This window comes from Pteronotus mesoamericanus, unplaced genomic scaffold, assembly GCF_021234165.1.
Source record: "Pteronotus mesoamericanus isolate MK-2021 breed Mesoamerican mustached bat unplaced genomic scaffold, CSHL_Meso_final contig_591, whole genome shotgun sequence".
Taxonomy (NCBI): Eukaryota; Metazoa; Chordata; class Mammalia; order Chiroptera; family Mormoopidae; genus Pteronotus; species Pteronotus mesoamericanus.
The window spans coordinates 1,747,838-1,819,926 of NW_026555208.1; the positions used below are offsets into that span (position 1 = coordinate 1,747,838).

Sequence of the window (72,089 nt, forward strand, 5' to 3'; positions counted from 1 at the left end):
GTAGCCCACCTATGAAAATAGCCCTCATGCTCATCTTGTCCCTTCCCTCATATGTTCCAAAAGAAACATGCTCTTCTGCATTTAGTGACTTATGCACCAGGGACTTTGGACTCAGCCTTTTGCCTTTCGACTTCTCCCACATGTGTCTGCCACCCAATTTGGCCCTCTTAATTCTAAAGGACGCCATTTTCCAATAGATCCTTCAAAGCCCTTTCTCCAAAGACTTCATGTGAAGAGGAGTTCAGTTTCCCCAAGGGGAAAGTGGTGGGAGGGAAAATACCACTTGGTTTTAACTATTTTTTCCAAAGTCTCTTTTAAGTTTTTCAACAACAAACCTCATGGAGTTGAGGCATGAGCGTTAATCTCAGAGTCACAAAACTAGCTCCTTTGCTGGTCTTCACAGGTGGTCTCACAATCCACCTTGAGAGAAGGGGACTTGCCACCTACTGTTTTTCCCTTTGCTTCAGGGCCTGCCTCAGCTGCATTCAAGATAGAAAGAGCCTATTTTAACATCATATTGTGTTTTTTTAGCTCCACCATGCACCCATGAAGTTTCATTTTAAAACCCTCAGAGGAGAAGGAAGCATCTCTACCTTTTTTCAAACACTATTTTAGACTTATGAGTGACAGACTCCCTTTTTTCCTTTTTGTCCTTATAAACAGTTTATCACAGTATATTTTTGTAAGAGTTCCTTTTTTTAACCATTTAGAAATTAGACAGGGAATTCATCATGATGCTGAGTCAAAAAGAATTTTTATATAGAAGTAGGGAAGTCTGCTGTTTTCTTTACTGAGATTAGTTTAAAGCGAATGCTTTCAGATTAGTGGGTTTCCATTTTTACATTGGAAACCGAAGTCAGGGAGGTTTTGAACAAATTCAAGTTTAAAAAATGCTTTTAAAAAAACAAACCAAAAATGCCCAAGCTTTTCACATCAGGATTTCAGAAACATGGGAAGAAGTTTTGTTTTTGTTTTTTTGTTTTTGTTTTTGTTTTTTTCCATTGTGTGTTGCCTAACTGAAAATATCGTAGGTGTTAGGTGGTTTGATTGGATGAAAGTTATGTGGTGGTTGGGCTTGGGGAGGGCTGTAAACATAATCCTAAAGTAATCCATACCCCTGGTTGGGGCCTGGGAGTGACTGAATTACAGGCAGGCCCAGTTGGACCATATCTTTAGAGCATAGGGAGTGGCATCAGCATCTTGACCTTATGTAGGGGAAAAAAGTGAGCTTCAATAACACTCTGCATTATTTATAGTACACTCTTCCCATTATCTGATGGACTCTATTGGTGCTATTTTACGATTCCCAAGTTGTAAATAATAGCAATGCAAAACACCCCTGCCACACTCCCCCCACAAATGAAAAACAGTTTGGGCTCCATTTGCACACGCCTTTCAATATTTCTGACCTATAAAGATGCGTGTTCTTTGGATTCTCCTTTGAACTGTTTTATAACACCTCATCAGTTCCCTCATTAATATACTTAATAAAATATTTAATATATGTTTATATACGTATAAGAAGCATGCTTTTTTTCTTCTTTTGAAAATGGCCTTTTAAGAGCTTTCGAGGTTTCTCGAAAAATATAAATATCTACAACCAAGATGCTCATGGTTTCATCTGACAGGGCCTGGTTAATCTTGTCACCAGGAAGTATATGCTTCCTATGGGCTGCTTAAGCCTAAGCACATCTCAACTTGGCTTATTGCTTCTTGGCTCCCAGGAATTAATCCAAAGTGGCAAGGCATCTTTGCTATTTTTTTAATTTTGATTTTTCTCTCTACTAATCTTGTGTTTTATTTTTGGCTTTCGTTTTCGTTCATTTACGGCCAATACTCATTAGTGGCGGCAATGACTGAGAATTTCTTTTTATGGTCTGACCATTTGGTGAACTCTATAAATGGGTTAATGGATTATAGATCTAGTCTCTGTTGGATGGGCAACAGTGGAGAATCTGGATTGTTAGCCCTATTGTCTGTTTGTCTGTTTTGAACCCAAAGGAATTAGAAATCCTGTGCCCATTGGGAAGAACACTCTTTCATACCATGGCAGATGAGATTTGACTTTTCTGTATTCACTCTTTGTCTACGACTGAAATTTTAGAATTCTGTCTCTGTGTGTCTGTGTCTGTAGTTTAGAAAGGCCTTTCTCTCTCATTGTGTGAATGTGCAATGTCTTCCTAACTCCAGAGTATTAATTAATCTGATTATAAAGTCTCATGTTAGAGTTCTTTTCTGATTGGCTAATAAAGATAAGTAAATGTTTAAATAAAGTGAATATTCCTAAAATTCCCAAAAAGTAGTGAAATTGAACTTTAAATCTTTAAATGTGCTACATTAATAAAATATTCTTACAGAAACCAACTAATGTTCTAATAACATTTTAGAATTCAAGTTTACAAATTAAGCGTATCTTTGGAAAATGAAACTAGTTTAATATTTGAGGCTTGATTTTTAAAAAAGCTATATTTTCTCTGACTTATTCATGTTAAGTATAATTCCTAACAATATTCTATGTGGATATGTTTTTTTCCTAAACACATACAGAGTTACTGAATAAATAAGTTAACATTACTTGTAATGTTTAAGATTATGAAAAATGGAAATTTGTGTTTAACTAATTTGAATCATTATTCTAAAATACTTTTTTATTTCAAGAATAATTTAGTTTTGTAATATATCAGCTTGAAAATAATTTCTAAGAAGTTTAGGTAACTTAAAACCTTGAACTAATATTAAAATTGAGTTAATTATTGGGCAATCATTGGATACCAAAATTATTAAATAAAGAGAATGCTGAAATATTGATTGCTAAGCACAATTTTATGGTTATTGTTTTGCTTCTTATATTTATACTATATCTTTGAGTCTGTTAATAAATGTGTTCATTTTTGCCACTTTGATAAGTTGTACTATAAGTTATGGTATGTGTGTGGCTATGAAGTGTTGTTATATGTATTCATGAGCCCTGTTGATCTGTTACAAAACTGAAAAGCTGGTATGTGGCAGTGTTCACAATTATCCTTCACTTCCCCTCTGTCCCAGTTTCCTCCATGAAATAGAAGTTGCGTTAGCTAAAACTTATAATTTATGTTAGGGGTTGGGGCTATGTTGAGGAGCAATAAAGAATTATAACTGTGTAGATATTTATATTTTTCAAGAGAAAAATAGTTTTGTCCTAAAGCAACAGCTTTCAGGGTTTTAGGTTGATGGTTGTTAGCACCAATTCAACACTGACAGGAATCCCCAATTTGAGATGCAGGGAAGAAGAAAATTTTATCCAGTGCAAAACAGCTCAATTGACTGCCTGTGAAAACAGCACAGCAGTGGAACAGCTCCACTGTGGTACAGCACAGCTGTGCGGCAGCCCTGGGTCCAGGTCCCTCTCTGGCTGAAGAGCTCTGCTCTGCTCTTCCCTGGCCTGGTCTGCTCTGCTCTGTGCCAGTCTGCTTTACCCTGCACTTGTCTGTTCTACTCTCCTCCAGTGAGACTCCTTCAATGTTTCAGCTCAGGCTGGAAAGGAAAAGTGTGCTCTCAGAGCCAGAGGGGAGCTGACTAACAAAGACAGAAGTCCCTGCCCCTGGTCCTTGATTCATTCATCCTCATGTAAATGGAGACTCCAAATCTTTGCAGTTAGATTGGTCCAAAAGGCACTGTTCTAATTGGTCAGAATGGAGCAGCTCTAATTGGTCAGTGAAGACGCTGATGGGGGGGATATAGCTTCATAGTGTCCAATTGGATGGGGGACACCTCAGTCCTACTGGTTGAAATAGGACTCCAGGAAGTCCTTTGTAAGGGTTGGCTCAGCTGGCAGAAACACAGTGCAGGCAGGCAGTTTGGTGCAGAGGCAGATAGTTCAGTGCAGGCTTCTCCCTCAAGTGCAGTTTGCTTGAGAAATGGCTGTTAGACTCTGCTCTTTTAAATTTGACACCAGTTAAGTCATCAGGAGCCCTTCTTGGTAGATATCTTCATGCTCAGGATCCACAATATGTTTGTTTCGTCTCCAAACCTTCCTTTGCACTCTGCAAACATATTGAGAACTAGATAGAGAGTGAGAGAGAAGAGTATGTTGGGGGCTGAAGGAGTGGGGATGTTAACTGTAGTCAAACCTCAGTTCCTGAATGTCTCCTATCTAGACAATTTGGTTCTCCACCAAGTTGTTCAAGGAAAAAATATCTTGGTTGTCAAAAAAAATATCGTGGGTTGTTCTTGACCCGACAACCCTTTTGAGCTGATACATTTCATTTCCTTTTTGTTAAATTTTCATTTACATTTCATGTCCCTTTTTAAAAAAGTATTTATAGATTAAACAGTATATTAGACATGTACCATATATTAAAAAGGTTAAAACAGAATCATTTGGGGGCCTGGAACAGATTAATTCAATTTACATTATTTCTAATGGAAAAAAGGATTCAGTTTTCAAACAAATCAGTTCTCAAACAGTCTTCCAGAATGAGTTAAGTTCAAGAACTGAGGTTCCACTGTATTAATATTTATCATATTAGAAATTGAAGTTGAGAAATGTTTATAATTCTTATTGTTGAATCATATGGCAATAACAATAAATGTATTTGCATATTAATAACATCTTAATAACATTATAAAATTAGTTCTGACGTCACAGATGCCCTGAGATGCATCCTAAAATAAAGTATGAGTTTATTCCAGAACATAAAAGGACACAATTGAGGAGGGTTCCCCATCACCCCAGCCACCACAGATGAGGAAATAAATCATTTTAGATACTCTTGCTCAGCTGCCAGGAGAAGGGGCTAGTGATTCCCTCCAGTGGAGAGTGCCCCGACCTTCTCTTGAAGTGGCTTTTATTGAGAATCGTATGTACAGGGGTATACAGCATGTATACAAAGTTTATTAATCAATGCCTAAAGGCTGTGTTTACAGAAAACAGGAAGAGATCAGAGATAACAATTGAAGGAACACAGAGATTTGCCTCAGATCAGGGCCTGGTAGACAGGGTGGCACCCGTTGGGCCCTGAATCCTGGGAAAATGATCTCATCCTATGCTTGGACCCCAAACATCAGTACTCATTAACCCGAGGGCATTCTTAGCAAAATAAGTTTCATAGGATTTAGTGCATTCCTTTTCCAGGCCTAATTGTCCCTGGGAACCACCTGATCCAGTTTAGGGCTGTACCTGCCTTTAGTATTATTTCACTGACCAGGTCAGGTGAAGCGAAGCAGCCAAGAGATAAGGAGACTTCTTTCAGATGGAATGTGGACTCTGGCCATCTGAGAGCCAGGGGTGAAGGTCTTCTGCCCCATCTCCATGTCCTCCCTAATGGCATCCATGTGACTGTGCCTGTCTTAGGTTGCCCCTGCCATCGAGGGGTCTTACCCTTCATTGACTAACCAGCCATCTTCCAGGGCCAAGAAGGGTAACATGAGGGAGGCAGGGGCTGTGCCCCTGCTGGGGGGACAGGATTTATCTCCTCAGTGGCCTGTTTTTCCAAGGTCTCCTTGCTCAGCTCCAGCCTTGGGGCCCTCTCGCCTGTCAGTGAGGCTACTGTTTCTGAAACCAGGCAAGACAGTTCTCAACATATAATGAATGGCAAACCTTGGAAACAATCTACCATTTTAACTTAAGTGTACAGTTCAGTAGCACTAAGTATATTCACATTGTTGTGCAGCCATAACCACCATTCATCCCAGAAATCTTTCATCTTCCCAAACTGAAACTCGACACCCATTGAACAATAACTGCTCATCCTCCCAGCCCCACCTCAGAACCTACAAAACCACCATTCTACTTTTATTTGCCTTGGTTTATAAAACCTGAATCTGAAAACCTTGGCATATGTTAAAATCTTAGCAAAGTTTGCTCAGTTCTGATGGTCTAGTTTCCTTGGTTTACTGTTTATTGCCTTCACTTACAAAGTGAAAAATTTATTCTGTGTAATTTATCTAGGTTGCAGAAGATTCTGTCTTATCAGTATAATTTTCTATGCTTTATGTTAACTTTATTACATTCTTGACTGTTTTTAAAATGCAGAGATTTCTCACTTATGAAAGAACTAATGTTCTTTACAATCATGTTACAGTTCATGCTTATTTTTAGATGTTTTATTTTCACTTTCAAATAGAGCTAACTACTATATCTTAAGAACCTATGATTCTATCTTAAGTGTTCACATTTCTTGACAACTTTTGGTTTTTGCCCCACTGAAATTCAAATATTTGTTCCTTTACTTCATAAAAGAGAGGTATTAAAAATAATTCCTTTTTATTTGTTATGTTACTATTAATGTGTTTCATGGAAAGTCATCAAATCACAAAATGTGCTCAGCATTTCCTAGGTTAAATTAAAGGTAAAATATTAATGTCAATATTTTAGTCCTCAAATGCTTCATGGGCAGTCTTTGGAAATTTGTCAAGGTTTCTCTTTATCAGTGTCCTGATGGTACTTTGCTTGATGTTAGGTAATATGATGTTTCTAATCATGTTTGCTATTATTTAAAATGTTTATTTGGGTAGAGTCTTACTTTTTTTATTTGAATCTTACATCTTCTAGTCCAGTGGTTTTCATTTGGGGATAAACATCAGACTTATCTGTAGACTTTAATTAAAACACAAATGTTTAAGAAATACTCAGAATTTCTTGACTTGATATTCTTTTTTTAAAAATTTTATTTATTTATTTTTTAGACAGAGGGGAAGGGAGGGAGAAAGAGAGGGAGAAAAACATCAGCGTGTGGTTGCCTACGATGTGCCCCCTACTGGGGACCTGGCCTGCACCCTAGGCTTATGCCCTGACTGGGAATCAAACTGGTGACCTTTTGGTTCACAAGCTGGTGCTCAACCCACTGAGCCACACCAGCCAGGGCTTAACTTGATATCCTTGATACATTCTTGGTATATTCTGAGTATATTGAATATGTGTGTGTACTGTATTTTGCCATGTATAATGAGCACTATTTTGCCCAAATATTTTAGGAAAAAATAAAGATGTGCATTATACATGGGTATAATAATTACATGCCATGGGTATAATAATCCCATGTATAATGCACACAAAAACATATGAGTGCATTATGCATGGCAAAATACTGTATATGAATTATGATTCAGGAATTTTGTATATCTCAGTTTTACCTCTGTAAATTCTATATGTTTGTTTATTATAAATCAGATGTGATATTCACCATCTTCTTTGAAAAACAGCCTTAATCATTATCCCTACTGACATTGTGTCTAAAGATTGATTGATTGATTTGCATTAGCTTTTCCTTGTATGACACAGGAACTACCAAATTTTCTTGTCAGTAGTATCATTCTTGTTATGAACCCTCTTCAAATTTATTACCAGTCATTTTAAGTCTTTAGCACCTATAGGTAATTTTGTATTACTTGATGCTCCCCTGAAGGCTCTGCAATCGCTGCAGGCCAGAGTTCACACCTTCAGCAAAGAAACATGGTCTCAGAGCCTGTGGAAAAAGACTGCACTCGATCCTTCAAACCTTCAAAGAATAGATATTGAGCACAGGTTTCTGACATTACAGCTGTTAGTGGGCAGAGTTAGGATTTCCAAAACTCTTGAGTCAAAAAGCTGATGAGTTCATGTTCTTGATACTACTAACCCAAGGTCCAGCAGAACAAGAATTGATTACATAGAACTGAATGAACTCATGAGAAGTGATTGTAGCTATTTGGAATATTGTTGATGCTGTTTCAATGTTCTATTTCCTGTATATATAAGGAAGCCTTTTCTCTTTCTTATTATCTATAACCCACAATGATTTATTAGATTCTGGTTTTGTGCTTGAAATGGAAAATTTTAAATAATAGCTCATTCTTCCTGCCTAACCTACCCTCCCAAATTCAGAAATTTTTATTAAATATTTTACTTTTAAATGGAAAGCTATTTGCATACATTCAATAAAAATCTACTCACTTTTTTTACTAGATATAATTGGAAAAAAATTGTTCATTCACTAAGGCTTTGTCTGGAATGTCGTATTTAAAAATGATGCTTATAAAATTGGGTACAACCAGCCACTGTTTTTTTCCCCAAAAGCTGTTTTAAAATGTTATGGCATTCAACTGTTCAACCCAAATTATGGAGTATGAGCTATCCATTTATACTTTTTCATTTGTAAAGTGTCTCTTCAAAATATTTTAATAATAATTTCAATACATTATTCATTTCCTTTATTTTACTCACGAAATTCAAAATCAGCTGTTTTTCATCTCTTGGATTTTTTTGGATTTCTCCAGCTTTCTTCCATGTTGCTTACACAGGAAACAAAATGCTGTTATCAAATATACTTTTTTACACTTCATTTGTTTATTGTGAGGATTAGCTATTGAAAGCAATTCTGTTATTCTCGTCTCCTCCTTGAATATCCTTTATTATGGACACAGAGACCTAAGTCCATTTACTGGCACTTCTCTGAGTGGCTGCAATACAGCTGAACTGCTTTCCTGGCACAATATCCTCTGCCAATTCAGTTAGCAACTGTGGTATATGAATAAAGTTGAACTGCAGGAAAATGCCTTCATATACTTGGAGGATTTCTAGCCTACTTCTCAATAAAAATTTCTCCCTGTCTCTACAGAATACATCCCAGACTGGACAGACCAGGTCAAGTAGATTTGAGATACTATGTGAAGATCCAGTCTATCAAGTATACATCTGGTGCAAGACCCTAAGGCCTGATGTGAAAAAACAGTTTGAAGAAAGTGTCCTCAAAAGAATACTTCATATATCCTAAAATATTTCAACATCTTGTTGCAATCCACACAGAAACAGGCCAACTGGCATGACTTATTAATGAGATTTCCAAATGTAGTAAAGACATCTATCTCTTCTTAATTGAGAATGTGTCCTGTCTCAATGAAGGACATCCCTTGGACATAACCAACATCAGACTTATAATATGAATATGCTCCCAAGATACTGTGTAAAGCGTCATAATATGGGTTGTCCTTGTGCAAGGTGTAGGGAGATGGAAATACATAGAACATGTCTAGCTTTATTCCAAACTGGCATCTGTATCATCAACAGATACACTTCCTACATTTAGAGAATGGTTACACTTCCTGCATTTAGAGAATGATATGTTTAGAGAGAATGTGTTTTACTGAAGCTTTTCCATCATTCCTTTCCTTTGTAGAGAAGTACTTCATAAAGTTCAGGAATGACATTTAGTTCACTTCCTACAGAACTCCAAACTTGACCGTGGACACTAGGGGGCAATCTCTGCACCTCAATTCTCCAGCCTTCCTACCTACTACGTATATAGTTTCCCAAACACGCAGCATTTTACTGGTCCCAATTATTATATTGCATTATTTTCTTTCTGCTTAACTTTTTTAAAATTTTTTTAATGTACTCTTTAGTTTCTCAACGTTGAGATTCAGCTCAGTGGTGCAATGTTCTCCATGAAGTTAAGCTTCTTCCACAGATTTGGTGGGAGTCAGAATGGTAGTAGAAAGAGGCTCAAATTTGAAATTGTTATGTTATGAAGACTGAAGCGGTGGTTTACAGGTCCTCACTGTTGGTGCTTCATACTCCTGCTGAATTATTTTTGGAACCTTTCTAAAGATTCTCTCCAGAAGGGACTTTACCAAATAATTTCCAACCGGGAGCACTATGGACAACTGATCGAGCTCCTTTGTCTTTTTTGGAAAAGGTTTCAGACAACCAGGGGCAAGTGGAAGGGCGTTCTGGAAGTTGAGAGAGGGGATCACACCCGCTAACTCCCTGCTGCTCCAAGTCTAAGGTCTTCCGTGCCTGCCGCCACGAGGCCGCTTTGAGGAGAACACCCTGCCCATGCCCTCAGCAACCTTGTTGCCAGGCCCCTCCAGGTGGACATGACCACAGGGGAAGGGGGAAGGCTCCCTGCCAACCTGGAGAGCTGTTGCCAGGGCCTGACCACTCACTTTTAGGGAATTAAGGTCGACCTTATAGAAACAATGCTGAGAAAGCCCTCCTGCTGCCTGACTTTCAGGGTCCAGCCTTAGAGCCCCTAAGAGAGGTCACTTCCTTGTCAGACCATGAGCCTAGAGATGTTTGGAGAACTTGGCAAAAAGAGGAAGTCACACAAAATGTATAGGTACTGCAGATGAAAACCAGCGGATACTGTTTATTGGACTTGTTCTTAGCCTCAAGACAGCAAGTAACAGACGCTTGAGAAGTCCAGCCTGAGATTCCCTATGGAAACCTCTTAGCAGAGCAAACTTAAAGGAGGCCTTTACGCTACATAAACGTTCTTGCTGCACCGCTGTAAATACTCAGGCCAAATCTAATGAGACCAGACTCATTTTGTGGTCAAGAATCGTCTTTCGTCTCTTTTCACGGGCAGCGAGAGGATTACATTGTACGGGACGAGGGGCGCCGCCGCCACCGCCGCACCCGCAGCCCCAGCCAGGGATGGGGCGAGGGCGGCAACCTCCTGAATGACTCCGGCCCCCAGCCGCTGCCCCGAGGCGCTCGCCCTCCCTCAACTCCTGCCCACGCCGAGGGGAGGCAGTAGCGGGAGGAGCAGCCGCCCCCGCCTCGCCCGAAAGGCTGAGTCGTTGCCCTCGGCGCCCCCGGGAGTCCAGAGGGGCGGCGGAGAGGTGCTCCGAGCAGGGTAGCGTGGCCGAGCGGGGCGAGCTGCGCTCCTGGTGGGGAGGCCCGGCCATCGCGCACTTCCGCTCGCTCGCTCGCTCTTTTCGCACCGCTTTCTGCCTGCCGGGCTTGGAGACGAGGAGTTTAGAAGCAGCTCTTCACGGAGAAGATAGACATCAGTGACCTCATGGCCTGCTTGCTTTAGGGCTGCTACCAACGAAGGGATATCCCATTTCCCGCTTCCTGAGGTGGCTGGTGTAGCTCCCCTGGCTGGAACAGGATCCTGCAAAATGAAATCAAACCCAGGTGGTCAGGACTTTTTTCCTAATCTCAGACAGAATGCGTGGAACATTCAGAGCTCATTGTTGTAAGACTATGGAAACTCTTCCTGATTTTGAAAATACGGTAAGCAAGTTCAATGTCACAGGCTTCTGGGGCAGACCAAATTAGACAGCACGTGTGAAAGAACTATGAAATGTTAGCAAGTGCATCCCATTCACCTCACAGTTGGGCAACCTGAGTCTGGCTGTAGAGGGAGAAAACAAGAAAAACAAAAGTCTATATTATGAAGGAGGAACTCAAGGAAGGTTAGCAGGAGGAAATCCTCCCTTAGACACAATATTTAGAGGAATACAAACTTCCTAGTGTGAAGAAGGAAAGACTATCAGTAAGACAGTCAAGCTAATCAAGAGAGTCAAGATAGTCAAATGTCAGTCAAGCCAAAACAATACTTGAAATCCCCTTTAACAAGTAATGAGGGGTACAATGCATGAAAAAACTCAAGCAGAAGAGGATGACCATAAAAGACAAGGTGATGATGGTGTAGATGGACATCTGTTTCTCCATGGTCGCCCCAGATCAGGCAGAGGTCGTAGGGTCCAGGGCAGTTATCAGTTCTGCAGTGGATAATGGCTGGGCTCACCAGTGGCAGGTGTTGGTAGGTGAGAAGGAACAAAAACACGTACTGCTTGCCAACCTGCAGGAGGAAGTAAAGGAGGTACAAAAACAAAAGCATCTTCTCCTGATGGAAGTTCAAGCTGGACTTCTTCGGAGAGGAGACGTGCTCCTGGATTCTCACCATGGAGCCCTCCTCCACTTTACCTGCCACTGACTCCACTGACTTGGCCTTGATCTGCTTATGCCCAATCAGAGCCATGAAGAATTCCATGAGTAAGAAGAGGGCTAAGAAGATTTAAAAAAAAAAACAAAAAAAAAAAAAAAAAAAAAAACAAATTTCCAGTACAGAACTGCTAAAACTGTCTTCAAAACACTCAATCAAGCAAGGATAAGTGACATTGCTATGGCACCAAAAATGTTCATGGATGGGGGACCAGGGCATGTGGACCACAGGCATTAACATTCTATATACAGCATTGAAGTCAAACCACAGCTGCCACCCGAGGTACTATAGTAGCCGGATTTGTCTGGGGCCACAGAGTGGAAAGCAGGGATCAATCCTGTCCCCGCTGCTGCAGCCATCTGCTCAGTTTCTCAGGGCACAATGGGATCTGAGACCAGGAGAGCTCCGACAGCACCCCAAAGAGGAAAGGAGGGAAAATGCAGGGTCAGGGCATGAGAGCAGGTACCAAGAATCCTAAGCACATCTGAAAAGCCTGCTCAAGTTTTAGATCTGCCACCAGCACTTAGTTTTATATCTGTACAAAAAAGCAGGATTTGTACACCCATGGCGTGGTTATTCCTTCTCCAGGCTTCAGCCTCTGTTAAAGGCTGTCCACCTCTGGACACACCATCCGCATTATATGTGTATATCTCATCTTTCCTACTAGATTATAAGATTCTAGAGGTCAGGAATCAAACTTTACTCACATTTGCAATGCCCATATCATCTGCCATAGACCATTACATGTAATAATGACCTAATTAGATGTATTATAGAATTATACACTTGAAACCTATATAATTTTATTAATCAATGTCACCCCAATACATTTGATAAAAATTTAAAAATAAAATAAAAATAAATAGTAAAAAATGAATCATTTTTAAGATTCTTTTTCATCAAAGGTGGGGAAACTGTGGGGGAAAATTTGCTCTTAAATGGAAAATTATCTGCTTTATTTTAAAGCACACCTTGGTAGTCTGATTCTGTAAACCATAGATAACTGACAGCATTGCTAAATAATTCCCGCCCATAGACATGCAAACAAATTCTGTCCAGGGGAGAAACAACCGAAAATCCAAATTTGATTCAATTTGCATATTTATGGCAATATTCCTGACCTATACCTGTGTCTGTTCTTAGGAATTTCCTTTTGCCTTGTTGTAACACTTCACTAGTTTCCTCATGAATGAGTTAAATAAAATCTTTAACATGTATTTATTATATCTGTATAAGAGTCATGATTTTTGCCTACTTTTGAAAATTGTCTTGAAATGCCTACATAGAACTAAATCATCCTTTCAAGGCTGATCCACATATGCTTTGAGGTTCTGCATGAGCCACAAAGGGTCTAGAGGCTTTCAGACAACAGTGTCAAATAGACTTTTGAGGCAGCCCAGTTCGATGACCTTTGAAGCAACCCAGCGCAAGAACTTTCTAGAAACTTCATGGTAGCAACCTCATTCGGAAGCCACTTGGTGTTTTTTCTGTTCTGCTGTTTAAGGAGGCCTGGACTTCTTAACAGACATTGTCCTGATCATTTGGCTCCTTATACAAGGCTGTGTATATGCCAAAAGCAGGGGGGAATACAAATTTAAGACCCTCATATTCTAACTCTCACAGAGAAGAGCAAGATAGTACTCAAGCACTGCCATGTTGGGTTTTATACGCTTATTTAAATTAAAGTCATGTGAAGCTTTAAGCTGGTGTCTAGATGGCAGGTAAAAGGAGGTCATGTTTTCTTCAAGGAGGACCCCACATGGTCAAGTAAGTCATAGAGACCCAAGAGAGCACATACTGTGGTGAAATTAGTGTGTGAATATGCAGGTGGCCTGAGCTATGCCAGGATTCTTTGCATTCCAACGAGCCACTGTCGCATCATCACCTATGAATTGATGTAGAATGTATTAGCCATCTTTAAAGTTGGGTGCACACATCTCAGGGGTTACTCAGGACAGCCTTTCTTCACTTTTTTGTGTGTATGTGTTTAATATATGAGCACAGCAGTACATGCATATAATTTGTTAATACACATATGTTCAAGTTGAATGTCCAGCTTTTTCTCATAGGATTTGCAATCAAGATTAGAGAACAGTAAGATATATCATGAAAACATCTTGTTTTTGGGTTTTCCAACCAAAATAGTATTGGGAAGGGTTGACCATCATGCATATTTATCCCACAATTCATTCAGAAGAAGCATGCCAACCTGCCTCTGATTATAGTACTGAAAATTTGTTCTCTGAAAAATAGAGGTTTTATACTGCTCATTTCTGTATGTCTAATGCTTAGAAAAATGTTTGGCACATGATAAGTACTCAATATTTGTAGAATGACTTCATAGTGGTTTAACTCAATATCCTATTTTTTAACAAGCATTCTTCACTATATAGCCCTTCGTGGTTTAGAAATTAGAAACCTCATTTTTATAAGGTTGCAGATGAACATATTTACCAAAAGTAATGCAGAAGTTTCTTTAAAACACTTGACCTCATCAATCTTGTTAGTCCCATACACTTTGACCAGAGCCATATTCAGTTCTACTTAGGCTGACCAACCATCCCGATTTGCCTGAGACTGAAGGGTTTCCTGGGATGTGAGACTATTAGTGTTACTATAGGTCAGTCCTGGGCAGACTAGGATGAGCTAGTCACTACAGTTCCACTGGTACCAAGTCCCTGCTAAGGACCATTTCTTTTTCTCTACAATGGGGAGTATATGAGCAGCAGCATGTGGACGTCAGCTTTCCTTGCACCCTGGAAAGCAGGGCAAGACAAAACAACCCCAGGGTGAGGCTACACTTATACTGTCTTCAGTCTAAAATAGTATTGCTTAAAATCACCAACACTGTCCATCAATTCTCAGTACCTACTACGGTAGCACCTGGTCTTGTTCACAAGAAGGTACCAACTTGAGAAGACATGATGGTAGGGAAACCAAGTGTAGGTTAATTGCATCTTTATGACCACTCTAAAATAAAAGATCACCCCAAGGGTTCCAAAAGCAATGGGTAATTGGCACACCCCCAAAAAACACCTGCAGTAGATGTCGCTTCTTGGTTTTTTATTTTGTTTTGTTCTTGTAACCATGTCACCCAAAGAAACAATATACTGGAAAACTGAGACATCCACACGAAGAAAACTAACCGTTGTTGCATTTAATGTTGCCCAAAGGTGATTTGTTTCACAGGGTTGTGGTCTCTTACAGCCATAGGGAGGTGGGGGAGAGCAGCTGTTGAACTCAGAGACAACCTGGTTCCTCTGATCATGACAAAGCCATCCAGGAAGTAGCACCTGACAAGACCCTTCCCATCTTCACAGGCATAGCATGTTAGGTAGCCACTAACTATGGGCCAAATAGCACAGTCTTTAGATGGAAGAGCAACAGCAATGAAGGGATATGACATAGGCAACTTTTTTTTTTTTCTGGTTAAAATGCTTATGTAGAGCTGTATGGATGGACAGCAGCATAATCTACTGACAGGGGTCAGTGTCTTATGTTCATTCTCATCATCTGCTCAGGGCCATCTTATTGACAGCTGGCCCAGGGCCTGCATAACACTGACTCAGAGCCATGTTAAAAGATGTGAGTATCCCCTGACTCACCAGAAAGACCTTGGCTTCCAGAAGCTTCGGGGAAGATTAAAGAGTCCACAGAGTGGCTGTTTAAGGTTTTAATATGCCCCAACAGCTTCCCGCCAGAGGTCACATGTTAGCCACCCCTCACTGCCCACTCTGGACACAAGAGGTGTCTGGTGTTTACTACCTTATCAGAAAATGTTTTATTTATCCTTAGTTCACCCCCATTCTTCCTAACAGACCCTGCTAAGTTTAAGAATGCATCTGCAGCAAGCTTTGAGTTACCATGATATGTTTGACATGTGCACTGGGTAAGTTCCTACATCCGGCTCAGCTGTCATCCCCACCACGAGAACAATGGTTTGTTGACCTTCTCCAACCCAGCACAGCTGCATATATATTCAGGACTCATTTACTTCTGGGTTTTATTTGGCAAACCTCCCCCAACCTTGGCCATCTTCTGGGATGTTAAACAGAAACAAAATTCATGGAAACACTCAGTAGCCCCAGTATGATTCATAAGCCTTTTCTAGAACCTAATGTTTTCCAGAAATATATCTACCTCCAAATATCACTCTCTGGGTCCCCAGGTACCATCGAGTTTCCCTAAGCATTTCAGTACTTTTCTTTCTCAGAAGCCCTCCCTGTTCTCCCCACTTGGCTGAACTGAACAATCCAGAAAACCAGGCACTGTGACAGTGACTTGGCTGCCATGAGAGGCTGTACAGGTAGCCTTAGCACAACAGCTATGGTTATGGGAGGCATGACCCTTGAATAGACATGAGGCTGTGACTTAAAATCCTCCTTGTAACTTTCAGACAAACTGCTGACAAGCCTGGTCAGCATAGACTGGCCTTAATGCCATTTTCTACATCATGAAGCCCCCTTTTAACTTCCTGCTGTAATGAAGACTTATATCTTCACTAGATCTATACTATGTCTCTTCCAACCTTCTGTGTAATTGCACCTAAATCACAATCAGGCATTTTTAAGTAATATTTAAAATACCACTGAAAAATGCACACACATGCGCACACACATCTGCACACTCTTATCCTTTTGTATCTTTTCCTAAAAACCACTTCTGGCAAATAATACTTTTGCTCAGTTTTATTTTATTTTGCTGGTGGCTCTGGTATTGTTTGTTAATTGATGTCTTTTAATTGGCAACCCCCAGAACCCTGTTGCATTATAATAAAAGCACAGGTAAATGTCCCAATAACGGGTGCTAGTACTTCTGCAAAGAAAACTAACAGTTTCCCAAGCCCTGTGAGATTACTTCCACACATACCTGATGGGGGGGGGCGGTTTGGGGGGGTGGTTGATGTAATATCATCGATGAGGCAAAAAGTTTGCCTTAAATTAACTTTGCATCTTTTTCCAATATGCACCATAGGCAGAGGCATAAATTATAGAGTCTTCACAACTGAAATAGCTGGTTCTGTGTTACCGGATGCCAAATGATAAGAGGTTCATTTTGACTGACACTAAAAATTGTTCAGTTAGTGCTACAACAGTCTTATATTAAGTGCTACAGAGGAGCCATTTATTACTAGCTAAGAAAAAAGAATAGACTTAATTCTTTCTCTACCAAACAATTTGTCTGAATTGCAACTTGTCTCATTTTAGTGTTTTCACAAATTCTAGGCAATGTCTTTTCTCTGACTCAAGGATCAGTAAAACTTCATATTCCCCCATTTCACCCTTCAGCACACGTCAGGAGAATATTTTTCATCCAAAAATTAGCTGTATACGTTCAAGTTAAGAACAGCCTGGGTGAAGCTCAACTGTAAGCTTTAGCAGTAAGCTGTAAGCTCTGCGCCATTGACACTTTTGACAGGCCAGTCCTTTGCTGTGGGAGACCTGTCCTGTCTGCTTTAAGATGTTTAGCAGCTCCTTGACCTCTACCTACTAGGTGCCAGTAGTGACACTCAAAAATGTCTCCAGACATTGCCAAACGTCCTCTCCAGTTGAGAGCCACTGGTCTAGAGAAAGGGCTGTGGTTGGCCTAGCTCAGATAGAGTACTTAGTCTTGGGCCAGGCCGCTGGGACCAGGGGACAAGGAGCAATAAATTAGAACATAACTGCAGCTGGATCTATGTGGCTACTCCTTTAAAAGGTGCTGTAAAATCCCACTAAGTGTCCACCACATTGCAGAAGTCCCTCTAGGGTTTAATTTTTGTAGTTTTGCTCCTTGTTGATGGTATTAAACTCTTTAACTTATTATTATATTTATGTTTTTACTTTTGTCTGTAGGTATTTAAGATTTCTTATTTTAGAAGCTTTTTTTCTGTCTTCAGGTATTTTTACTATCCCTGCAGGTTTAACATTCTGCCATCTTCAAATAAGCCTTAAGTTCACTTTTGTTTAATTTCAATCAAAGCTCCATTTTTCCCATTTAATTCCATCTCCAGTATAACCTGAAAAATAGTAGGCACACATGTGGGTCTTATTGTGTCTGTCCTCCAGGAAAAAAAAAGGGGGGGAATGGTCATAAGCAAATATCCTAAATTCACTTGCTTATATACCCTGGGAGTATAGAGCCATATAGTGGCTAATAGCAAAGACTTAGTGGAGCAAAAACCCACACTATTTAACCATCTGGCAGGGTAATATGCTTGAAAATCAAAGAGGCATGGGGTCTGTTTGAAGTAGTCTCTTGAGCCTTCCAACCCAGTGACCTGGAGAAAAGATCAAGATAACAGCCCTTGCCTTAAGAGAAAGTTTGCGCTGAGTTTCTGGTAAGACAGAAGAGAAATCCTATGACACAGACCTCCCTTCTGAAAGTAGAATACTTAAAAGAGTTGGGCTTCCAAGAGGCCAAAGAGGAAATCCTACCCCCAGCCATGGTTGGAGCAAGGGCAGGGGAGTTCGACTCTGCAGCAGAATATTGGAGCACTGGCAATGATGGAGTGGAAGATCTTGAAGAGCCGAGATTCCCAGTAGCAGAGCAAAGAGCTTCCAGGAAAGTAAGCAGAGCATTCTGTGCAGTAATGACAGTGTAACTGCAGTCAGTCCAGAATTACCCTCAGTGAAAACTGGTGTCTCTCAAAGTGCAGGAGTTGCAGCTACTTGTGCCTAATAGAAAACACCGCCTGGGTCTTAATCCCCAGCATACGTGGAAAGGTGCTAACACTTACCAGCAAATAGGCACTTATCAAAAAGGGATGATGATAATCTCAGTCTATTTTGGATGGACTGTACACTAATATATCTCTATCGTTGATTGGTGGTATGAGGGAAACGAGTCTCAGGAACTAATTTTATATCTCAGAAAAAAAAAAACATCAGTCCCATTTCTCTCACCTAAGACATGATTTTGGAAGGAGTTTCTTGGTACTGGGGTAAGAAAAGAGGGAAGCTAAGTTAATAATTATATATCAAGGGCCCACTATTACATGAAACAAGCATTCCTGTGACTTCTAAATAAACATGTAACATTGTAAAGGACTGAAAGATAAATTCAGCGTTTTCCTGTCCTCAAGAAGTTTACAGTGTGGTTGATTGGTGGATCTAGATGAAGGTTACAGGGTATTCAATCAACTGTTTATGCATTTTTTCTGCATCTCTGAAATTTTTTTAGAAATGAAAGCATGCATGCATGCAGGTGTGTTGGCGGAAGTATGAAAAGTTTTTGACAAGGTAAGATATGTTAGCAGGTGCTCAATAAATAGCTATTAAATCACGGGGAAAAAACAACACTGCTAGTTCTTGAAAATTGCTCGTTGCATTTGAGGACATTCCAATACAGCCCTATGAAAAAGGTTACATTTGTTTCCTAAAAATCTGGGCACATTCTCTTTTGTTAGCTCAGCTCTATATCTGCATAACATTTGTATGTACTGATCAGTGTTTAGTCTCATTGTTTAACTAGATAATTTGGATAGGAAATTTTGGGAGACATCTTCATGGGAATTTTTCAGAATGAATTTTTTATTTGTAATAAAGCGATAAAATGTTCATAAATCTAAAAAGAATTTACAGTGTAGTGAGGAATGAAACAATCACACTGTACATTATATAATTACATTGTCACGTAATTACATTGTTATACAGAATAGTATAATAAATGTCACATGAGAATATTACTTTGGCTAAGAGGAAGAAAGGTGACAAGTTTTTGAGAAAATCAAAAGTAGTGTTTGGACCAAATGAGTATATCAAGTAGATTCCAGTAGGGACATTTAAGAGATGATTTCAGGAGCCCATATGAGAGGCAATAAGATTCTAAACAAGGATAGTGGCAAAGAAACAGAAATGAGGGACTAGAAATGTTGCATATCTGGCTTCTTCAAGATGTGTTGACTATTTGTTGACATAAGAGATGACTGAGAGGAAAAAGACAAAATAAGCACTGAAAATTCGGACAATAGACATACGTGTGGTTTACAGGAGTATTAAAAGATAAGCTGAGGCATGTTAAAAAAATTAAGAGTTTATTTGAGCACTTATCCATTCCAGTCAGGCACTGCCAAACATGAAGTGATTAAAGGCACTCATTGAACAGGAACCAAGCAAGGGAAAGACTTATATAGACAAAGTGTGGAAGCAAAGTAAGAAAATTGTTGATTGGCTATAGCTTAAAGCTTAATTGATTGTCTTTAGATTTCAATTTTAAACCTTGAGGTATTCATAGGCTTAGATTTTGGGTTGTTTACATAGGCCACCATGGCATTAGAGCCACCTCAGTCTTATGACCTCCTGTTTATTTAATTCAATGAAAGGGGAAATAAAAAGGAAGTGAGGTAGAACATAGCAAGCTAACTTTTTGAGATGCTGCTTTAAATGTGGTATGGAGTATTTTATATAAGGCATGGCCATCTTGTCTTAGTTTTCCCCAGTGGAGATGCCTATCTTTGGAGTCTGTCTGTTTCACAGTCACATCACCAGTTTATAGATACTCTGTGCAGTATAAGTATTTGTGCCTTGAAAGGCAGTGCTTTTCATAGATACTAAATCCATGCCACTTCTGCCCACCACCTCCACCCTGCCACTTTTTTTGTCACCTCATTATTGAGTTTTAGCTTCCGGTAACTCAGATGCCTGCAGTGTTGTTTTGTTTTTTAATTTTTGTTTATTGACTTCAGAGAAAGAGAGAAAGAAACATCAGTGTGTTGTTCCACTTATTTATGCATTCATTGGTTGCTTCTTGTATGTACCCTGACTAGGGATTGAACCTGCAACCTTGGCTCTTTGGGACAATGTTCTAACAAGCAGAACTACCCTGCCAGGGCAGATGACTGCAGTTTTATTTTCTGATACATGCCGACAAGATGGAGAGGAGCCTGCTCAGCCAGAATGTAGAAATACTCCATTATTAAAGCTTTGTCAAGGAAGGAATGACTGCCCACAGAGATTCAGGTTCAAACCGAAGATCATCTGTCTTCTGTACTTTCTTTCCTTCTCAGCACAATGTGCAAGTACCTGATTTGGATGCTGGAAAAGTAAATTCATGTCTCAGGACACCATTCTCTATAAATCAAATGAGAGATTCTTATTAAATTGAGTCTGTTCAGAAGTTGTTGTAACTTTTTGCTGTAAAAACCAGTGGGGACTGAAGCTATGGATGACAGAAACTGTTGGACTCCATGGCAGTTCCTCTTAAAAGGCCCACATATAGACTTACTCAGATTCACTCACTCTGAGCTCCAGCACTGGGGCAGCAGACTGAAAGGCATCAGAGATATGCAGGGAGGAACTGAATTGTCTGGCATTAGGGTGAGAGTCAGGGGACAGATTTCTCCCAGACAGAAGTGCTGGCAGAGTCCACAGTTCCTTTTCTGAGCCCTTCCACCACAGAGCCGGCAGGCAGGCACCATACATGACACTCACAACAGCCAGGTATCAAACTGGCTCACACTGTTTGTCCTACCCTGGTGATTCCCTGAGACTCCACCCCACCCAACTTTTGGGCCCACCTAAGCTGTTTCCAGTGGCTTTTCCATACAAATGTTTTGTCTTGGCCTGTGCTTCAGATTTTCCAGAGTTATCTCAAGCAAGCATCATCTGGATTCGGTGAGACCCACACTTCTTGCTAAGTTGCCCCAGGATCAGTACCTGTGATGGCCAGTCTTGGTTCACAGCTTGGCCTCTTCTGAGCACCTCTAAGCCTAGCACAAGTAGCAGTTATCTGCAGATCTCTTTGTAACTTGTACTGTGTGACCCCAGACAAAACAGAGGCAGTGGCTGACCTCAGAGGTGCCAACAGCAATCAAGGCTTGACTACAACAGAGGGTATACACAGCCTACGCAGTGGGTGCACCTCGAGTATTCAGTTTGGATAATAAAGGAAGCTGTTCCACTGGACTGTACAGAACACCTTCTATATTAAGCCACTCTACCAAGACTGGGATAAGTAGCATAGCAGCTCTACCTAATACATAGAAACAAACAAAAGGAGGCTGCCAAAATGAAGAGACAAAGAAACATGGCCCAAATGAAGAACAGAACAAAACTCCAGAAAAATAACTGAACAAAATGGAGACAAGCAAGCTACTAGATGCAGAGTTAAAAACACTGGTTGTAAGTAAGGAAGGTCAGCGAAGTTAGTGAGAACTTCAACAGCACAAAAAATGGCATGGAAACCAGAGAAAAGAACCAGTCAGAAATGAAGTGTACACTAATTAAAATAAAGAACAATTTGCATGGAATCAACAATAGAGTGAATGAAGCCAAGAATCAAATCAGTGATTTGCACATAAGAAAGCAAAAAACATCCAATCAAAGCAGTAAGAAGAAAAAAAAATTTAAAAAAATGAAGATAGTGTAAGGCAGAGGTCACCAACCCACAGGCCACAGACCAGTACCAGTTAGGAACTTGAGCCCCTCCTCAGCTCTGCCTCCTATCTCTCCTCTACATCCACAGTGGCCTCTCCTGAAGGTCACTGTGAAGGAGAGTGAAGCTTACCTCAGTTCTGCCTCTGGCCTCCCCCCATTCCACAGTGGGGCAAGCAAAGGTCACCTGAGCTTCACCTCCTGCCCCCTCATCTCATCTTCCACCTGCTCCCCTATCCCATATTTCACGAAACTGGTCAGTGGTGCCAAAAATGTTGGGGACTGCTGGCTTAAGGAGCCTCTGGCACAACTTCAAGAGGTCCAACATTTGCAATATGGGGGAGCCAGAAGGAGAAGATAGAGAGCAAGAAACGGGAAACCTATTTAAAAAAAAGATGACAGAAAACTTCCCTAACTTCGTGAAGGAAATAGACATACAAGCCCGGTAAGTGCAGAGAATCCCAAACAAGATGAACCTAAAGTGGCCCACCCCAAGACATATCATAATTAAAATGCCAAAGGCCAAAGACAAAGAGAGAACCTTAAAAGCATCAAGAGAAAAGCAGTTAGTTACTTACAAGGGAGCCCCCATAATACTGTCAGCTGATTTCTCAAAAAAAACTTTGTAGACTAGAAGGGATAGGCAAGAAACATTCAAAGTGATGGAAAGCAAGGGCCTAAGACCGGATTACTCTACCCAGCAAAGCTATCATTTAGAATCAAAGGACAGATAAAGACTTTCCCAGACAAGAAAAGGACAAAGAAGTACATCACCACCAAACCAACATTATATGAAATGCTAAAGGGTCTTCTTTAAGAAGAAGAAGATAAAAAATATGAACAATAAAATGGGAACAAATACATATCTATCAACAACTGAATCTAAAAAACAAAATAAACAAATAAACAGAACAGAAATAGAATCATAGATACAGAGAACATTTTGATGGTTGCCAGATCAGAGGGGGTCAGGGAGATGGGCAAAAAATGTGAAGAGATTAAGAAGTACATATTGGTAGTTGCAGAATAGTTGTGGGGATGTAAAGTACAACATAGGAAATAGAGTAGCCAAAGAGCACGTATGCATGATCCGTGGACATGGACAACAGTGTGGGGATTGCCTGAGGGATTGGGAAGGGCTGGGTGGAGGGGGTGGAGAGTAAGGGGCAAAAATGGGACAACTGTAATAGCATAATCAGTAAAATATAATGTTAAAAAATAAAATAAAAATAAATTGAGTCTCTTCAACTCTTCTTTTAATTTTATACATGTCAGAATAGAAATTCCTTAATCTTCCTGCCTCTATACATAAATTTCATTCTTGTTTCTGACAGCTTTTGTTCACTTGGATTTATACTTATTGTCATTTAACCTTTTTAATATTTACTTTTTCTTATTTAAAAAAGTAATATGCACTCATCACAAAAATAACTTGATTTAGATACTAAGAAAAAAGTATAAAGAACAAACTATATGACCTGTCCTCTCATCACAGTTAACATTTTGGGCCATCTTTTTCCTTTTATGCACACTTTAATTTTAAAACATAGCTGGCCTGAAACCAATATGAAATAATACTGAATGTAAACTCTAACTGAAAAATAAAATGAAAAAGAAAGTAAAGAGATAAAAGCATAGTTGGTATTTAAAAACTATACAGAACTTAATTAAGTTGCTTTAAGGAAAAAATGAACTACTTAATCTGGAATAGCCCCTTTGAGCAGCTCCCTGGTTGGACCTGAATACTAGAGCTGCTGCATGTTTGTTCCCACAGTGGCTGATGCAAGGAAGCCCAAGCCCAAGCCTGGCCCTTGCTGCCAGATGGCCAGGACAGCAGGTGTTGTCAGATAAGACTAATGTGGCAACTCTCAGCACTTTGCCACCTGAGCCAGGAAGCAGAGCTCGTGGCCAACAGCTTGAGGGCAGGGTAGGTAGTGCTAGGTGGATGGCAAAAGGACATAAAGTGGGCCCAGTGCATTTTTAATAAAAAGTATTTGAGGTTAATTCTAAATAATAGCCAAAGAGCATTAGAAACAATATGTCAGACCCAAGAGAAAATTAGAACCAAATTAAAGATCAAATATGTGAAGCTGAATGTAAGCAGAAAAACATTAAACTATGAAAACTCCACAGACGAAGAAGACAGAGGGGAGACAAAGAAAGCAGAGCTGAATTATGACTTCCAGGCTCCAGGCACTTTTACCCTCATCCATAAAAAAAACAACTGAAATTATATTTTACAACTTTGTTGACATAAATGTAAATATATTAATATATATTAAAACTTCTTTTACCTAAAATGTCATTTTTTTCTTTTGATTAAAAAAAATTAAAATTGTATCATAAGCCCAGAAAGAATTGTAGGTCCCAAGCACCATCTCTACTTCACCTGAGAGAAAGGAACTGAGCTCCAAAAAAGAACAACAAACAGGGCTCAAGTGTGAGCCAGTGCCTCGCGGGCAGGTTCTTGTTCATGTTTGTGTCCCTAGCATCTAACCGGGATAAATTCACTTATTCTTTGACTATTCCGTGAACACCTACTCTGTGCCAGGCACTGCACTAGGTGCTGGGGATTCAAAGATGAATAAGATGCTGCCCTTGTCTTCCATGTTGGTTCCAGTGCCCATGGAGTCATGTCTGTTAGGAATCTTTTCAGTTGGAAGGGAGAATCACATACCTAAAAAAAGAAAACTTAGGTTGAGCAAAAAAGCATACTAGCTCACATAAATGAAAATGTCTCTGGTAAGAGCTGGTTTCCTGCCTGACTGAATGTGGGGATCAAGTGATCATAACAAAACAACGAGCATTAAGTTCTCACATGTCTGGCACAATTCTGGGCATTTTATGTGTTTCCATTCATTTAACTCACAACAAACCTACCATGTAGGTAGTATGATTATTTGCCCAGGAGAAAAGTGCAAACTCAACTTCTCTCCATTTCTTGGCTCTGCCTTCCAGTGTGTGAATTTTCTTCTCAAGTGCTCATAGTGGCCCTGAAATTATTAGAGTTGGTCACGAGAGAAAAATTGGCAAGAATTATTAAAAAATAATCTACAGGACTTGGAAACTCATTGGCTGTAAGGATGGGGTAGGATGAGGGCGAAGGGTCAGGTCTTTGGCTGTAACACTTTCTAAGGTGAATACAGAGGAGAGTCTTGACATTTGAGAAAGATAAACACAGTTTTTGGATTTAGTATGTCAATTGGATACTCAGATGTCTGTATTTTTATTGTATTAGGTCATTCTAAAAAGCAAAGAAAAGCAGGAAAAAAAAAAAAAAAAAAAGAAAAAAAAAAAAACAAAAAAAAAAAAAAAAAAAAAAAAAAAAAGAAAGGATGCTCTGCATCACTAGCCATCAGAGAAATGCAGATCAAAACCACCATGAGGTACCACCTCACACCGGTCAGAATGGCCATCATAAACAGATCCACAAACAACAGGTGCTGGCGAGGCTGTGGAGAAAAGGGAACTCTAGTCCACTGTTGGTGGGAATGCAGACTGGTGCAGCCACTATGGAAAGCAGTGTGGAATTTCCTCAGAAAGCTGAAAATGGAACTGCCTTTTGATCCAGCGATTCCCCTGCTGGGACTATACCCTGAGAACACCAAAACGCCAATACAAAAGAACCTATGCACCCCAATGTTCATAGCAGCACAATTTACAATAGCCAAGTGTTGGAAGCAACCTAAATGCCCATCAGTAGATGATTGGATCAAAAAATTATGGTACATATACACAATGGAATACTATGCAGCAGAAAGAAAAAAGAAGTACTAAACTTTGCGACAGCATGGATGGAACTGGAGAGCATCATGCTAAGCGAAATAAGCCAGGGGGCGAAAGACAAATACCATATGATCTCACCTATAAGCGGAACCTAACCAACAATGCAAAGAAGCAAGGAAAATATGACCAGCAACACTGAAAGGAAAAGAAATCAACAGAGACAAGAGGGAAGGGGGGGGGCAGGGAAAGGGAAGGGAAGGGGAAAATCAAGGAACATATAGCAAGGACTCATGGACAAAACCAAAGGGGAAGAGCTGAGGGAGGGAAGGTGGGAGGGGGCAAGGGAAAGAGGTGGGGGGAAGGCAGAGACAAATGTATTTAAAAAGTAAATAAATTAATTAAAAAAAAATAAAATAAAAATAAAAAATCACCTGAGAAACTTAAATAAAAAAGACATAATACAATAGGATAAAAAATAAACAGAAGAGAAAATCAGGTTGGAGGGAAGATCATTTCTCCTCGAGAGACCTCCTCTGTGACTACTACCATTCCTCTTGGGTTAGAGGCCTCACTTTGCTATACCTCTGTATATTTATCTCATCATAGCACTTATATAAAACTTTATTACAATTTCCAGTTTAATGAAAGTTCCATGAGGGTCGCCTCCCTGTTTGAGTAATACACCATCCTCCTCCGTCATGTAACACAATATCAGATGGATGAATGAGTAAATGAAAACTCCTGTGCAAACCTCATAACAGACCTTTAAAAAACAGAATTAGCCCTCACCAGAAATGAAGCTCAGATGTCTCTGACTACGAAAGCCATGCTTTTCCATGTACCTTGCCACTTCCCTCTCTAAAATGAATATGGATAAATGAAAACAATTCACAGAAGAATTGCCCAGATTTGATACTATTTTACAAGGAATGGCTGAATAAACCCACAATATTTGGTCTGAGATTGTGGGAAAATTTCTAAATAAGGCAGTCCTGTGTGTCTCACTCTAGGTAGACTCCAAGGATGTACGCTATAGAAATAAAGAAATTTTGTCGTGCAGATGTTCCAGCAGGGAGGCCAACTGCCACACACAGAAAGCTATAAAGACAGGTTTTGATCTCAGTATGAGGAAAAGGTTTTTATAAGTCAATGTCCAAAAATATAGTTGTCTGTGAAGTAGTGAGCTCCTTGTCACTGGACTTTTTCACATACAGGCCAGCTAAGGATAGGCAGCAGATGGTAGAGGACAATTTAAATGTCCTCTTTTGAGTTCCCTTCAGTGCTGAGGATATATGATTCAACTCTCAATAAAGGAAAGTTAAAGGATCTCCAGCACTTAACAGGGGAAGTTGTTTCCCAGGATGTATGTATCCTTACCCAGGTAGGAGTAATATCCCAGCAAAAAAATGGGCACACAGATTGAATTACCCTGCCTGTTGTCTCATCCCATTTCCACTATTCTATTACCTTACACTTTAAGGCCTTGTGTGGCTTGCCATGTTGCAGGATGGAATATGTTTTGACCAGCTAAGTAGATTATTCTAGGTCACTTATCAGTTAGACTCCTCAGGGAAATTAATGAATCCAGCACTCAAGCTAATCCGTGTTTTCTGAGTTTGATAATTGCAGGTCAGTCTCTCTCAGCCTAATCATGCTAGAAGGCATAATAAACCTGTGCTTCGGGTCTGAGGAATGGAGAACCGATCTCTGCATATTGATAATCCACCCACGTGCCTCCCCCTGATTGAATGACAAATTGGTACTCCATGGCTTTTAGTTTATAATCATATTAATAATAACCATAGCAGTGATGATAAAGAGTATAATGTAACGAAGACAACTATTAAGAAGTTAAGTTGTGCCCTGGCTGGCATGGCTCAATGGGTTGGGCGACATCCCACAAAGCCAAAAGTTGCCACTTGATTTCCAGTCACAGCACATGCCTGAGTTGTGGGCCTGGTCCGTAGTTGGGGTGAGTGCAAAAGGCAACCGATGTTTCTCTCCCTCTCTTTCTCCCTCCCTTCCTCTCTCTAAAACAAATAAATAAAATCTGTTTAAAAAAAAAAAAGAAATTAAGTTACTTTTTCAATGTGATTTTTTATTATTTGCTGGTGTAGATGTATCAGGAAGGAATAAAAAATAGCATCCCTTCTAGCAAATGTTTAGGTTCCCAGGGGTCAGGGCCCAAGTTCTCTAAGCTTTCATGTGATTCCCAGTGAGCTATGAAGACATTTTATGTGAGAAATGTGCAGCTGGGCTCTTAATTTTGTATGTGGGTGGAAAGGGGGTAATTGGCTAGATTTCCTAGGATTTGGAAAAAGACCAAGTATGTATATTTCTTTGGAGATGGAGAACTAAGCCTGCTCAGACCAGCCCCTCTGAGATGGCAGGAACTTGAAAGGAGCGGCTGCTGGGAAACTGATACAGTCTTTGCACTAAGACATGGAAGCCTGCAGGAGGCGCCCTGAATTTCCCGAGGGACCACTGAAGGACCTCTGGTTGGGAACACAGAGCTGGACAGACCCCAGGGTTGTTAGATGAGGCATCAGCCAGGACACTGGTTCCCTAAACACTGGCATCGTGTGGTCATAAGGAGCGACAGCAGCAGAGACAGCCAAGGTGAGAAAAGCGATTTGAACTCCCTAGTGTTCTCATCTGAAGTCCTCCCCTCCCGATCATCATCTGTATGTACCCTTCCTGTTTTCCTCAGAGCCCATATCCAGAAGGCCCCTCTAGCTCATGTTTACTCATTTTTATCCGGCTTATGCATTTACGTGTTTATTGCCCGTCTCCCCCATTAGGTCTACAAAGGCAGGGATCTTGTCTTTCTTACATGCCACTGTATCCCCTGGGGAGCTCTTAAAATAGTGCCTGGCAGATACTCAGAGTTCAGTAAATATTTGTGTAATGAGTGGATGAATGAATTATATACCCAAAACTAACCAGGTTCCAGGCACTGTGTGTAATGCTCACACCAGCCCAATAGGGGCTATCATTATCCCATTTTACAAATAGGGGAACTGAGAGCCTAAATTATTGATCACTGACCTCTCCTACCCCTCACCATTCCCGTTTTCCATCCTGCTATTTATGTTTTCCAGGAGCACGTCCTTAAACACCCTCCACTTTTCCTCCTTCAGGTTATGTTGTCTCTTTCCTCCCAAAATAACCGGTGTATAACTACCACTGTACTTACCTCCTCCATCTTAATTATATATTTGTATCTCCCTAAACTCTGAGGCCCTTGAAGTTCTCAGAAAGTATTGTCATCTTGGTGTTCACAAGTCCTAGCACAGAGCCTGGATCGCAGCAGGTGCTCGAAGTCTATTTTTATATGACCATGACTGAATGAATGGGCAGATGACTGTGCTCCCATTCCTACCCAGTCCCTCCCGTTTCTCACTTCAGTGATGCTCTTGCTTCATGACGCCCTACTGGGTGCCAAGCATAGTATTTGGTGTGGGAAATACAGAAATGGAGGTGAGGCTACAAAAATGAGCAGGGACCAGATCATTAAATGTTACACAAAGATGTTGAAGGTAATGTGATTAAAGAGCTTGGACTTCATCCTGAGTGATGGGGAGCCACTGAAGGGCCCCAGCCAGCAGGGTGATGGAATCAGATCGGCAGTTCAAATGTGACTGTCAGATAAGGCCTGAAACAGGACAGCAGCCATGGGTTTTTCAAAAAGTGGATTGCAGAGGTCAAAGCATCAGAGGAACTGTTTCCATGTGTTAGGGGCGTGTCAGAAGAGTCAATGAGGACTGCCAGATTTCTGTGTGGATGATGACCCACTCACTGGTAAAGAAAACCCAAGAGGAGCAATTTGGAATATAAATAGTTAAGCACTCAATAGATAGCCGTGACATTGAAGTTGAACTTACTTAAAAGGTACAAAGTAGATTGAACACATTGAATTTGCAGTACTTTTCAACTGCAGCTCAAGACAATGGTCTGGGGTGTACGTGGCTGGTAGAAGCTAATGTTAACCAAGTACCCAGAATGAAAAAAAGGACTAAGAACAGAATCCAGGGAAGCCCAACTTTCAGGAGGTGGTAGAGGAAGAGGAGACTAAGAAGAAAACTGTAAGTTGACATCTATTGAGCACCAACAGCAAGGGACTGTACTGGATGTGTCCCCCAGAGGAAAGCACTTAAGGAGCAAGCCACCAGCAGGATATTTCTATGTGCCACTGAAGTAGAGCCCAGGATTCAGTGGAAACTAGAGAAACCATACAATGAACTGTTTGAAACTGAAGCCACATTCTTGGTTCCAACATTCGTCTATTCTTTGCACCACCTCCCCCCACTTACCACCGCCCCCCCCCCCCACACACGCATCTCTTCCCATGGAGTCTGGATTAGGTAATATTACTTTTATTGATGGTGATGGCAGGTGTGAGTGGCTGCTCCTAGGACACAGGGTGCTGGGCAGAAGCTGGGAAGGGAGGGCCAGAGCTGGGCTGTGGTTGCAGGACTCACTCCTTATTTGGGCGTGAATGCTGCATTCTGAAAGGAAGATTTATTTTGGGACTAGGCACAGGCACAGGGCAGGCAGGCCGCAGCAGCCATCAGGCCGCACTCTCTATTTGAAGCACAGCCAAGTCGGCAGCCCCAGGTCTCCCGGCATCTTCCTCTGTGTCCTGCGGAGGTTCTGGCGGCAGCTCGGACTCCAGGGCAGGCTGGGCTTCTTCCGGCGGGCCATTAGCGCTCCGGCCAGGCCCGAGGCGAGGTGGCTTGACAGGCGTGGGCGTTGGCGCTGCAGGGCCTTTTCGGCTGGAAAGGGCCCTTCGCAGGCTCTGTACTTTCTCTAACCCAGTGCGCCGCAGCCGCTGAGCCCTGGATTCCACCGGCTCCTCATCGGAACTCCCCCCAACTTCGGCCTCCGGCTGCTCTGGGCTGAGCTCAGACTGGTCCACCTGGCCTACAGGCTCCAGCGCTTTCTGGAAGGCTCTGGGTGGGATTTCAGCCTCCTCCTGCATGTGATGGACAGGACACTGACCCTGGGAACCTCCTACCCCGCATCAGTCTAAGTCTCACTCCTCAATTACAGCAGAGGAACCCGCCCCACCCTTAGCCTCTGCAACCCGAGTGGGAACGAACAGGCAGGAGTGGGAAGAAGGGGGCGGGGCGAACTGCAGAAGTTTGTAAAATAGGTGGGACCTGCTTAGGGGCGTGAGACCAGGATAGTGGCCATAGGGACAAGCACTGGAGATGGGCCAAGGCGTTGTGGCGGGATGCACTTCCACCGCCGTTACTTCCTTCCAGGGATGGGCGGAAACTTGGGGCACATTCTGTGGACGTGTCCTGAGCTAGCGCTGGCCGGGCTTTGATTGGCCAGGCTGGGTTTAGGCGTGGGAGGGAGGGATGGGCTGGGTGTGGGGAGCGGGTGTGGCTCTCAAGTCCGTTCTACAAGGCAGGATCAGGAATGTGGGTGTGGTGGGCGGATGGGAGGGGAGAGCCCCCAGATGGTGGCCGGGAGGCGGGAAAAGGTCCCGGATTGGGGGATGCTGAGGTCACTGACCTTGAAGAGCAGGACGTGGAGCTTCCCGCGCGCCACCAGCAGCCCGTGGTTGGCCTCCAACCGCTGCACCTGGGCGGCGCGGCGCACCGCGCGCTCCTGGGCAGCATCGGCGTGCGAACCCACGCGCTCCGCCTTGGCCAGCAGCTGCACCAGCGTGTTGCTCGTAGTGTCGTGGCTGCGGCTCAGCGCGCCCAGGCCGCTCTGGATGCGGCTCACCGAGCCGGCCAGGCTGCCCTGCCTCTGCGCCAGACCCCCCTGCCGCTCCCGCAGCGCCTCCAGCATGGTGGCCAGCTTTTCTAGCAAGGTCACCACCGTCACGGCGTGCACTGGGCCCCCCGGCGGCGCTCCGGGCGCCGGCCCCGGCTCCAGTGCACTCTCCCCCATGATGCCCGGCCTGCTCTCCCTGCGACCGCCGGCGGAGCTCTGGGCTGGGGCCGCCTCTCCCCGGCTCCTCCCCAGCTCCTGCCGTGACTCAGGCAGGCGGAGTTGGCCTTCTCCGGCGGGAGGGAGCGCAGGGGGCGGGAGGTCGGCAGCGGGGTCCTTCGGAAGAGTTCCCCCTTTTGCTGCCCCGCCCCAGGGCCCCGCCGGGAAGCAGGTTGGCCCAGTGTCAGCCCCACCCCATCCCGCAAACTCTCTTACTCTGTGTTAGAGTTCTCCTCTGCCCCAATTCCCTGGCGTGCCTGTTTCTGGAACATACTCTCCACCAGAAAGGGCGAGCCATGGAAAATTTTGTTGTCTGCACCAAGTGGGCAGAGAGACTACAGGATTTATGTTAGGGCAGCAAAGGGATAACGAGACGGGCCTCCGCAGCAGCTCGCCTTCGGCCTCCCGTGCCTCTGAGGGTTGTTTTTCCACCCCCAGGCTAGGGGCTGCAGACAGGGAGGTTCTCAATGTTCTGAATGTTCCGCTACAGACCTAAGACTGTCTAGGCCTGAGGCCTCGCTTTGTGGCTGGGCAAGCTGGGCAGGCTGCGCAGCGTGATCCGCAGGCGGGGCATCCTCTTGTATGTTCCTAAGAGTCACCGCCAGAGTTTAGCTGCAGGCCCCATTTCCTGCTTCTCTAGTTCTCACTGTTGGGTGGCCTATCCTGTTTTGTTTCTCTTTCTCTTCCCTCCCCTTCGTTGGGCTCCATGGGTAAGCCCAGGGCCCCTAGCTCCTGCACCCCAAGCTTGGAGGGCAGGCAGGATGCTGCTTTCTTTGAAACCTTTGAGGACTAGAGTAAAGGCTGATATGTCTTTGTTTTCATGGAGGCAGGTTGTGGCTCCTGCCTGACGTTTGTTTGTTTTTAATTTTTCTGTAAATAGGTGAGAATATCTGCTGCAAGTGAAGGAGATTTTAAACTGCTACTGCATAGAGGAGCAGAGTAAGCATTAGACGGTCCACATGTGGGTCATGAATCTGTAATGCCTTCCGTTTGGAAAATCCCATGGCTTCTCTTTAGCAATACTTGGTAAACCAAAGGTAGGCTCAGAAGTCAAAGCAATCCATTGATCCGGATGATCTCTCTGCTCACCCAATCTGTAAGGGTTACTTGATAACAACTGCAGAAGAAACTGTGTCACTTGAGATAATTAAGTAGGTCTGGAAGTTCCCAGGGCCTGACTTAAACAGAAGTATAGCAGAGGATAGGCAACTATTGCCAGAAATCTGGTGATGCCAAATTGATGACCAACTTCTACAAATACAAGATCATAGAACCTGACCCCTCTGCTTAACACAAGAGAAATGCACTCCCTTGGGAGCCAGATGGGAATTACCATCTCTTCTGATGGGTCTGTATTTGCCCAGAAACACCCATCAGAATGTGCCAGTTAAAATGCTTTCAAACAGGGAACAGAAAACCCAATTCAAACAGTTCTTAGAAACAGGAAATCCAATCCAAACATTATTGAAAAAGACCATTGTCAGGTGATGACTGAATGTGGGTCAGTCACAGCTCCAAATCTGGTCTCTACACTTCCCTCAGCTGTGTCCCCCTGCAGGGTGTCAGCTTTATTCCCAGGCCGGGAGCAAGGTGACAACAGCAGTTCCCGGCTTCAGGCCTCTGCACAGGATTGAGAGAAAAGAAGGGACCAGCTTAAAATGTAAGACATTCATTTCTCAGAAGCGCCCCCCCACCCCCACTCCCTGCAGGACTTTTCCACTTGTCTCCCACTGGGTTACATGGCCATTCCGGGAAAAATTGCCTTTGCTAGGACAGCGTCATGCAATGGTGGGTTTCAGCCTGAGTTCCTTAGCCCATCACTGACAAGAGAGCTGGTCATTTCCTTTTGAAAAATTAGTCCCACTTCTGGAGTAGCATAAGGTCAGCTTCCCCAGGAGCGTATGAGTGGTATGGGAGGAAAGTTGATAACTGTATTAAAAACCTGAACACTGCTAGGAATAGATAGTCAACATATCTACCACAGGAAACCTATGAAAGCTTTGAGGAATCGTGCTAAGGGAGCCCAAAGCATTTGTAAACAAGAACTATGTGGATATATATTAATCAAAGACTTGCTAAATCCCTCTCTGGATATGTAGAACAAGAAGGATCTTAAAACTTATCAATAAAGCCATTGATGATTCTACTGGTATCCCCCAAAACTTCAAGTATAAATGCTGTAGGAACTGGCTAATGCGGGAAAATAGAAGCCTGTGAAGGGGGTAAAAATAACTTGGACAAACTCAGAAGAATGCCCTGAGTCAACAAAGCCCATATGACAAAAATTAAAGTAGTATGACCTTGCCCTGGCCAGGGTAGCTCAGTGGATTGAGTGCAGGCCTGCGAACCAAAAGGTCACCAGTTCAATTCCCAGTCAGAGCACATACCTGGGTGGCAGACCAGGTCCTCAGTTGGGGGTGTGCAATCTCTCACACACTGATGTTACTCTCCCTCTCTCCCTTCTTTCCCCTCACTCTAAAAGTAAATAAATAAAATCTTTTTTAAGAAAAGTAGTGTGACCTTGACCATGGAGCCTCCAAGAAAAAGCCATATTGCAGTTTCTAAGGATGGAAAAAGAAGGAAAACAGCAATGCAGAATGAAATGTTCTAAGACAGTGTAACCTGATCTTAGTTGAAAGATTTCTATTTTCTAATTCAGGGCTGTGGCTGGGATGTACTCCCTCAAACTCTTTGGTATGGGCATGGAAAGTGGATACCCACTGAAGTGGGTTTATCGTCTCCCCAAAAGAGATGTTCAAGTCCTACTGGTAAATATGTTCTTTTTTGGAAATAAGGCCTTTGCAAATGTAATCAAGTTAAAATGATATCATACTAGAGAAGCATGGGCCCTTAGTCCAGTATGACTGGTGTCCTTACAAGAAGAGGACAAGAGACACACAGGGAGAACACCATGTGACAGTGGAGGCCGAGAGTGGAGTTTTGCTGCCACAAGCCAAGGAATGCCTGAAGTGACCAAGCTAAAAAGCTAAAAGAAGCAAGGAAGTAGTCACCCTTAGAAGTTCTGGAGAGACCGTGGCCCTGCCAACGCCTTGATTTCAGACTGTTAGCCTCCAGAACTGTGAGAGAATAAGCTTCTGTTGTTTTCTGTTACAGCTGCGCAAATTTATTTTGGTAACCCTGAGGAGCTGATATACCCATTGGTTAGTCGCCATGAGTATCACCGCATCCCCTTACCCAGAATGCTCCCCACAAATGTCCCCCCAGTTTGAAATTCTCTGGAAGTATGAAATTCTCCATAGGAAAAGGTAATAGCACCTGAAGGCTCCCTGTAGAATACAGAGAATTAAATTAACAGCTGCCCAAAATGTATTGGGTCTTGCAATAAACCATGAATGCTATCGTGGTAGAGCTAACATATGCTTTAAAAAACTGAAACTAAAACAAAGATATTGCCTGCTTTGCCTGCCAAGGGTTCCTTTTATACACTGGTCCATCCTCTTTCCAGAACATAACATACTGGACATAACATCAATAACAATTGGGTGCTCCCTTGACTTTAAGTGAGAGAAGGGAAAAGGAAAAGGGACAGATCAGGTTCGAGTGCCTCAGGTGGTCCCATCATGCATCCTTGTCTTCTTTCTTCTTTTCTCAGTGATCAGGTACCCACTATAGGAATTGCAAAGATCCCCTGAAACAAAAGGGACTGAGACACTACAGTTCTTGACATCATACCTGGAGTGGATGAGCATGTGTCCTCAGGTCTGGGGACCAGCCACGAGGGACCCAGTGGACAAGGTTTCCTGGAGTAGTGAAACAGATGTAACCACCACGACCCCCACCCCGTAGGGAAGTACAGCAGCTCTTGGGGGTATTTGAGTTTTAGAGTCAGAACAGGCTCCCCCTTGTAGTTCCTGTGCATTCAACATCTTGGGTTATCCAAAAGGCTACCTACTTTGAAAATAGCCTTGACCATGGGTTCAGGGGAGCCTCTGTGATTGGCCCTGGCCAAGTTACAAGCCACATTCTGTCAGCTCTACCCCTTGGGCACTATAGATCAGAAAAAAAGATAAGATTTGAGGTCTCTGTGATTCTTGCCTCTCCTACCAAGACAATTTGGGAAGAGGAGGTAAGATGGCAGATCCTAGGAGGAAAAATGTAGCAAAGGTATGTAGGATGTTGGACGAAGGCAGTAATTCCAGCAGCTGAGAAGTCTACTGCTCTCCAAAGACAATTGCTGGCTTACTACCAGGTGCCAGTGGAGAGAAAGTCACCAGAGGTTCCAGGGTTGTTTTGTAAATTGGAACCCTCAGTCTCACATAACAATACAGCCTAACAGTCCTTTGATTATTTAATGGGGGAAAAAATTATGTGAGTGAATAGTACGGGAAACATTCCTGACCCTGAGCCTCACTTTCAGCTGACAGACATATTGGCACATACTCCAGGGACTTAACCTTTGAATCAAACGTAACAACATGGGAAAAAAAAACACAATAAAAAAGTAAAAATGAAAAAAAAAAGTAACAACATGAAGCCTAACAGAACTACTTTTCTACAGGGAATGAACCTCTGTGGACAGGCAATACTTTCCACCCTTTGTCATCGACATCCTGCCTACGGAAGACATACGGCCATTCCACACAATGAGGGAGCTCTGTGTCACTGGCAATTAAAAGAGCTATAAGTTTGGGGCAGCAGGAAGTGAGGGGCAGAAAAAACAACTTAACCAACTAAGTAAATCAATCACCATGGCATGGATGGACGTTTTGGCCGAGGCACCCTGAGCACATCAGAGCACCATGCACCTGAGATGAGACTGAGGTTAGCAGGAGCCCCGAATTTTGGAATCTCTAACTGCTGCTGGGACCAATTGTCAGGATGTGGGTGTTGGGCTTCTCTTGAAGAAATGTCCAGGGACATTCCAAAGGCAAAAACCCTGGAAGCGGTTACTGAATAGACTCTATTGAACCTCTTTCTGTAATCTGAGGAATTCAACGAGCCCTGATGGGGGAGGCCTCGCCCGAGTTCGAACTTGCATTCTTAGACAAATCACTGAGGAGCCACCATCGGGGCATCGCAGCCCTCTACCTTAGGCTAATACGGCATTGCACAACTGTAGCCTCCCTGCAATCCAGGAACATTTTTTGCCGCCCACAGAGTAAAGGGCGGGGCAGATCATGCGGTGTGCTCTATCAGAGAGAGCCCTCTAGACTGAGAGACCGGAGCACCGAAGATAGCCTTGACCAAGAGGCCATGGACAGCAATCTGAGACCAGTGATGACTTACAGGAAATTGTATATAGCTAGGGGCCTGCAACTCCTCTTATCTTAGTACAAACATCCCCCTGTGTATTTGGGGCTAGGCCCAAGGAAGGAGAAGTCATTATGAGCCACCCACTATTACCACAAAGGGAAATAATGTGACCTAAGATCTAGAGCTACATTAGTTGGATAGCATTTAGTTATGAGATTTTGTTTGAAAAACAATTATTATTTGTTTCACGTCTAAAGAAGAGATAGGTAGCTCTTTTCAGCAAGGGAAGGGGAAGAAGTGAGCCTCTCCTGCGCAAAGAATAACATCGGTTCTTCCATCCCAGCCCACTCTAAGGTAATTGGCATGCTTTAGTTATATTGCACAACACAAAGTACCATACTGAATATTTCTTATCCTGATTAGGTTCAGTGCCTTGTAGAAACAGAAAAGAAGGCTTTCAGAATCCAACCATATGTGTAATAATCCATTCACTAAACCAGCCAGGTCCAGCAGTTGAAAGGTTTTGAAAAGGAAAAATGTTTTAATAGGTCTACAAGCTTACCCATTTAATTCAAGGGTAAGAACAATCTCTGAGACTGGTAGAATGGTCCTTGAAAGTGATGTCCCAGTTTTTTGGTATCAAAATCCCATCCAGTTAAGTGTGATGGTATCACATTGATCCACCGAGTCACCTGGATATAGTATACTATGCAAAATCCACCTGCCCCTGGCTATTCAACGTGCCTGTTTGAGGAAGCTGCTGCTTAAATATGACTTCTTCTTATTGGAGGGTAGGGACATTGGATAAATGAAATATTGACATAGGCAGGGCACAGGGTTTAAGATGTCCTTCCTGTCACCAGGTTGTATCTAAGCCACACAAGGAATGGAACAGAGAACAATGAGCAAGGCACTCCTGCTCCATAAACGTGCAGACTGCTTCAGGCCCTACACCAACTAAAAGAGACCAGGGACGGAAGAGCTGGCCTTGCAGTTGTGCCCCAGGAAAGTGGATTTAGTCAAAGGTCAGTTTGCTTTGGAAGCTGATGTAGGAGGAGGGAATGTAGGACGGGGCTGGGGCTATCCTACTAATGTGAGCTAAAGATTATGTCAGAAGGTAGGGGAAGATAAGGGGAGGGGAGGGAGACAGAGGAAAAAGAAAGAAGAGAAGAAGGGAGGAAGAAAGAAAAGGAGAAGAAGGAAAGAAAAATATTTACTCATTTATATTTCCACAACTGAAAAATTTGTACAAGAAATTAGGGAGACCATATAATTACATGGTTCCAACCAGAATGGGACAGAAGAATGTAATGTTTGGATGCTGCTGTATCCAAAGGGAGAATGGAAACTGCTCTTTGAACTAAGTTAGAAGCTAAAGTGGCCTCGGGAAAGCAGATTAGAGCACCACCGAGTAAAGCCAGATACAAGCAGCGTGACCCAAAACCCATTTTCCTAAAGTTGTTTAAGGATTTCTCTAGCCTTGTACTGTCCTATATGATAGCCACGAACCACATGTAATTGTTTAAATTTTAATTAATTAAAATTAAATAAAATTTAAAATTTAGTTGTCAGTTACACAGCCCACATTTCAAAAGTTCAACAGCCACATGTGGCAAGTGGCCACCATATTGAGCTGCACACCTGTAGTTATTAGTACTCCGCGGGGTGGGGGCAGGGAGCCACTCCAAATGTTACTGGTAACAATCCCATAGGCTTCTCTGAGAGACAAGGCAGAGAAATCTTCCATCTCACCTGAAAGCCACATTTTGACAAGAAATGATGAAGATGAATAAAATTACAGAGCAATTAATGGAGAAGTGATTTTTTCCATCAGCATTTGGGACCACTTAAAATTAGTACATAAAATTGGCAGATAAGGATACAGAAGACCATTTTCTAAAATGGTTCTATGCTTCAGGACCTCTGGATCAATACTCTTAAAAATATATGAGTATACCTTCCAACATGGTTTCCTTTGATCATGGGAATATTGTTGTAATTGATTTTATCATTGGGAACAAGTATTACAAAAATTGTGTCTGACAAAGTAACAAGGTTTCCTTCTGTCTACATAGTGAAAATGAGCAGGATATTCACTGTTAAGCCTGCCTCACCCTGGAAAAAGATGTGGGATTATGAGAAAGATGAGTATGTTTAGTTTGGAGCATGCAATTTTGAACTAAAAAGTAAATATAACCTTGCACTTATCTGCAGCTGGTTACCACAGATACTTTAATTCTCAGTTTTAATAACAAGTGCCCAGCATAGAAGAGCCTAGAACATGAAAGAGCCCAGTACAAATTTGTTGACTGAAAAAAAAAATAAAACTCACATTGCTAAGCAAGACAGGGCACCAATAAGAAGGGGATCATGCTTCCAATTTTAACTGTGAGAGTAAGCATGTTAATAAGAGTTAAGCCTCTGCTTCTGCTGTAGCAATCTTCAGAGAGACACCAGTGAGAATCAAGGACAGAAGTAGGGGACATTCCATGAGCACAGTGGGCCTGGCCACAGGCCAGGGCTGGCGTTTGGAGTATTGAATCCTGCTTGTTTAATTGACAGTCCGTGGCTTTCCCTAAAGCCAGCACGACCAGTCCAAGAGGAGTCACCATCACATCTGCTGTCAAATATGCCCACCCTGAAGGAGAGTCAACAGACCATAGTGATACCGTGACAACAAAGGTCGACAAATGAAAAGAATAAATGCACTGCTTTGTTTTCTCTGTTTTATTCTCTTTAAATAACCCTCTGCATTTGGGTTGTCACAGGCCTTTGTTTGGGGGACGCAGCAGTAAGCTTTTCCTGTGGCTGAACTGTTACAGACTGTCCATGATCCCAGCCTAGATCTAGGCCATAAGTCTCTATAAGACAACCTAAGAGGCCGAAGCCATGGTGTCTTGGCTGAAACTGAACATAGTTACCATGGGAGAACCCTGCAACTTAACCATGTGGTGCACAAACCATGCTGACCTGATCTGCAGGAGTTTGGTGCAGAAGGACACACATCCCCCTGTCCCTGGCTGTTTCACATGGTCTATCTCTCAGAAAGGAGCCTGCACTACCTAGTCCTTGCCAGAAGCTTGTGTTCTCCAAGTCAGGGACTCCCTTTCTCATCCTTTTAGTCAATCGGGAACAATTAGAATAAGAGGGAGCCTTGGCTGGTGTGGCTCAGTGGATTGAATGCCAGCCTGCAAACTAAAGGGTTACTCGTTCAATTGCCATTCAGGGCACATTCCTGGGTTGCAGGCCAGGTCCCCAGTAGGGAGTGTGTCAAAGGCAACCACACATTGATGTTTCTCTCCCTCTCTTTCTCCCTCCCTTCCACCCTCTCTAAAAATAAGTAAATAAAATCTTTTAAAAAAATAGAATAAGAGGGAAAAATAAACAGGAAAGATTTTAAATGCCAAATATTATGAGACAGAGGGAAACAAAAGAGAGGGGAGGAAGTTAGTTAAGATTAGATTTAAAAATCTCAGAAAAGAGATTGAGTTAAACATATATAAACTAAAAGAAAAATAAGCTGAAAGTAAATTCCAATGCCAATTAGATAAGAAAATGATGGTTGAGTTTAAGTAGAGCTGGTCCTTATTTTGTCTGTCCACTGCAATATATCTCATGTTGCCCAGACTCTTAACCAGTACCTACACTGGTTACAGTTTCTTTACCAGGTGAACTGACCCAAAACTTTATACCAGAAGAGTCTGACCCTTTGGTGAATCAGCCAAGAATTGTGCCAATACTTCAAATAACACTTTTCCATCAGACATGGCAGAATAAGAATTTCTCTAGGCCTCTATTATAGTGGATCCCACTCAGGCATCACGTTTTCGCAAAGAACAGAAGCTCACTCTAGTGGGCTCTGCCTCGCCAAAATGCTCAGGCCAGGATGAGAGAATCTTCAGCACCCTGCACCAGGCAGCAATGCTGGGGACATTCTTTTGAGGCACTGTTGCTGCAAACCTTCTTGCCAGAGTCCATTTCTCCTCTAGAAAAAGGTCGGTTGATTGCGACAGAAACTATCTCCGTTAACTTAAGTGAAAGTGGGTTTATTGTAAAAGACTTGGCAGCCACTCCAACCCCAATGCAGAGTGTTGAAACAATTTATTGAGTCTGGAGCCCTTCCTGAATTAACAAAAGGGAGGAGCCATTAAAGTATAATATAGCTTATTTATTATTTCAATAGATTCCCAAGCAGTGCCGGAAAGAAACCAGACCTCTTTTCTGCACAATAATGGGGCCCGCTAACTCTGGAAAAAAAGTGAGACACCCTTCTAATTGAGGAAATATATCCTTTTTCAATATGGGTTTAGATTGTACTCTCTAAAAATTAATGTCTGTTTCTAGGAGCAATGGCAGAGCTAGTATAACAATTCTATTAATCAAATGGACTCCTATGATTCCTGCTCACACATACAGGAACATTGAAAAGGACATCTGACCGAGAAGGTCTGATCCACAACTAGCTACGACCCTGAGGGGAGAGGGGGGCTCTTCTTCCTCCCCAACACCACCCCACTTATATGGACAATTCTTTGAGACTTGGGTGGTAACGGGCATCATTTTTAACTGCCTAAAGCCTTGGGGGCCTGTCTCAAATTGGCACACTCAGATTTAGAACTTTGAGGTAGAAAAAGAGGAATGAGTTTGGAGGCAGAGAGCCAAGAAGTGGGATCCCTCCCTGTGATGCAAGTGGAAGTTGGTGGGGTTTCAAATGGAGTAAATTTTAAAAGAAAGGCCCATGGAAAAGGAAAGGTTGTCCGTCTAAAAGCCAGGGAGCTTGTGAAGGATTTCATGTGTGGGTGCCAGCCCTTTGAGGAGTAAAGAGAGAGTCTAACTTGGGAATGCTTTATCCTTCCCTCTTTGACTGAATTTCCCTTCTGGAGTTGCCTCAACTGCAGTGAAGAAACCTGCACATAACCACTTAGGCTGTTAGTAATTTTGAAAAGACTAGAAGGAAAGAACTGGAAAGGGAAGAGACATCTGCCCAGCCATCTCTTCCTTTGCTTTATTGGAGAGAGACATTAAGTGGGCTGTGACGTGGAGCTCCTGGTGATGATGTGCTGAGCTGAGAGCTGGGCGAAAATAGCCACGAAGATAGGACAGCACCGCAGAGATGACAGAGTTGACAGGCAGTAAGATGGAAGCCTATGGGTTTTCATGCAGGTCAGAGGACAGGGCCTTCTGCAAGAGGAAGTGAGGGAGGCTGTGCATTCAAAGTGACCAAGTCCTATTTGGTTAAAATAGTTCTAATCCCCAGTTTCAAGTCCAAAGTTCTATACATTCTGATACACTCCTACCACACACATACACACACACACTCAAGGCTCCCACACTTGCTCTTGCTGCCTTCATTCTTCTGCATGAATCTGGTGTCAAGCACGGCCCCTTCATCAATTTTCACTAAAAAAAATTAAAAATTTCTCACTTCCAGAGGTAAGAACTCTGATGTTTTTGGTGGTTGGTGATGGGAAATGTTACATCAATGTTACAGATTCTACCCTCACACTCTTACTCTCCTTCTTCCCTCCCTCACCAGAATAATCAGAAAATGCTTTTTCTTTCTCCTGTCATGTTTTTTACCCAGACTCAGACTCTGTGGCTTCTTGGCTTGTACTTCAAATGAACCTATTGTGAATGTTCTTCCAAAAAACTACAGCGATCTTCCTTCAGCAAGTCCAGTGAGTATAATTTCCTCCATCTCATACACTTAAAGTCAAGATACCATCTCTCAGAATCTAAGGATAACGACAACAACAAAAGCCTGGGGAGCTAGAATAAGGAGGTCAGTGAGCTGGCTTCTCCTTCTGATTCCAAAGGCCCCCTGATGTCTTAGCTCCACTCCTCTCCATGGGCCGGTTCCTTGCTGCTTCCCCTGAAGCTGACTCTCTGACCCTTCCTACCAGCAATGCATATGGTGAGAAAATGTCCATCCAAATCCAGCTCAAGTGCCTACTCTCAAATGATTACAGTCACTGTGTCTTAGTTGAAATTCTTGAGATAGAAAGAGAATGAGCATATATGACTGAGAGCCTTGGGTCAGGTCCAATCAGCTGCTGCCCAGGGGTGAGGGAATGAAATGAATGTGGTAACTGTGGTGAGTCTTAGAGGCTCTGTGGGCAAGGTAGGCAGAGAAACTTGTCTAATAAAAGTAGCTAGTCTTTTATTTATTCCTGGTGGTTGTTGGAGATCCTGTTACCTGCCCAAGTTCTCAATTAGTTAAGAAATAGCACAAAAGTTTAAGGCAAATGGGAGATCAAAATAACAATATACTTATAATGTCAATATGGGCAAATGTGGCTATATCATTTAGTAAGTGGGCTTTTTGATACTGAACCCCATGATTAATGAAACTAACCCACCCACTCACAGACTATGAAAGAAAACTATAGCTCCCCTCCCCCTCCACCAAACCCCCTTCTCCAATCCAGGGAAGACGCCTTTAAATTTTACTTCATGAGCCTGGTCAGGTAAGCTCAGTTGATTAGAGCATCATCCTGATACACCAAGGTTGCAGGTTCGATCCCCAGTCAGAATACATACAAAAATCATCCAATGAGTGCATAAATAAGTGGGAGAACAGCTGTCTCTCTCTCTCTCTCTCTCTCTCTCTCTCTCTCTCTCTCTCTCCCCCCCACCGCTTCCTTCCTCTATCTCTGTAAAATCAAATTTTTTAAAAAATCAAATCTAAATCCGATCAAGTTTCCAGATGTAACTACAAACTCACCAGCAATATGTGAGACAAAAAAGAAAAAAACACTTTTAGTGATATCACAGGGATTTATGCATACTGCAAGCCATTCTACAAGATAAATGACCCAGGTTCCTCAATCAATAAATTGCAAATTAAAAAATTATAGAAGAGAAACCTATAAATTAAAAGAAGTCTAAGAAACCTCTAAACTAATATTAACGATTGAATCTCATTTGAAATCTGATTCCAGAAACAAGTTGAACAAAATGATGAGACAACTTAAGAAATTTGAATGTTAACTGAATATTATATAATATTAAGGAAATAAGTTTTGACTGTCATAATGGTATTGTGGCTGTGTTTTTTTAATGTCTTTAACTCTCACACATTCGAAGTTACTATAGTCAACACCTCATAGAAGTGAATAATAAAGTTCTTAGCTACTCATCTCAGTAGATAAACTGACAATATCAATAAAACATTTCTAACACAAAAGAAGTAAATTACAATTTTATGGGCTCTAGACAGATGTTAACTCTGAAGCCTTTGTACTATATGTCTCTAGTTTTGTTAACCATACAATAAGGAGGTCATAATGTATTAATAAGCAATCCTTGTTATAAAAATTAGTCAAGTTTTTGGTGTCTTTATGTTTTAGAGAAATATGCTGAATTATTTACAAATAAAATGATATTGGACTTCTGGTCAAGATGGCAGCATAGGCATATATGACTCACCTCCTGGCACAACCACATCAAGACTACAGCTAAAATATAGAATAACCATCAGTCAGAACCATCAGAAATCGAGTTGAATGGAAGTCTGACAACTACAGAGTTAAAGAAACCACATCCATCCAGACTGATAAGAGGGGCACAGATGCACAATGGGCTAATCCCACACCCACACGTGGTGGGTAAAAATTCAGGAGGGATATCTCAGAAGTGAGGAATCCCAGCCCCACATCAGGCCCCCAAGGCCAGGGTTCCAGTACCAGGAAGATAAGTCCCCAGAACTCCTGGCTGCAAAAACCAGAGGGGATTGAGTTGGTGGAAGTAACTGCTGGATCCCCAGGCAGTTCCTCTTAAAGAACCCACACATGGACTCACCTACTCAGACTCTTTCCCTCTGAGCTCTAGCACCAGGGTAACAGCTTGAAAGACACCCATGGCATACAGGGAGAAACTGAAGTGTCTGGCACCAAGGTGAGCAGATGCCATTGTCCCTTTTCTGAACCCTTCCCCCACAGAGCTTCAGAGCAGGCAAGTTGGTGCCATATCTGAGACCATAAACCTGGCTAACATTGTTTGATCTACGTTGGAGATCCCCAGAGACTGTCCCACCCAAATTACGGGCCCATCCAAACTGCTTTTCCATAAGAATGGTTGGTCTTGGCTCATGCTTCACAACTTTATAAATCCTTTCAAACAAGCAACAGCTACCCTCAGTGAGCTCCAGGCCTGGCACTGCCAGCAGCCAGCCTAGATTCACAGCTTGGTTTCACCCATGAATCTCCAAGACGAGCACATGTAGCAGCCATCTCAGGTTGCTTTATAGCTCAGGCAGCTTGGCCCCAGGCAAAACACAGGTAGGAGCTGACCTTGCCCTGCATCGCCTGGGAAACCCCAGGGCCAGTGCACCCAATGGGCAACTACAGACCATGTCAGAGCACCACCAACCTGCCCCAACACAGCTGATCCTCCACAGAGAGCAGAGGTTGGTGGTCAGTGGTCACAGTCAGTCCTTGCAGCTAACTGGCCTGGGTAAATCCCTCCAATTGACCTGCCAATAGCAATCAAAACTCAACTACAAGAGAAAAGTATACTCAGCCTACACAAAGGGTGCACCTCTAGTAGCCAGCCTGGGGTATAGAGAAGGCTGTGCCCCTGGACCTTACCAGATACCTACTGCATTAAGACACACTATCAAGAAACAGAGTAAAAGCAGCTCTACCTAACACACAGGAAACAAACACAGAGTCTGCCAAAATGAGGAGACAAATAAACATAACCCAAAGGAAATAATAGATCCAAACTCCAGAAAAAGAGCTAAATGAAATGGAGATAAGCAATCTATAGGTGCAGAGTTCAGAACACTGGTTATGAGCATGCTCAAGGAACTTAGCAAGGACCTCAACAGCATAAAAAAGATCCAGTCAGAAACAGAGGATACACTAACAAAATAAAGAACTATTTGCAGAGAAACAACAGTAGAGTAGATGAAGCCAAGAACCAAATCAATAATTTGGAACATAAGGAAACATAAAACAACCAATCAGAACAAGAAGAAGAAAAAAGAATCCAAAAAAATGAGTATAGTATAAGCAGCCTCTCGACCAACTTTAGGAGTTCCAACACTCACATCATAGAGGTGCCAGAAAGAGAAGAGAAAGAGCAAGAAATTGGAAATATATCTGAAAAATAATGAAAAAAAGTCCTTAATTTGGTCAAGGAAATAGACATGCAAGTCCAGGAAGCACAGAGAGTCCCAAACAAGATGGAAGCAAAAAGGCCCACTCCAAGACATCTCATAATTAAAATGCCAAAAGTTAAAGCCAAAGAAAAGAATCTTAAAAGCAGCAATTGAATAGAAAGTAGTTATCTACAGGGGAGTTCCCTTAAGACTAACAGCTGATTTCTCAAAACAAACTTTGTAGGCTAGAAGGGATTGGCAAGAAATATTCAAAGTCATGAAAAGCAGGAACCTCCAGCCAAGATTGCTCTTCCCACTAAAGACATCATTTAGTATTGAAGGGCAGATAAAGAGCTTCCTAGGCAAGAAAAAACTAAAGGAGTTCATCATCACCAAACCATTATTATATGAAATGTTAAAGGGATTTATTTAAGAAAAAGAAGATCAAAACTGTGAACAATAAAATGGCAATAAATATATATCTGTCAACCATTGAAACTAAAAAACCAAACTGAGCAAAGAACAGAGAGAACCATGGATACAGAGAGCGTTTTGCTGGTTGCCAGATGGGAGGGGAGTGTGGGGGAGAATGGGTGAAGAGGTGAGGCAAATAAGAAGTGAAAATAAGTGGTTACTACAGAATTGCCATGGAGATGTAAAGTACAGTATAGGAAATGGAGCAGCAGAAGAACTTATATGCATGGCCCAGGGAGATGTATGATGGTGGGGGAATGCCTGAGGGAAGAGGGAGTACTGGGTGGAGGCGGGCAAGGGGGGAATAATTGGGACAACTGTGATAGCATAATCAATAAAATATAAATTTAAAAAATGGTATCATCTTGAGGATTTACTTTACACTAAGGTCGGGGGGGTGGAAGGAGGTTGGAGCTAGGGGGCAGATTAGTGGATACAGATAAGTAAAATTGACTTTGAGTTGTTGTTAAGGCGCTATGGGTACATAGATCATTATACCTTTACACATACTGTTCTCTCTTCCAGATAAGGACTCTAAAGCTCAAACCTGAAGCTGTGAACCCTGGCCTCACCAAGAGCTTCTTCATATATCACCTGGGTCCCCAAATTCTACTCCTTTTAATTTGTTTTAAACTCTGGAAAGGGAAAAAGGTGCGTATTTATTGAGGATCCACAGAACTTCAACATCTGATTAACTGGACCAGGAACCTTAAGAAATAAACAAGAAGTCAATATATTACTTTTATTACTGATAAAATTAATTTTGGAGAAGGTGGCTTATATCATTGGATAAGTGAAGTTTCTAATAGTGAGCCTCAGAAACGGGGAGAGCCTCACCCACCCAGTCACGGGTCAGGCTGGAAAACTGAGTTCTCCCCCACTGGGGCAAATGCGTTCACGATATCCTGCAGAGTACATGCTTCCGTGGTCGGCCTGCTTCCCAAAGAGAGAAATGAAGGAGCTGCACCGCCATGCTCAGCTTGTTCCTCTGAAATTTGTCATTAAACCAAGTTATTGTCTTCTCTTCTGGGGAGAAAGACCAAGAGTGTCACTCTAGAGACGCTCCCTCCATATGAAATAAACCACTGAGAGTGGCGGAAAGCCACTTTCTCCAATAGCAGTCAGAGTAAGTCATCCTAATCAACACTAGGGCCGCTTTTTCCCCCTTTCTGCTGTGTGTCATGAGAAATGTGAAATGAACAGTTTCCATGTTAATGAAATCATTATTATAACCCTGTTGGGGGAGAGCCCCAAAAGTCTAAATTCAGGATTGATTTTGAAGAACTGACACGCAGCCTTTTTCAAATTCATAAGAGCTTTAATAGGAGAAACTTACATACACGGGCAAAGCAGCTGCTCCCAGTGGCCAGCCTGAAGTATCCATCCCCCTCCCAGGACAGGATCCCTTTTTATAGTAAAACTCCATGGTGGGTAGTCATGTAGACCACCAGAAAGAACCATGCATTCTTAAGTTAACAGATAACTTCGAGCAGTTATCACACTCTATATACATTTATTAACCTTCCTGGGGGCATGACATTTATCTCTGGGTGGCGTTCCGGCTTTTGGATAGTCAGCCAAGCCTCAGGATGCAGAGAGTTGAACAGTCACAGGGAGTTGGTTAAACAGAGAGTCCAACATCTTCCGGATGCCTTTGTTGCTGGAGCCATATTGCATCTAAACTGCGTTCCCCTCCCCATCCCCTAGTACAAATGTCCCTTTCTGGACAGTAAGAGAATCTTGGTGGCAGGAAGTCAACATCCTGAGAATGGTTATTAAGTATAATTATGAGCAATGAGACGCCCATCTTCCAGGCTGTATGAATCATCTTCTTATCTGCGTTTGCCTGGCGGCTGTGTCTGTGCAGAGCTTTCTGAAAACCAGGCTTGGGTCTCCTCAACCTCTGTCAGCATGTTTGGGATTGGAGGGAGGGTGGCAGGAGCTCACATTAATTTTAATGACTGCAGAATATTTCATGGTAGGGAATGTTTAACCACATTTTATTTAACCAATCCTATATTCATGGTATATTTGTTGTTACAAAAGAACTGTAATGAATATCCTTAGGAAGGGCCCTCCTGTCAAGCAGCTAATAGTCTGGTAGAAGAGGGTGATATTATGACTCAGAGAGCCAGGATGTGCCTCATCAGCACACCATACATACAAGTGCATGAAGGTAAGAAAGGGGAGCCCTTTAAGGACTTGCCAGCAGCCCTGTCTGCCTGAGCTTTCAACTGGGGAAAGGCTGAGGGTAGTGGCAACTAGGCAGATAGGACTTTGTGTGCAACTGTGAAGTGCTTGGACTTCTTTTATTTTGTACACAGTAGAGGGCCATCAGAGGATTGAAAGGAAGGTGGCAGTGTGGGAAATGATCTGGAGAGGGATAAACCTGAAAATAGGAAACTAGGCGGGGGGCAGAACGAGCTTCGGCAAACCACATAGCCTCTGTGAGCTCCTGCCTCCTCGTCTGAGAATGAGGGAGTTTCTACCTTATAGAGTGCTGTTTTGGTTAGTGAGATAAAGTATTACAAATGAGTATGCTTGGTAAATGTTAACGCTTATTTTCCTAAATTCTTCATTCTTCCTTACCTTTCACATCTCTTTGGACACAAAATCTTATTCATCTTCTCTCCTAAATACCCCTCAATTCTCTTTTCTCCACCCTGCCTCCCTTCTTAACACTCATCGATTCTAACTTGGCTGCCTACCTGGGCTCCTGCATGCAGTCTCTTGCTCCTCTAATTCAGCCCACGCCTTGGCTACCAGAGTAATTAATCAGAAACCTGAATATTTCGTCTGCCATCTTGAAAACCCTGCTGATTCTTCATCTGTTGAAGGACCATAACCACATCCCTAACTATGGGCTGTAAGGTTCTTAACGATCTTGCACAACATATGTCCTCCTTACTTCCCTCCTTCCTCCCAGCCCACCCGCACCCTGTTTCCCATACCCTAGACATTTTGAACCGAACAAAGATCTCTCAACACAACAGGCTCTTTCACATGCCCCACATCTCTACTCACACTTTTGCTTCTACTCCAAGTACAGTTTCCCACTTTTGCCTCACAGAGTCTCTGTTCATACCTTGAGACCCTGCATCAACGTCACCTCTTTCTTCTCTCATGTTCACAACCTTCCCAAACTTTTTGTTCATTCCTTTCCTGACTCCCGTGCCATGTATACATCCTGTGTTAACAATCTTCATCATATTTATTGTAATTTTTTATAATAATGCTTCACCTCCAACACTATGGACTTCTCAACAGCAGTGACCTTGTTTAATCACCCTTGTATCCTCAGTGCCCAGCACAAATCTTATCGGGTGTGAATATACATTTGCTGAACAAAGGAATGTATGAATGAATCAAACATAAAAAGGTACACTGCATTTAGAACTCGTTGGTCCAGTGATAACAAGACTCAGCCTCTAGGCGGCCTGTCTTTAGGAAATCTGCTTTGGCCATCGAACCTGGTTCCTCCCTGCCTCCAGGGAGTCTGGTGAAGGGGGCAACTAATTTCCTCTCTCTCCTTGGTGTCACCTCCTGGCACCTGGACCCCACCTTGGGAACCAAACTTCAGATCCTTCCTCGTGTGAAGCTGCAGTGCCATCTACTGGCGACTAGAAAATTAGCAGGTCAGGCTGGAAAGAAGGGAATGGAGGACTCAAAGGGCCACTGTGACTTAACCTGGCCCTGGAATCTCAGCTACTGGACCCCACGGTGGGCCATTTCCCCCCACGTATGTGAGCTCAGAGTTGATGGAAGGAGCCCCTTATTTATATTTCCTATTGACCAAGGACACTCATTGTTGTGTCTCATTGATCAGAGTCCTTGCTTCAAACCTCTCAAAGTCAGGACCTCCACTGTGAGTCCCCTCAGAAGTTAATGTCCCTAACTCAGTGATCCAAACACCCTCCTTGGTCCTCTCAGGGAGTAGGCCTTCTCACTTAGGACCCTTGGACCACACTCAAGGGTTTATGGTGGGAGCTTCTCCTTCAGCTTTGGTGACCAGATGTCTCTGAAGCCCCTCAGTACTCGGGGCCCCTGACTCAGACCCCTCAGTGATCAGGACCTTTCCTCAGCTCCTCAATGACCAAACCATCTTGGTGAGGCCCCTCACTGCCCAGAGCGCTCCCTTGGCACTCTCAGCGAGCCAGGGACCCTCACTCGGATCTCTTCAGTTCTCACTCAGGTCTTGGTGGCGAGACCCCTCCCTCAGGCCCCGCCTCAGGGATGCATTTCTTAATAGGCTGACAAGAAAGAGCTATGGCATTACTAAAGCAGAAACACCAAAGCAAAGCTGAGGGAAGTTTTTGTTTTTTTTTTTACTTCAGTATTTGCAGAAAAGTGTCAATGTGACCACCATGGGATAAACATGAACTGTATTGACCTTCTTGTACTTGTTTTATGATATGATGTTTTTACTTTGAATGACACATGGACACCAGCCATAATCTTTAACAGATTTAGACTTTTAACAGTCTTGATCCAGTCCCATCCCCTCAGGGACCTGGTACCCATCATTCAGGGCTCTGTGACCAAAGGTCCATAATTACGGTCTAGTGAGCATAACAAGAGTTCAGCGGTCCCTTCAGATCACCGGTCTACCCTGTGCTTCCCCCTGGTCCCCAGAGAACCTGCCAAAGCCTCTTGCCCCCAGGACCTCTGCCTCCTGCTTTGTCCCCAGGCTCCTTGTCCAGACAGGGGCCACAGCTGTGCCCAGGTCTCATGAGGCGGTACGGGCCTACTGGGCTAATTGATGCAATTCCAGGGATTGTCCCCCCAAAAGACCAGTTCTGGTCACCCTGGCTCAGCCCACAAGTATCAGGTGTAATTAACAATAATCTCTTTTTGAAATGTTGCTGCCACACACTAATCCACATGAACAGTATAAACAGATAAACAAACCAACTTCCACTTTTACCCCAAAGCCTCTGGGAATGGTACAAGGTCCAAAGAAAATATGATTATGGGAGAAATTGGTGGGTCACATGTAGGAAATTGTGGCTCACCACCCCCGCTCCCATTCCCAGCCCCCCAGAGCCATTTGTTTCTTCTATTTTGGCCCAAGCTGGGCTGCCCAAGGGGTCCATGTAAGCGTCAGCCACTGCTCTTGGTTGCCAACTTCCCCACGGCCTGCTTTTTTCCTTTCACAAACAGAACCTTTAACATTAAGGCCTCTTGTCAGAGAAACAAAGCCATGCCCTGTTTATCAAAATCATAATGGGTCAATCAATCCATTCGCTCATTCAGTCATTCTTTTTTTAAAAAATTTTATTTATTGATTTTAGAGGGGGGAGAGAGAGAGAAAAAAAGATTGATTTGTTGTTCCACATATGTATGCATTCATTGGTTGACTCTTGTATGTGCCTGACCAGGGATTGAACCTGCAACCTTGGCATATCAGGGTGATGCTCTAACCAGCTGAGCTACCCAGCCAGAGCTCATTTGTTCTTATCACACATCTTTATTGAGCTCTACTGTGTACTGGGCCCTTTGCTAAATGTTGGTGATACATCAATGAGTAAAACAGAATCCCTGTCCTTGGAGAACTTACCTCCAAATGGGAGACACAGATGACAGATGTTAGACAAACTGCATAGTTACTTATTTAATAAAAAGTGTGACAGATGCTACCAAGGAGATGGGCCTTACATGTATCTAGGCCTGGGCTACATGCTCTGGGTGACTGTAAAAGAAGTGGGTAAGATATAAATGTACAGTCAGGGTCAAAATCTAGGTGAAAAGTCAGAACACCTGCTAGGGAAGGAGAACGTTGGAGAAATCTCACCTTATAAATAAAGTTATTGAACATATCTCAAAGGCTCCTGATGACTGGAATAGATAAAATGTAGGTAAGGAGCCCAGGAAACAGGGCCAACGTATCAGAGCTAGGATGATAGACTAGTGCAAATAGGCCAAACAAGAAAGGCTCTAAGAAAACAAAGTTTAGAAGATGTAGCAGCAGAGGGCCGTGAGTAGCATGGGCCAGGGAGAGAGCAATAGAAAGAAGGCAAGATTTCTTAGAATCATGGCAAGAGGAATACAGGCTTCAGAGTAAAATGGGTCCATTGACTCATTCATTCAATCTCTGTCCATTAATCAAAGTCAGGCAGGGCGCTGGACACTAGGTATACAGCAACTAACAAGAAACATTTAACTGGGAAAATAGATGACATACAACAAAACATAATTGCTATGAAAATATGTGCATTAGTGATAAGCACTACTGAGGTTACCCCTACAACAATGTCGCCCTCACCAGTTTGGGAAAGGAAGGTTGGCCTCACAGCCAGCGCTCAGGAACTGCTTCTGCAAAGCCTGGGCTATGCACGCCGCAGCCAGGAGTAGGCAGTTCACTAGCACACCGGCAGTTGTGCCAATTTCAGATCATCGTGCTGCGTTGAGATGTAATAGTTATTTTTACCACTGGCTTTCACGTCCTACAAAAATATTTCTGGGTTTAGATAAAATTGGGTTTAACCTTTGCAGGGTGTATGAATATGGATGTCACCCATCGCAGGTGGTGGGTGGAGAAAAAATTGAGAATGGCTGCTGCTCTCGGCTCAGGATGAGTCACGGTCCTTGGACCAGAAAAAGGGCTGAGTGGGAGGCTGAGCAGGAGGGCGTTGCAAATATGAACCTGGTTTTGTGGCCTGAAAGCCATCATGCTGTCGAAAGAATTACCCAGTGTGGAAGGAACCCAGGTGACCAGATGTAGACAGATCTGGAGCTTGGAGCCGAGGAAGCCGACCCAGGTGCCCAGTAAGCCTAGTGTCAGGGCAGAGATTCCTCTTACTGTGGGGTCTGCACACTGCTTAGAAATTTGACTGCTGGTGAACTAGACATATCTTCTATTTTCTATTTCTCTCTGTTCTTCAGAAAAACTTTCAGAAATGCCAGCTATATCTATACTTTCTCCAATGACTATGTATTGCTTGTTTAATTTCTTAAAACATATTAAGTCATAAAAAGAAAAGACTCTAAAATAAATGCCAATTTGAATTGTGCTCAGAGGAATTAAAGGAAGTTTTGTCCACATTTCTGGGCAAGTTGGAGGAAAAGGGAACAGTTTAACCCCACGCAGGAGTAGGGGGCAAGGCCAGTCTAGGGCACATGCCAGGGTCACAGGCCAGGTCCGCAGTAGCAAGCACATGACAGGCAACCACACATGGATGTTTCTCTCCCTCTCTTTCTCCTTCTTCTCCCCTCTGTCTAAAAATAAATAAATAAATCTTTTTTAAAAAGAAAAAGAAAACTGCAAGGTTACCCGGTGGCGAAGGGAGAGGAAAGCCAGAGTCCTGTTTTCTGCTAGAAAACCACCGCCACAGAATTCTCCTTCCAGAGCACCCCTCTGCTGGACACTCCGAGGCTCCATTGTGGTTTGTTTCCATGAAGAGAGTTGTTCCCCTTACAGATGGATAATGGTGGCCAGAGTCACAGAAAGGAGGATGGCCAGCCCTAGGCTTCAAAATCCCTGTAATGCTAGGGAGGAGCCAGGAGAGGCTAGTGAGCAGGAAATGCCACCCAAATATGTGGCATCTGCTCCCTCCATCTCTATAAAGTCCCTGCCTTCAAGAACAAGCCCACGCTCCACCTCACCTGTGAGAATTTCCCTGACTTTTTTGACCACCGTGGACCTCTCTTTCCAAGAGTTATCTCTGATTATTAAGATTAAGCACCATGTCATGTCTTTCCTCTTTTGGAAGCCATCTGACCTTATATTCTGCCTGACTGTTAGCTGGGGCCTTAGTGTATTCTTCTAAAATCAATTTATGGAAGCTCTGGCTATAGCTGCCTGCGTATTTCCCTCGTTTGTGTGGCTTTTTATTTGCTTTACCTTTTTTTTTTTTTTTAGCATACCAAAGTTTTAAATACTTCTATAGTCAAGTCAGTTAACCTTTCCCTTTTTGACTGCTTCTATTGCTTCTAAGATGGTAAATTACTTCCTTCCAGAGATTTAATAAATAGTTTTGTGTTTCCAAGGTTTTTAAGCTCTTTAGTCCATCTGGAAAGTTCTTGGTATGCAATGTGAGGAAAACATCTACATTATTTTTTCTTTAATACTAACCCATTTTCCAAGATTACGTAAGGAATAAATTTCTTCATTTACCAATAATTTCTGATTCTACCTTTATGATGTGTTAAACTCCTGTTCATTAAGCCATCTTTTTCCAGGCAACCTATTTGGTTCCAAGCAAAAACTATTTTGACACTTGACTGTACATTCTGTATTACCCTGTTAACTACACTTAAAATTATTTTAAGAAAGACATTATATATTTTCTTCCCAATTGTTCATTCAAGAAATATTTGTTAAATGTCAGCTATGAGCCAGGGTCTTGCCGGGAGCAGGACATAGAGCGGAGAGTAAGACAGGCCCAGTTTCTGCCATCCCTGCACTCCTAATCAAATGAGCAATGGTGATGAAGCGTGGAAAGTAAAGTGCTTAGCAGCTACCTGTGCATCTTAGAATTAATGGAGGAAAGGCTTAGAGGAGGCCCCCAAGGCTTCCTCCTGACACCTGAACAATGAGTGGGCATGACTGCAAAGAGGAGGAGGCTGGCAGAATCTGGGATGGGATGGGACTTGTGCCTGACAAATCCTACCAGAACCTCAATTCCATCTCCTAGAGGAAAAGAAGGAGGTAAAGACGAGGAAACTGATGACTCTAGCTGGCTGTCCTGAGCAGGAAGGGGGACCCCCTGTTCCATGGCAGGTGTCGTGACAACACTTCCGTGTGATTCTCATTTCCTTCTCGGGATCTTCCCTGCGGTGGCATCGTTGCCACACTCATCGATGAGGAGGTTGAGGCTTGGAGCATTTACATAACCCACTTGCTGGGGGCCCCCGATCACAGCACGGTCAGGATGAAAGGAAGCCCTGAAGCTCAGGACATCCGCCATGCCCTGGTCTCTCCTCTTCCCTTGGGGGGGTTCGCCTGCATCTCTGTGCTTCCTGGTCTCCTGTCGTGCAACCCTAGACCTGAGTCTTCCTAACACTATGCTGACTCACCTGGGTCAGACCTTGGAATATCTGGACCCAAAGGCAACATTGTCAAGTCCTCATTTACACAGCCAGATATCAGATAGCTCAATGAGCTCATCCTTAGTCATCAGCACCTGCTGGTGTTTGTAGATATTTACACTGAGGTTCAGTACAATACACACAAATGCAGGGTCATGGCCTCACCTGGTATCTTGGCGGACTTCTTTCCCAAAAGCTTCCCATTCCCACTATTTATTCCATACAGGCCAGACCCAAGGCCCTCCCATAGAGCTACGCTCCTTTCTTCCTCTGTACCCTCTGCTCTAGTTGTTCATGCAATTACTTCCCACCTTCCTCACTACCTCCTGCTGCACCATCGTAAATATTGGAGACTATTCTTTATACCAGAGCTACTTGAAGCGTGACCTACAGACCAGTACCAGCCACAGATTGTTAATGACCGACCTATGTAGGATTAGTTCAGAAATGAAGAGTAAGTGCTTAGAAACTTTTTATAGCAATTTGACAGAATATTTATAAATCATAATAATATCAAAATATATACCATAATAATAAAAATTGCACTAAGTACAGTGTGGTATCCTGGATTGGAACCTGAAACAGAAAAAGGGCATTAGCAGGAAAACTGCTGAAATCAAAGAGTCCATAGTTTAGTTAATAGCACTGTACCAACCCTAATATGTCAGTTATTCAAATGTACCTCAGGCGTCTAAAGCGTTAACGTTAGCGGAAACTGGGTGAAAGCTATACAGAAACTCTCTCTCTCTCTCTCTGTAACTTTTCTGTAAATCTAAAATCATTCCAAAATAAAACATCTTTTTAAATATGGATTCCTATTTTGTATGTCTGTTTTTTTCTAGCAATGTAATTGTATTTTATAAAAGTGCCTGTGTGCAATGGATCCAAAGTGGAGATTTAAGAAACGAAACCAGTCTTTTGGCCCAGACCGTTGGAGCGGCACTGCTTCATGCTCGCTGTATTTCCCCACCGCGCTTGACACCAGGATCATTACGAATCGCGAATACCTGTTGGTAGCCAAACTCAGAGGTGCAAGTTTTGGGACCAGTTACTGCATATCAGGGACAAAGTAACAGCCCAGGGCCCTGCTGTCACTCAAATCCAGGTGCAGTTGAGGACTTGGTTATGTGCTCACTGCTGTCACAGCCCAGCGGTCACATTCCAGACCTTTCACAGCTCAGGGCCAAGCCTGGGCTATGCCAGGACCCTGGGAAGTGAAATATATAAGGACCGACAGGTCAGGCCTTGAGTTGTTCTGTACGTGAAGGGTGACAAGGTCCCAGGATGTGCTTTTATTCAAGGGTTGACAGAGCCCTGCTCTGTGACTAGATCTGGGTTATGACAAGGCCCTAAGATGTGACCTGGCTCTGGAATATGGCCAGGCCCTGGGGTGTAAGAAATCAAGGCGTTCTGAGCTGTGACAAATTCTGTCTATTGACAGGTTACAGACTCCAATTTTGTCTCGGTGTCACAGGACACAGAATGTCCTGGGAAACAACAGTTCTAATGTTCAAGGTGGTTCCTGTTTGTCTTAGATCTGTGGACAGAGAAAGCTGAACCAACCCAGAGGTGAAAGTGCATCTGAGTGTATTAAGCAAGATTTGGAGTAGAGTTTGTTCTGAGCTCCAAAGCTATTGATCAAGCCTGTCCTGGCTCGGGGACTTGGAACAGACCCAGGACCCCTGACCCACAGCACCAAATTATCTGCTTCCAGGGGATCTGCCTTGCATCACCCCAAGGAGTTTGGTCAGAATCCGCCTAACAACACACCTTCTCGACACCGCCGCTCCCACAGCTGGTGGAGGCTGCACCTGAGCCTGCCTCCGCTGAGCTTTCCCACCCCAAGGCCTGCTTGCCAGCTGCGCAGCTCTCATTCCAGGCTTTGTGTGAAGCCACAGTGCCATCTGCTGGCTGCTGTCAGTCATGACAGATTGGGGAACACTGGGAGGCCTTCCCCATGTACTTCAGCTCAGGATTAATAGAGAGGCCTTGACCAGGCAACTTCCCTCAGACTTTAGTGATCCCAGGCCTCTGCTCCAGTCCTTTAGTGACCATGTCCCCCAGGTCAAGTGACTTAGGGATCAGGCCCCTCACTCAGCCCCCAATCCTACCACCCAGGGACCAGGGCCTCTCACTCAGGCTCCTCAGGGCAAGGGACCCTAGGTCATGCCCCCGTGACCAGGCCTCTTTCTTAGGCCCAGACTGACCCCAAACCTTCCTTGGGCTTCAGTGACCAGAACCCTTCACTCAAGCACCACAGTAACTAGGGTCTGTCATTCAGGCCCCTTCAATGACCTAAATTCACACTCAGAGGCAAGTTCATCTATATGTTCAAACAAACATTAAATGAGCTTCTACATGGAATCACCTGAATGGGGGTTGGGGGTTGGCATGGAGGGGACAGAAGCACAGAAGAGGCATTTGGGCTGAGATTTGAAGGACAAGTAGAGTTTGCCAGAAGGTCAAAGCATAACCGCCGAATTTGGGTTCTTGTCTCCTGATATAAAGGAATTTAGACTGAGGACACTGAAAAAGCAAAGGCAGATTTATTGAGGCCCTGCAGAGGGCGAGAACACTGAGACAGGGTCCCAGGTTCCGCACCCCGAATGTGGGGCTTAGGGGTTTTTATGGCTTGGGAACACGGAAGTTGCTGGGGTTGATCAATCAGGGAATAGGTGAGCAGGCTTTTCCTTTTTGAAACACTGATGTCCAGGTATATGTCAGTGAAAGGAAGCATTCTGGGATTGTAAAACAATTATTATGGGATGCAGGAAGGGACTTTCCTAATCAGGTATTGAGTTGGTCCCTGTGATTGATGGCTTGGTTTTAGATCAGAATAACATCCTAAAAAAAGTCAGGGCAGTTCTGGACCATTGTTTTGGAAGTACTTTTGATGACTGCCATAGTTCTGGCAGGGCCTAACTCGATGATGCAATTTGTTCCAGCAGGCCTGGACTCAATGGAGCAATTTTTAGGAACATGTTATTCTACCTGTTTCAAAAAGATAGGAAATTATTTGAAGAGGGAACCCCACCCATGTACAAATGCACAGAGGGCCAGGGTGTTCAGAGTACCCCAAACCATGTGACTGAGCACAAAGAGAAAAGCGGCTGGGGTGGGCTGGGGTGGGGTGGTGGAGAAAAGAGGCTCAGACAGAGCAGGAATGGGAAACAGACTATGGGGTTGGGGACAAGGGAGAAAGTGGGGACACCAGTGAGGATCTAAGCGATCTAAGCGAGAGACTATAGGGCCCTGGGCTAAGGCAGTTGCTGCAGGGGGGTCAGCGGCAGCAGGCTTTAGGGTAGATTCTGGACAGGAATAGACATACGTGGTGATAAATAAATGTAGGGATACAGGGAACTGAAATGTCAAAGGTGACCTCAAGGTTCTGGTACGAAGAATTATGTAGATTGAGGTTCCTAATCTTCAGCTAGGAAGACTGGAGCAGTGCCAAACTCAGGAAGAAAGATCAAAGGTTCCATTTTGGACAAAGTTAAGTTAGACATGTCTGAGCTCAGAGGCAGAACTGGAGATATAAATAAAATTATATGTGGAATTCATCAACATATAAAAAGTATGTGAAGCAGCAGCCGTACTGAGTTCACCTGGCCCCCAGGGGAGGCAGGGCTTCCTGGTTCTGGGTCAAGCTTAGCAAGAGAAGGTTTCGCTAAAGATCCCACAATAGGCAGCAGATCTTCCTCACTACTTTGAGGACAACTAGATCCCTTGATCTTATTTTTTAAAACAGTTTTTATTGATTAATTTTTAGAGTGAGAGAGGGAGAAAGAGCGTGCGTGTGAAACAAACATTGATTCATTGTTCTACTATTGTTTTAAAATTTATTTTTAGAAAGAGGAGAAAGGAGGGAGAAAGAGAGAGAAACTTCGACACGAGAGAGAAACATCAGTCAGTTGCCTTTCATACTCAGCCACACCAGGGACCAAACCCACAATCCACACTTGTGCCCTGACTGGAAATCTAACTGGCGACCTTTTGCTTTGTAAGACATCTCCCAACCAACTGAGCCATACCAGTCAGGGCTGGTCCTCTTACTTATGCATTCATTGGTTGATTCTTGTAAGGGCCCTGACTGGAGACCAAGTACTTATTTTTATATTCAAAGAAGATCTCTTGAGAGATACCAAAGAAACTGGAATAATGCTTGCCTCTGGGAAGGGGAACTTGGGTGGGGGTAGAGGTGGAGGAAATAAGTATGGAAGAGAGATTTTTTTCCACTCTATAGTAATGTGTACCTTTTCAACCATGTGAATGTGTTACTTTTTAAAAAAATTATTTGTTAATAAAAGGATATAAATTGAAGTAAATAAATATGCTCATTGTCTGAGCCCAAATCTATGTTTCCAAACTTGTTTGGACTGTGCTGCCCTCTGCTTGGTACATCCAAATCCTCTGCATCCTGTAGGGGCCCAGTTTAGGTACTGTTTTCTGCTGAAGTTTTTTTTGGTTTCTTTTTTTCGTGTGTGTGTTTTTTTTTTAAGAAAGAGAGAAAGGAAGGGGGAGAGAGAGAGACAGAGAAACATCAATTTTGTTATTCCACTTATTTATACATTCGTTAGTTGATTCCCCGATGCGCCTGGACCAGGGATCAAACCTGCAACCTTGGTATACTGGAGACGATGCTCAAACCAACTGGGCTACCTGGCCAGGGCCCCTGAAATCTTTCTTGATCACTTCAGCCTACACTGACTGGAACACTGTGACCTTTTTTTACAGTCTGGGTCAGGTAAACACAAATAGTAAGAGAATGCCAAAGTAAAAATAAGAGAGCTTTAGTTCTTATCTAAGCTCTAGCACTTTAGTCATTCAAAATTTCAGCATGTTCTCTGAGCTTCTATGGGTCAGACACTGTGCAGGTGGGAGAATGCGGAAATCAAACATTAATACACGTTTAATTGGACTCGGCACTAAAGAATTACACATGGTGACGGAGGCTACAGTGCTCTCCCAGATCCCTGTTCTCCTCTCCTATCTTGGCCCGTGGCTAAACTAGATGCCCCAGGCATCCTTGCCCTACTTCCTGCCAGGGGAATCTGAGAAGCAATGGGCACTCATCTGAGGCATGGTGCACAAAATCCACTTCCAAGCCAGGATCATCTGCATGATCTCTCTCTCTCCCCGCCCCGCCCCCCATCTGAATTTCAGTATCCAAGGCAACTTCAGGAGTCATGAGTTGAGTATGACAGAACCTCTGACCTCTGTCTACCTGGCTCCCCTACCTTCTCTTTCACCACAGAACCCGCATTAGACAATGACAGCCAAAAACTAAACTCATATTGTGTTAAGTCACTGATATTCCAGGATTTTTTTTATTAAACTTTCTATTTTGTGATCATTATAGATTCACATTAAGATTATTTCTTAAAGCAGCTAATGCTACTCACCCTCACTAATATACAAGTATGGAAACATAATCATAGTCCTGTAAATTCAAAATCATCCTGCAGTATTACTCTTTCCCTAATCAGCTGGCTTTTGTGCCAATTAACTTTCTACAGATCACGAACTTCCCATCCACCCTCTTCATTTACGTATTCATACTCCAGTGATAGGGTTCTGTGCATCCAGGGACAGAAAACCAAAGCCCCATCCTTAAGCTAAGGAATCAGACCACTTCCTTAGTTTTTACGTTTCCAGCTGTCTTCTTACCCAGGCAAAGAATAGAGAAAAGACCTTTCTGTACATTTGTTTTAAACTTCCTCATTCTGTTGTTATTGGTAGGCATTGTAGTGTTGCACATGTTTCCCACCTTTGCAACAACGCCCTTTCTGAGAGGCATAGTATCTGAGAGGTTTACATGGCATCTTGATATCCTAACTTCTTTTAGGCCTGCGTGACTAGCAAGATTTTCACACTGGAACCTGGACAGAGAGAGGCAAGGCACTGGAACCACTGAGAGCATGGTCAGGGTTTGGACAACCTGAAAGCAAATCCCAAGCCTTGATTCCCTCACTCACTAGCTATATGATGTTGGTCAACTGAGAACCGAGGATAATAATAGTACCTAGTTCTGATGATATGATTAAATTGTCTTGTCCTTCCTTCTCCCCTTTTTAGCTGCTAAGATGTTACAGCCCAGCTCTAGAATCTGATTTTATAACACACACACACACACACACACACACACTCCATACTGTGTGGATTAAATCTCTGAGTGCAACAAATAAAAATTAACTCAACCATTTTGCATCCAAAAAAGTGATGAGAGGGACAAATTAGATTTCAACAGAAGAAAAAAAAAAGACAAGCTTGGTAAGTTCTAGAAGGTCACCTGCCCTGCCACATTGCAAAGCTGCCCAGGACTTGGAAAGCAGCCAACTCAGAAAGGGGTGGGACATATGGGCCTTGGTCTCAGCAACTCCCAATTCTCTTTGAGTGGTTCATGTATTAAAGTGTCTGCTTTACCCAGGAAAGCTAAAGCAGAGAAGTTAAAGCAGGAAGCCTGCTTTCGGCTGGAGTTCCACAGCAGGTAAAAAGCAAAGAAAATCTTTTACTGGTTACTGGTAACATCTCTAACAGTGTCACAGGGAGGAATAGAAAAAAGATATTTTTTTTTTAAGAAAAAGAAAAAAGAAGAAAACTGTTGCATTAAAGTAATGTGCTTCTTCTTGAGTTAGATTCACGGAAGACCACCAAGATAAGGGAAATACCAAAAAGTGCAGTTCTGAGCCAGACAGGTAGGCCCAGTTATGGGATATGTCAGCGGGGGTCCAGAGTTACCTGAGCACATGCCCCTGTGATGTGCAGACTGTTCTGAGCTAAAGGCAACTTTTGTCACAGGCTCAGGAGAAACTGCTGCTCCCCAACACACACACTTAGCTGCCTAGAAGAATTTGAATTAAAGGCCTTGCCCATAAGAGATATCAGAGGTAACCTCTAAAGTAGGGAAGACTTTACTAAACATCTGCTCTTCTTATCATCCTGCAATGACCCTTTGAAAATGTCAAAGTGCATTACCTCATCCCTAGCTCAGGATGTCTCATGTACTTCAATCCCCACTTCCATCTGTGAACCTCTCCTGCATGTGGGGTCTTTGACTCTCTTGTGTATGCAGGGTTCCCATACATATATGTATTAAATTTTGTTATTTTCTCCTGTTAAGCTGTCTCAGGTCTATTTGATTATTAGATCAGCTAGAGAAACCTTGAGGGTAGAGGAAAGTTTGTTCCTCCTCCACATGTTCTTATATTAAACAGGAGACTTGCCTATATTATTCTTTTAGGTGATAAATGCTGAAATTAGCTGCCTTGGTAGAGAGGGAACCTTCCCAAGGCAAAATGCAAGTGCATTGCAAGTTGGTTATGTCAAAGTTTGGCCATCTACAGGGAAATAGCACAAAGCGAGGAAGGCCATCCTAAAGGAAGGCAAGCCTGGGGACCGGGTGTCACAAGCAGGACCTAGAGCTCTGGGTGCTATTTGAAGCTGAGAGCAGAAACACGATGTTGCTTATTATCAGCCTGGATTATTTTCCTTTCACCTTGAACCCCGCACTGATGCTAGGCTGGGTTAGCAGGTAGCTTATAAAACCAAGGTCCTTCCACCCCTCAGGTTACATCACAAAATAGGTGAAGGGGGTTAAATGGTAAGGGGAAAAAAACACAACAAAAAATTAAGAACTAAAAAATGGGTGAAGAACCCATGTTTGCAGCACCTCCAACTCAGCTCTGCTTTCTGCAGGGCAGGGCAGGAAGTGGAGAAGAAACAGACCCAAAAAAGGGGAGGAGGAAGCCAAAAATGAAAAGCAGAAAGAATGTGTCCAATTCTGCTGGCATATCCAGAAGAGAAAGACTGAAAGTACCCATTTGATCTGTTAACATGGATGTCATAGGTGCCTCAGCTGTTTGGGTAGATGGTGGGGTCAAGACGAAATTGGAGTGTTTCAAAGGACAAATAGGTGAGGAACTAGAGACAGCTATTTTGAGATGCTCCCTGTTTCAGAGGCCAGAGAAATGGGGATAGTTAGAGGAGACCAGATTCGGTCCAGAGAGGGACTGCACTTGTTTGGTCTTGGTTTGCTTCATTGTAATATTAAAAGATAAAATGTCAATTGGATCTTCAAGCTGAGTAGGAGAGGTTGACGATGTCCCAGAAGGGAAACATGAGCATAGCTGACGCCGTCACCGTCCCCCCGGAGCCCTCCGCCCGCAGTCCGTGGTAGCTGAGTCTGAGTTTTGGCTGAGTAAACTCTTGGTACAAAAGTAGCACTTCTCCTTTTCCCTGGCAGCTCATTAAAATAATGCCAACAAGTTCTGGCCGTGGAAATGTGACAAGAGAGTAAGAAGCTAGGAAAATTCCTGGGCAGGTGGAACAGGGAAACTGAGGCAAAAAATTAAACAATGCCAAACAATATGAACAACGACAGTCAACTAGTGAATTGCAAGACCTTGTCTTTGCCAAGCAAGGACACCTGAGAGCAAATGTCTGAACCTCTCCTCCCTAACCAGAGAATACATAATTTAAATCTCCTGGGTCTGGGAAACAGCAAAACAGATACCAAATTAATGCCATTTGTGCCACCCAGACCCAAGAACAAATGAAGTCAGGGGAACAAATACCAAAATCCCATTAGAGCCAGACAGACCCAAGATAAAAGTAAAACAGCAAAGCAGACCAAAGAATAATCCCAAACCCTCGCCACCGGCCACCGCGTCTGCTCATTTTTATGCATCAGCATATTTAAAATGCACCTGGAAAGTTAACGAATATTCTGCTGGAACCCTCCCCTAAGATTTTCACCCACGAAAGAGAGAGAAAAACCCTCAAAACAAAGACCGGGTACAGGCTTGCTCTAGAGCACACCCATGCCCCTTCTCAGGCATGAACTTTTTACTTCCTCCTAAACTCTAAGTGTCCCCATGACACTTGCAACCAGGGGACAGTGGGCAGCGGCAGCTCATCCTGGGCTTACCCCTCCTCCTGTCTCCAAGGCCCCTCTTTTTCTCTGACTTTCCAGTGAACTAAAAGCAGCCCCTCCTTGGCTCGCTTCTTCCATGTGACGTTTTGTAGGGAGCCAAAGCAGCCCCACCTAGGCTCTCTCCTGTTGCTTCTTCTACCCTAAGTCCTTCTTTCTTTCTCTGTTGCCAGATTTAATAAACGTATTCTCAAAATCACCTGGACTCGTGTTAAGAAATCTATCCTACACAAAATCAAGAACCCACTACAGACCGACCTGAGGCAGACCTGCTCTAGGCTCCTCTGTTTGGTAACAGAAGTAAAGGCAAAAATGTGTGTGACATCCAGGAAGTATCCTTAAAGGACCGGGGCCTGCCTTCTCTCACTGTTCCTTCTTTTTGCTGGCCAGCATGTAGATGTTCCAACTGGAGCATGAGCTACGGGGAGAAAGGCACATTTTGAGGATAGGCAGAATAAAAGCAGCCTGGGTCCATGGGATTATAGTGTTGTTTTACAAGTCCTGGATAAGCTGTGTCTCTCTTGTAGGGAAAGTAAGAGTTGACCTGGTTTAAAGCTGCTGTTATTTTTAGTTTCCATTCACAGAAGAACTTAATATTAGCTAAGGAGGGAGGATAAGTAATACAATGAGATCTCTGAGTAGAATGAGTGGGATGGGATACAGAGTAATATAAAACTATTAGCCCTTGGTAGAAGGAGGAACACTTCTTTATTCTCAACTAGACTCCACCACTGCTAGCTGTGTAATCTTAGGAAAATTACTTAAGCCCTCTGCACCTGAGTTTCATCATCTGTAAAATAGTGTAAGAGTCAACGTACACTGTACAGTGCTCTCTAAGTGTTTGCTGTGGCCATTAGAATAGGACCAAGAAGAAAAGGAAGAGATGGCTACAGATGCAAGTAGGCTTTTAATTTGTTATAACAAGATAGGGATATTTGTATCTAATGGTGTCTAAATTATCTGTGAAATAGAAGGCAAAATCCTTAAATGAGACTGGGTGGTATGGGGACAGAGGAATAAGAGATATGAGAAGATTTACAGAGATATGAGAAGTTTTGGGATAGAGCAAGCTAACTAGAGAAAGCAGAAAAATTGCCAGGCAGTACTGAGGACCCATGTGAGGCTGGTGTACCCTGATCCTCACCTGCTTTGGGCATTTACCCTCCATTCAGAATGCAGTGAGGACCTGACCAGTGCGACTCAGTTGGTTGGACATCCTCCCACAAAATGGAAGGTCATTAGTTCAATTCCTGGTCAGGGCACGTGCCTAAGTTGCGGCCCAGTCCCAGTGACAACCAGTCAACATGCTCTAACATCAATGTTTCTCTCACTCTCTCTTATTCCCTTCCTCTCTCTCTAAAAATAAATAAATAAAACCTTTTTTAAAAAAAAAAATAGAATGCGGCAAGGAGCCCTGTAATTAAATGGCTATCTGCAACAGCCCAGAAGTTAGCTCTCTGCAAGTTGATATGAAAAGGTACTTTGCTAAGTGAAAAAACCAATGTACCATGTTTCTTTGTGTCTTTCGAACTGTTGCCTATAAATGCACCTGTAGTGGGTTTATTGAATGAACTGAACTCAGTGCAGTGGTAACAGATCTCAGCCTTCTTTCCAACCACAGCCTTCACACTTTCTGTACTGAATGCCCTTTTCACACCACACCTACCACGGCATCTCAAGCAGATCCCGTAGACTGTGGTCATTTGTTAATAGAAAAACAGTCTTACATCAGTAAATAAAACTAAACTCCTTTCTATGTATTAAAATAATTCAGTCTTGCCTAAATTAAAATATAAAACATTCCCTATTCAAAATTTCTTTTATCCACCTTGCAGTTTCAGCTCAGGCCAGTTCAGTGGCTTTGGAACTTGTAATAATGAAAATATACAATGACAGCTCTTTCATTTTCCATCTACTTCCTTCACCTCCTGCAACTGGCACCTCCTGCAACTGGCTCCTCCTGCGTCCCCAAAAGGTGTTTGGATGTGAGTTTCTCTGTATAGTAATAGCCTGTTGTAACTGAGCGCTTAACACCCGCTGTATAGAGGTGTCAGAATTTCGCTCTCTCCTGGCGACATTTGTGGATTTCAGAGGTCCAGTGGGGATCTCAACACTGTACAGTTTTCTGACCTGGGAGATGGGAAATGGAGGAGAAGTAGGAAGGAAGAAGTATGCGTCCTCCTGCTAATCTGAGACCCCACATCCTCAGTTCCTCTCCACCGGCGTACATTCTGCAGTCTCTTATTGTAAGTACCGAGTACTCCCGTGGACGAGGCTCCTTCATGTTCACTTCTCTTCTGCAGCATCTACTTGACTTTGTCACATCAAGCGCTCAGCATGCAGACTACCCCACTGCTGCCTTCTTCCCTTGCTTTAACATTGAGGGCTGCTCTAGCCAGCCTCCCCACTTGAATTTATATATAGGTGGGAAGGAGGCAGCTGATTCTGTCACATGTCAAGCTCTTCCAAGAACTCTCTCATCACCTTTTGCTGTGGTAGCTGCATTGGGATTGCATTGGATATGGGTTTCTGCAACTCCCCAAGCCTTTTTCCACAAGAAAGATACCGGATTCCCAATCATCCCGAGTGGTTTTCTTAGCACCATCCCCCACCACACACACACACACACACACACACACACACACACACATGTACATGTACACAAACATACACATACTTAGAAAACCACGATACTTGCTCCCTGTGCTTTAACTTTCATAGGATTTTTGGTCTTCAACTCTATAGACTGAAGGTGGATGTTAGGGTAAGGGTCAAAGAATCTGTTCAGTCAAATTTTAAGTAATCCTTTGGGTATGTGTATTATCTAAGCTTAGAGCTTTTGTCAAAATATCGAGCTATTAGAAATCCCATTCACCATTCTGTTACACACATGCTTATTATGGTAGAAACATTCTAAAAACACAGAAAGAAGGAGTTGTGGTTCTCTCCAGAGAAAGACTCAGGAGTTTGGGTTAGAAAAGCATTCTCCTGAAGAAAAAAAATTTAACATGCACATGTATTACTTTTTCAGTTTTAAGGAAACTGCTTTAGAAAAATTGAAAGCTTTCCTATTCACTCTCACATCTCCAAGACCGTCTTGTTACACCAGTGTAACAAACAGGAGCGCTGGTATCACACAAAGCAAAGCAATGCATTCCTTAGAGGAAAGGCTTCCTTAAAGCCACTTGTTGGACAAGTTGATTTCAAGCAAGAGTCAAAGTTTATTTCAAACTTCCCCTCAAGGGAGCTAAGGTTCCAAGAAACTCAGTTGAAAAAATATCTTTGAGGAAAGGAGGCTTGACTGGGAGGAAAAGGAGGTACGTAGACAAAATTGTTCAATGTGATATAAGGGAAATATGGCTGGTTCGAGGTCACTAAGCTCATCACTACAAGACTAATGGTCAGCTAAGAGGGTTAAAGTCCAACTTTCCCAAAGGGGCTATTAATCAGATCACACAACAAAGTTCTTTTCCACTTAATCTATCAAGGTTGTTTATGATAAGTGCAACAGCATGTGACTTCACCTTTTCTCAGGTTTGAGGGTTGTTGTTTTCTTCTGTTTCTAACAGCTGGATTCCCAGTCTTACTTGTCAATAATGTTGATTGTTTCCCCTTATATTCTTCCCATCCCCCTCATCTCTGCTGTCAGTGTTCTCCTCCAGACCCCAACCTCAGTCTTACTCCTTTCCCTCTGAACAAATAGTCAGTGAGCCTTCACTATGCCCCAGACACCATGCCGGGGGATGAGGATAAAATGGTGCAACTGAAGGTATCCACCCCCATCACCCTTGGTCTAGTGGGGAAGACATTAAGCAATTGTCTCCTGAAGGGTATGTGTGGGTAGAACCTGCGGAAGGCCCCCCAGTTTGAACTTGCTAAACAGAAACTTGAAGGACAAGAAGTTAGGCAGGTGGGGGAGGGGGCAGCACAGACAGGGCCTGTGTTACCTCACTCCCTACCTGGTGGAGATCATGGGAACTTGGAAATCTTCTCATCTCCTTCCTCCTCCTCCTCCTTCTACCTGGATCTGAAATGTGGAGGAAAATGTGATGCTATAAGAAATGATAAACCCTCAACTCAACAGGTCAAAGTGGGTAGTCATGCCCCAGGTCTATAACTTACTTAATGAAAGGTTTTTAAGCCAGCTCTGTTCATTGTTCTCGTGAACCTAGGTTAGCACCTTTGAGATACCTGAAGTAATGTCCCTCAAAGGCATAAACACCCTCAAGAGAGCACACAATCTTTTTTTTAAGACCTTAATAAATGTTTTTTTTAATTTAACTGGAGTCACTTACACTTCTGTTTTTTTTGCTCTCAATATTTTTCATTGTACTTTTTACACCATTTAGTCCCCTCATACCCCTCTCCCCATAATCACCGCACTGTTGTCCATGTCCATGAGCCCTTTTTCCTTTTTGCTCAGTCCTTCTACTCCCTAACCTCCCACCCCATTAGCTGCCATCCTGCTCTCTATGAGTCTGTCTCTATTTTGCTTGTTAGTTGAGTTTGTTCACTAGATTTCACATATGAGTGAAATCATATGGTATTTGTCTTTCTCTAACTGGCTTATTTCATTTAGCATAATGTTCTCCAGGTCCATCCATACAGTTGCAAATAGTAAAACTTTCGTCTTTTTTACAGCCAGGTAATACTCCATTGTGTAAATGTCCCATAGTTGTTTTATCCACACATCTACTGATGGACACTTGGGCTGCTTCTATGTCTTGGCAATTGTAAATAACGCTGCAATAAATATAAGCGTGCTTATATCTTTTCGAATTAGTGTTTTGCGCTCCTTCAGGTATATTCCCAAAAGTGGGATCACTAGGTCAATAGGCAGATCCATTTTTAATTTTTTGAGGTACCTCCATACCGCTTTCCACAATGGCTGCACCAGTCTGCATTCCCACCAACAGTGCAAAAGGTTTCCCTTTTCTCCATCCACTTCTTCATCGGCACTTGTTATTTGTTGATTTGTTTATGATGGCCACTCTGACAGGTGTGAGATGGTATGTCACTGTGGTCTTAATTTGCATTTCTCTGATGACGAGAGCACATAATCTTAACCATCCTGTTATCCAATCCCCACCTTGATTTCTTCCACCTTCATGTAATCTTTCTTACATCTTTCTTGCCTTGACAGAAGTACACTAGTTTTAACTTCAGAGGAAGCTATATCCCTTTTCTTGCCCAATATAACACTTACACTTATGCTCCATCTGCTTACCTCCTAAGCCAGAAACCCTGGTCTGTGCCTTTAATTCAAATATTCACTTTTTTACCTTGTTTACTTATGGATCTGAGGTGGCTACTTGGAAGGCATCAAAAGCCCTTTCCCCATAGAGCTGACTTAAAAACATTCAAACATATAGAGAATTTTTATGAGTTTATTTGAGCCAAACTGAGGACATACATCAGGGAGCAAGATCTCCAATACTCTGGATAGTAACAGTTTGGTAGCTTCTTTTATGCAGCTGAAATTAAGGAAGATTACAGGAGGCAGGAGAAATGCAAAGCGGAGATTGACTTATAGGATAGTTAAAGATTATGGCCTCTCTTTAGAGTGGTTATGGGTTTTTTCAAAGGCATATTAACACAGATACATAGAAACAGAATACAGGGCTTACTTAAGGCAAAGATAAACTTTTTACTTAAAAAGTTATATACCTGGAGTATGATTACCCACCATGGCCTGCCCAGTTAGGAAATTTATGATCAGATCACCCTGTGAGGTTACTTTCCACAGAACCCCTTTTTTTAGAGCCCTTTTTTCATCCACAATGGCATTCAGTTGGTTGTGTTGAGGCTACTTTCCTAATATCTATTTTATCTTTCCTCCCAGGTGAATGACCCCTCTCCAATCCCACTTTTCATAATTCGCCATCTCTAACTTCACTTATTACCAATTCCACCAGCTGAGCTCCCTGGCCAGTCCTCACTGAAGCTCCATAGCTTAGCAAGACTAACTCCAAAACAATTCGTTAATGACTGTATTGTCCAGATTGCAACTCGACTGTTTAAGATCTGGTCCCTGCCTACCCACCTCTCCTACCTCTCCTCTCAAAACCACCTTTCATCTAAACTCTTGACTATTTCCCCTTCTTGCATAGTGTTTTCTGCAATTGGTCTTTTGCTTGTATCTCACTTCTAATTTATTCTACCATTCTTAGTGAGACTTGCCAAAAACTGTGGTGAATACTGGGGATATTTTGTAGCAAAACCAGACATTGTCCCTGTCCTCATGAAGCTTAACATCTACTGGAGAAGAAAGATATGAATCAAATATGTAAATTTACATTTACAAATAACTGTAAAAGTATAATTGTAAATAGAAATATGATGAAAGAAAAAGGAGGAGGAAGAGGAAGGGAAAGGGAGAGGCAGAGAAAAGAAGACAAGTAAGAAATCAAGGAAAATGCCCCCAAGGGGGAAAAAAATTGAGCTGAAGAATGAGAAGTTAATTAAGTGAAAAGAGAGGGAAGATCTTTTTAGGAAGAAGAAACAGCATGTGCAAAGGCCCTGAGAAAGCTGAAAGCATGTTGTGTTAAGTTCTGAAAGAAGGCAATGCATCACAAGCATTGAGATGTAATGCTTCCAATCTTGTTCTTTCCAATCTTGTTCTCTAAGCAAATACTAATTTAATTTTTAAGGCTGGAAGACTTTTCTCATCCCCACCAACCCTTACTCCCTAATCAACAGAAATCAACCACTTCTTCTTTTGACCCCTACAGTACCAAGTAAGCCCTTCATCAAAAGCTCTTTATGGTAGGTCTGTGCTTTCACGTCTATTTCTCACCACAGGTCCCTGAGGGCAGGTCTGAGGGAGGTGCTGGTGTCATAGCTGGGCTCTGTGGTTCGCGTTCCCTGGTACAACACCTGGTGCAGAGCAGACTTCCAAAAGTGCTTGTTATGGGAATGGCCGGCTGGTTGGGCGACTGGATGGATGAATGTATGAATTAAATTAGTAATAAATGCGTCCATTCCTTTGAAGATTAAGGCTAAACTCTTTAATGTAATCCTCTTAATCTGGCTGCCCTGCCAGTCTCTCCAGCCTCAGTCCTCAGCACTATTCAACTCCTGACTCCCCTCAGGGCTCCAATCCTAGTGTCTTCTCTCTCAGTTCCAGAACCGGCCCTGCCCTTCCTGCCAGAGGACTGTGCAAGCAGTTCCCTCCGCCAGGGGCACGGGTCTTTCTCCATCAAGGCACTCGTCTTGGCACAAGCCTTTTAATTAGTTTTTCTTAAGATGCAGAATTTCTCCCTCTTCCTTCAGAAGAAAATGGGCTTTATTGAATGAATCCTTTGATGAGAAGTTTAGGGTGGGGAGGGTGCGGTCTTCCGAAGGCTGCCTGAATAACAATAAACAACTACAGGGCTTTTCTAACTAGGAAGGCTGAATTCAGTGAGGGGTAGGGGTGGGGGTGTGTGTGTGTGTGTGTATGTGTGTGTGTGTGTGTGTGTGTGTGTGTGTTGAATGACTGAATTTATGATTGCCTGGCATTAAAAGGAATTATCATATTTCCCCATGTGTATGTGCACTCACGTTTCTGGCCCAAACTTGCCATAAAAAAAATCTTCTGTTTTAATTAATTAATTCTTTTATTTATATTTAGATACTTGTTTTTT

The 72,089-nt window shown here is 42.9% G+C and overlaps 1 protein-coding gene and 1 pseudogene across 1 annotated transcript; both read right to left on the bottom strand.

Annotated features, from left to right (window-relative positions):
• Window positions 1-8,317: 8,317 nt before the first annotated feature.
• On the bottom strand, window positions 8,318-11,729 carry LOC129076458 (TBC1 domain family member 12-like; annotated as a pseudogene).
• An 18,419-nt stretch (window positions 11,730-30,148) lies between these two features.
• CAVIN3 (caveolae associated protein 3) lies at window positions 30,149-31,713 on the bottom strand. Its single transcript, XM_054580700.1, has 2 exons — window positions 31,295-31,713; window positions 30,149-30,746 (listed from the first exon to the last, which is right to left on the bottom strand). Exons 1-2 carry the CDS (start codon window positions 31,676-31,678, stop codon window positions 30,342-30,344), a joined length of 789 nt encoding a protein of 262 aa, XP_054436675.1. The 5' UTR covers window positions 31,679-31,713; the 3' UTR covers window positions 30,149-30,341.
• Between the last annotated feature and the right edge of the window lie 40,376 nt (window positions 31,714-72,089).

Coding starts and splice junctions, on each gene's coding strand:
- CAVIN3 (XM_054580700.1), bottom strand. CDS start 31,678: ATGGGGGAGAGTGCACTGGAGCCGGGGCCGGCGCCCGGAGCGCCGCCG. Junction 30,747..31,294: donor TCCACGTCCTGCTCTTCAAG/GTCAGTGACCTC, acceptor CATCACATGCAG/GAGGAGGCTGAAATCCCACC.